Source organism: Hemibagrus wyckioides, linkage group LG20 (assembly GCF_019097595.1).
Source record: "Hemibagrus wyckioides isolate EC202008001 linkage group LG20, SWU_Hwy_1.0, whole genome shotgun sequence".
NCBI lineage: Eukaryota > Metazoa > Chordata > Actinopteri > Siluriformes > Bagridae > Hemibagrus > Hemibagrus wyckioides.
The window spans coordinates 1,887,998-1,960,086 of NC_080729.1; the positions used below are offsets into that span (position 1 = coordinate 1,887,998).

At 39.9% G+C, this 72,089-nt stretch overlaps 1 protein-coding gene across 2 annotated transcripts; it reads right to left on the reverse strand.

The window, feature by feature from the left end:
* Positions 1–1,251: 1,251 nt before the first annotated feature.
* cdh10a (cadherin 10, type 2a (T2-cadherin)) lies at positions 1,252–28,733 on the reverse strand. Of its 2 annotated transcripts, XM_058417918.1 has the most exons (12): positions 28,535–28,732; positions 22,977–23,325; positions 13,437–13,731; positions 9,424–9,543; positions 6,956–7,123; positions 6,538–6,725; positions 5,352–5,605; positions 4,548–4,684; positions 4,342–4,463; positions 2,945–3,053; positions 2,592–2,843; positions 1,253–2,117 (listed from the first exon to the last, which is right to left on the reverse strand). In XM_058417918.1, the coding sequence occupies exons 2-12, from the start codon at positions 23,172–23,174 to the stop codon at positions 1,624–1,626; spliced, it is 2,337 nt and encodes a 778-aa protein (XP_058273901.1). In that variant the 5' UTR covers positions 23,175–23,325; positions 28,535–28,732; the 3' UTR covers positions 1,253–1,623. The 2 variants fall into 2 exon arrangements, with proteins under 2 accessions (XP_058273900.1, XP_058273901.1); XM_058417917.1 differs by having other exon boundaries at positions 1,252–2,117; positions 4,342–4,684; positions 28,535–28,733.
* Positions 28,734–72,089: the final 43,356 nt, after the last annotated feature.

Consider the following 72,089-nt stretch of genomic DNA (forward strand, 5'->3'; position numbering starts at 1 on the left):
CATCACACACTCCATCACACACTCTAACACACACTCCATCACACACTCCATCACACACTCCATCACACACTCTAACACACTCCATCACACACTCTAACACACACTCTAAAGAGCTCTTGACCAGATCACCAACCTCTCTCTCTCTCTCTCTCTCTCTCTCTCTCTCTCTTGCTCTCTCACCCCCCAACACCCCACCCTCTGTGTTTTTGGAGAACCCTTCATTACCAACCTTCTGAAGAGCTTCATTAGTGCCTTGTATTTTCCACCAAATGATTTCTGCCCACGTTTTTAAAACATGAGTGGAACTTGACTCTCTTGAGTGGCGGTGAGGATGTCACGTGTCATGTCACGTGGTTCCACATCATTTTAATCAACATTCTCATTATCGCTTGTTACACTCACCTATTATGTCGTTCACAGACTCGCTTTTTATTATTATTTATTTTTTAACCCCGGTTTCATTAGAGGCTGTAAAATGACTCCCTCAGGACAGAACGAACGAGTGCTAATTTGGGCTTTTCATGTGTAATAGCTGTGAAGTGTGGAATTGTTAATGACTCTAAACTCCTAAACGTCATTTGTTAGCCGCGTGTGAAACACCATTCTGTATTCCACTGAATTCCTGAAATTCCTGTGCTTCGGTTCTGGTTTCACTGAGGAGCCAAATCACAAGGTTTGTGGATGTGTTGAAGACAGATGTGGGTGTGTTGTGGGGGATGTTTAAAAAAAAAAAACACAAAAACAAACAAAAAAAAAAAACCCTGAGAAGTAAGAACTGAGAGAAGCAGAAAGTTAATGAGGTCGGGATATTGATGTTCTGATGCTTTTTTTAAAGGGAATGATTTTATGCTAGCTGATCCAATTAATTTGTTTTTCAGATTCTTTTCTTTCCTTTTTTTAAACAACTTCTGTTTCCTTTTAATTGTTTTTTTTGTACAAATTTTTGAAATCAAAGCTACAAGCTTTAAGCTCCCGCCTCATCATCTGCACTCTTTCTGTCAGATTTCTCACCAATTCTTCATATCTGACTCAGATGATGGTTAAAGGTCCAATAGCGACAGCTCGGCCTTCCTGAGACTTGAACTCGTGACCTGCAGGATGAGACGAGTGTGTAGACGTCGTGGAGTCTGAAGACTGAGCGGTTAGAACCCTGGACGCAGGTGTTTGCAGATATTTACAGAATACATCAAGGACAAGGATGCATTCATTATTTTTTATTAAAATATATTCATAAAAAATATGGATATAAAACACAACAACATTTAGAAACAAGCCTGTGTGTGTTGCTGCAGCGCTTCTACGACACTGCTGGATTTCAGCTCAGTGATTATATCCACAGTTTGGCAAAATGACGACGTGAGTAAAACCTTTCGCACAAGCAAATGAAGTCGAGGTCAAATGTTCGTGTTTTTTTTCCCTTCTAATGAACAAACAGCATCGACAAAATCACTACACACTCATCTCATCAGCACAAAAACTGCCACGAGACCGTGAACGAGAAAAAAAAATCGGATTTTTTTTTTTTTTAAGCAAAAAAGTGAAAGTCCGTGTGAGTGTCAGTAGAAAATCCGACTGGAGCGAGAGTTAACTCGTAGTCCGACATACATGATGCAAATGAATCCTTTAGCTAGTCAACGTTGGCTCTTTGGGCATGTACATATCGGCTAACTTTTTAAACTCCGGCCCCCAGGTGCCCAGGAAGTCATACTCGTGATCTCCTTCGTTGACGGATGACTCCAGCGAACTCAGAGACTCCGCAATGGAGCCATTGCCCTCGTAAGCGTACGTGGCGAGGGAGTCATATGGCGGAGCGGCGGGGTCGGCGTCCGTCTCCTTCAGCCTGCTGATGAGGAAGTCTCTGAGGTCGCTGCACTCGTTGGCAGGTGAGCGCGTGCGGTATGGGAACAGGACGTCCGGGATGATGTCACGCCGCAGCTGGTTGCTATCCTCCATGACCTCCGGGTGGCGCAGAGCTCCAATGTCGAAGGCTTGCGTGTCTTCCTCGCCGCCACCCTCGTCGTTGTAGCTCACCACGTTGTCCCTGACGTCCTCTTTGGAGATGATCAGAGGTTCCTTGCGCCGCTGCTTCCTCAGAGCCGAGAACAAGACCACGATCACTGAGAGAAAAAAAACAAATAAGATGTACGAAAATCAATCCACTTTTCTAAATAAAGGTTCAACCTTGTAGGCTGACGGCTGTGTTGGAATCTTTATTTGTTAAGTTACGTATATCAACATCATGCTCTTAGAAGAAACTAATCAACAACTGTTTAGTGTGAGGAAGCAGAGTTACTTTCAGTGTCCTGTAATTAACTGAAAATCTAATTATATCTACATGGTTATTATAGAGCTGACTGCTGACACTGGAGACTCCTTCCATAAATGTAGCATAAACATCTCCTTACAACAAAACTTCAACGCTCACACCGTTTACTGCTAGTAGAACATCTACCTGTTGCCATAGAAACAAAAATTAGAATGAGCTACCATTGTACAAAGTCAGTAACTCCAGTAGCTCCTGACCAATCAGATTTGAGAATGGAACAGCAGGGAGTTACGAAGGGTTATTAATGTTAATGTTAACTGCGTACTGAGCAGGATGACCATGCAGAGCAGAATGGCCACCAGGGCGGTGGTGCTGAGGCGTGAGGAGAGGAGCAGAGCCTCCACGCTGCAGGAGCTCAGGTTCCCTGTGCTGTCGCAGCCGCACACGTGTACGGTCAGTGTGCTGGTGCTGCTCTGGATGGGATAGTCGCTGTCCGAGATGACGATGGGCAGGTAGTATGTGCTCATCTCCTGCCTGTTAAAGCCGCTCCGCCTGGTCAGGATCCTCGCCGTGTTATCTGGAACACCGAGCAATAAAGCTCCAGGGTTTCAATCAAGGACATGGCAAAATAGAGTAAAAAATATTACACTGCATGAATACTGAAGTCACCAGATTCACCTTCGTTGTCAAAGATGGTGAAGTTAGGATTGCTGGAGCTTAAACTGAAGACAAACTTGTGCCCGACGAGAGGCTCATCCGTGTCGATGGCACTGATGGTTTGGATTAGCTGGAAATAAACACACTTTTGCTCACAACTAGATATTGAATTATTTTTTCATTATAAATTGCAAATATATGTGCATATATGTCATTGTCACACAACAGTCTGGGCCAGAACACCAGAGGGAGCCCTCGCCCGAATATTAACTATCTCTGGCCACTTCCGGTACTGAGGCTTATTTAAGCAGCGCGCCACCTCAGCCTCATTGCGAAGCATTGTTTCCGTTTGTGTCACTTGCCAAGCCTTTATTCTGTTATTGTCTAGTTACCTCGTGTATGACCTTGCCAGTTTATCTCTTGACCTCGAGTTTCGGATTTGTGTTTTGGATTAGTTTTCTGAGTGACAGCTTTCTGGTATTTGACCCTTTGCTTTCGTTATCTTGACCACGATTTCTGCCCACCGTCCTTTACGAAATCTGTACATGGACTCTAACACTCCTCCGCCTGACGAGGCGTTACAGTCATTTTAAATCAATTAATCATTCTTATCAGTATTAGAATAAAGAGGCATGGCCTCTTTTCCTGTCTGTTCCAGTAGAGGAGGTGCGGCAATCATCTGTGTATAAAAGGAGGCCTGGCCTCTGTGTCTGCCGTTCATAAGGAAGGAGGTATGTTTTTCAGTTCCAGTGAAGGAGGTGTGGCCTATGTGTGTCTTAGTCATATTGAAAGAGGTGTGGCCTTATCACCTGAAAAAAGGCTATATAAAAAGTAGGTGTGACCTCTATGCTTGTCAATCATAGTGAAAGAGGTATGGCTATTGTACCTGGCAGTCTGTATAAAAAGTAGGTGTGGCCTCTGTGCTTGTCAATCATAGTGAAGGAGGCATGGCCATTGTACCTGGCAGTCTATATAAAAAGTAGGTGTGGCCTTTATGCTTGTCAATCATTGTGAAAGAGACATGGCCATTATACCTGGCAATCTATATAAAAAGTAGGTGTGGCCTCTATGCTTGTCAATCATAGTAAGGAGGCATGGCCATTGTACCTGGCAGTCTATATAAAAAGTAGGCATGGCCTCTATGCTTGTCAATCATAGTGAAGGAGGCCTGCTTGTATAAAAAGTAGGCGTGGCCATTCTATCTGACAGTCAGAGTAAAAACAAAGTGGGCGTGGCCTCTCTGCCTCACAGTCATAAATACAGTGTTTAATAAATCTTATTACTCTATAAGTACTGACTCGATATTCATTCACATCAAATATTTCAAAGCAAAATTAACTTTTTTCTATAATTATTATATAATAGTTGGTAACAAACACATATACACATTCAGAAAAAACAAAATGGTGGTCCATTACCTGCCCAGCTCTGACATTCTCACACACTAATGTCTCGTACAACATGGCAAACTCGGGCGCGTTATCGTTCACATCCAGCACCTTGATGAGGACGGGAACGCGGCTCCTCTGACGAGGATTATCTGAAACGATGCCGAAAGAAGCAGCGTTGTGAGAAAAAATATTCATGATGTAAACGTTGGCTCTATTCCCGAGAGTGAACTTACTTATTTCACTGGCGAGCACAGAGATGTTGTGCCACTTCGACACCTCTCTGTCGAGAGACGTCAGGGTCGTGATGGAGCCATTTCTGGGGTCGATGTGGAACAGTCTGTCGGGATCCGTGTGCTCGTCTATCTTGAACCTGTGAACAATTGTTAGGTTGAAATTACTCCGGTGTCTGCCGTGTGCTTTTAGATTTTATGTAGGAGTATTGATGTGATAATGGAAGCCTATTCAGCTCGCAGCCCGGTGCTGGAATCTGACTCATTTTACTTCTTTAAAAGGCATGTGTGAAGCCAAATCTATAAAACAGAGTACTCTTTTAATTTGAATGAACATTTAATACAAGAATGGAGCATGTGGAACTCGACTGTCAATCACTGTTAGCTTAAAGAATAGCTGTATTGTCTTTCCTTGTGTCCAGCTAATTTTAGCTGTTTAAATTGTAAAAGCACACGTTTTAAGAAAAGTCTTGCAAATCACAGCTTTACCTCTGAGACTGGAGACTCCTTTCCTATACAATAAAGAAAACTTCTTGTGTTATTTTGAATGTGTTTTTTTTTTATCAGTGAATCATCTGCTGTACAGGACACTGTGAATCTGCTGTTACTATAGCAACAACAACTAATTAATTAATTATAAACCTGTGAATTACAGAAAATTAAACTTATCAACACCTCCTGACCAATCAGAATCCAGAAGTCAGCAGCACAGTGGACGTATTGTAGTGTTCATTTGTCCTTTTAACAGCTTAAACCAATTCCAGTGTCTTTCATCAAAACTCTATAATTATTAACAAAATTCCTTACTCCACAGGGTAGTCGGTCGCATCAGGATCCCAGGCTGTAACCGTCCCGATGATGCTTCCCTTCGGCGTGTCCTCGTTGACCTCGATAATGAAATGCGGCCGGCTGAACACCGGTGGCTCGTCCACGTCCTTTGCCGTCACTTTAACGATGGCTGTGTCGGAGAACGGCCCCAGATGGAGGAATCCGGGGTCTGTGTGTGTGTTACTCACTTCAACTTTGATGGTGTAGACACGCCTGCTCTCATAATCCAGTTTCTTAAAAAAAAAAACAAAAAAAAAAAAAACAGAAAACAGTGTTAAGAAATTCAGTCAGTGCGTTAATTAATAAATATCTAGCTTTTACCTAAGATTAGGATGAGGCTCATTCTGATTGGTCAGAATGTGTCAATTATGTGTTTCCATAGTAACAGATCATCAGTAGCAGACACTAAAAGGAATATTCTCACTGCTCTTGTGAAGGAGTTTATTCATCATGGAAGGAGTCTCCAGTATCACCGCCTTGTCTTATAACAGTCAGTTTACAGGTAAAGCTATAACATTATTATTTTTATTTTTTGTCTGTTCATAGCTGCTATAATGGAAGTGAAACAGAAACGGCAACTTGTTTCACAGACAACACAACATTAACTGTAACCATCAATGGATAAAAATGGATAAAATTGTATAGTTTAATACTTAATTATTTAAAAAATGTTAATCATAGACTATTTGATGTTATATAAGAAGAAGAAGAAAACAGAGAATTTAGTCGAACTTTAGAATGTGTAATTATATGATTTTTTAAATGGTAAGTAGTCATGAAGATCTTGAGGCTGTTGTATTTAATAAACTTAAAAATATTATAAATATCAAATCAGAATTTCTCCATATGTTTTTTCTTCCTTATACCAAGTTAATGGTTTTGTATTTTTATTGTATATTTATCAGGAATATTACAGGGAATAGAGTAACAAGTCTACTGTAAAAAAAATCCTACATCTGGGACAATTAGCACAAAACCTACATAGCTTTACTGTATAAAAGCAGCAGCTGTTTCAGAGCAAATGAGATGTCAAACTCTGGAAAATGTTAGGGTTTTTTTTGTAAGCTGGTCATGGTTACAGAATAAATATTTCACAGCTTAATCAAGAACAACAGATTCCAGCAGAGAATGTGTACAGAAAGCCTCACACCTCTTACAGCTTTACCTTTTTGACTACGATTATTCCCTCTTGGGTTATCTCATCAGTAATGATGTCAAGCGAGTCTTTCCCGTCTCCTTCCAGGATCCTGTACCTCATCTCGGCGTTCTCCCCCTCGTCCCCGTCATTGGCTTTAATTCGACCCACCGTGGAGCCAATTTCCGCCGACTCGTAAGTGCTCAAATGATAGGAGCCTAAATTAGCATCAAAAGCGCAATTAGTTTCATGTGTAACAGTGAGCTTGACGACACCATAAAAATTAGGAGACAAAGTTATATGACCTGGATCTAATTTAGTAAGGACAAGCCAGTTATTCAAATCCGATGACGTTTTCATTGCCAATTAATTTGCGAGTGACTTAAGTGTGTGGTGCTGTTAAATAAATTCTTGCTCTTGAAATGTTAATAATATGCCAGTGTCTTACTGTAGGCAAAGCGCGGCGGGCTGTCGTTAACGTCCGTAAGGGTCACATTGACCACGGTGGTTCCAGACAGACCCCCCATCTGTCCTGCCATGTCTTTAGCCTGAATAACCACCTGGTAGTCCTTCCGAACCTCCCGGTCCATGTTGGACAGAGCTATTCTCACAATTCCTGCACAACAAAAGACACACACACTTTGATTTTTATTATGCAGTCATGTATTCGGATTGCTCTGAGAAACAGTATGTAGCATCAAGGACATCATTTGCAACCCTCAAACAATTGGAATAAAAGTCAAACAACAAACTTAGACACGACATCTGTTTCCACGTCTGGGGACTTCACTTTCTTATCAGACATCTGGGAGTTGGTCTTTTAAAGCTAACTCTATCAGTGTTGCCATTTCTGGATTCTGGAGCCACTTTTGTGGGTAAAGGCTCACATCCTGGAGTTCATCTCCACCACTGGAACATTATAGAATTTTGTATCATTTTTCTTACACCAATTGTGTTTCATTCTCCTTACCTATTAGCTCCACATCTGTTTACTTATCGCCAGATCTAGAAGTTCTCTCTGTGGTTCCCTTAAATATGGACTAGGAACCATCCTTGCTAATTGCTCATGTTTCTCAGGGAATCCATGATAAGTTTTGTCTCTTTCATCATGACGCTGAAGCCTTCCATTACTTATAAGGACTTCCTTGGTTTGTAGTCCTTTTGTACCTTCTACCTTCTTGTACCTTCTAGTTCCACTTCCAGTTGCTGGAATTGTAAATCTGTCCCCATAATCTACCTCAAAGAAACCTCAAATGTACCTTACGTTAAAGCCTTGTTTGATTGATCTATTGATCACAATGATCTGAACGTTCTGTCACGACTGGGACTACTTTGGTTTTAATCATCTGTGGTCTCTCTAGTACCCCAGTCACTCCTTCATTTTTCGAGATTCCTTCCTTTTTGTTGTGATCTGCTTGTGATCAAAGCTATTTCCTGCTCCTCACCTATCATCATAATACCCTGCCAAGTGTTTATGCTTCTCAGTGAATTCTCCTGGGTTTTGTCTGATATGGTCCCTGTTTGTTTGATCTAGTCACCACAGCTATAAATGCTCCTATAGGTATAAGGTTTACTTTGATTTATACTTTGAATCTTTTGCATTTATTCCAGTTCCTCTTTCACATCCTGGTATTTCATATATATCCAGATCTGGTGTGCAGGAAGAGACTCTTTGTTGTTTCTGGTATTAGGAATACATTTGCTTCCAAGGTTCCTGTATAGGTTCCCAGCCAAATTGATTCTGCCTCTACCTATACACTCTTCAAGTTTTTCCCCACTACTGGATTTGTTTGTTTTTTGTGTCTTTTTTCTACAAGTTAAAGTCTTGTTGGATTGATTTAAGCCTCACAACCCTGTGCTCCACCTCCTCTGGGACTTCCTTGGTTTTAACCAACTAGGCTTTCTCAAGATTCCTATTCAATCTGCTATTTTTGAGGTTCACTCCTAATGGTGTTACCATCAGTTGGGATAACTGCATCTATCAGCAAAGCTATTTGACTTTTCCACTGATGTGGTTTGGGCTACAGACTTTATTTAATCCCCTCCAGTTACAAACCTACTTTTCTGTATATGTAGTATTCTGGTTTTGTTTTGTCCCATTTCCAATGCATTTACTCTGCTTCCTCTGGTTCATTTCCTGGTACTGTGTATCTGTGCAGACCCAGTAGTCGAACAGTGTCTTCCACTAGTTGCTTTTATTTATATTTGGATTCAATGCAGAGGATGCTGTACCTACCTAACCTCATTACTGTTTTCTCCGAGTACTGCAGTATATCCGAGTTTTTTTTTCTCCATTTTAGTTTTTAAGCGCTTATATTTCCAACTGGTGTGCACTCACCCATGTAATTATTGCACTGTAGCACCAAGTACCTCCGTGAAGCCCTTATATTTAATAGGCAAGGTACACACCAGACATACAGAATTACTACCTACTTAAAATTAAATGCTAAGTTGTAAAAGCAGGAAAAATGTTCGAAGCAAAATTTGCTCTTCTATATAAAGCCGGTTGGTAAGCTGCAAAGTCTTTGGAAAATCACATCTTGTTTGGGGAAAATGGGGCAGCAGCAGGGAGGGGCACCATATTGCAGCACCCCCATGGGGTAAAATGTCTTCGTAATGGACATAACGGGAACACTCAGAGTGAGGGAAGGGTCCAGGGGAATTTTGTGCATTTATAGGAGTATAAATAAAAAATGACAAAAAATATACATAGCCTAGCAGGTCTGTGTTAATATTTAAATGTGGTCTGGTTTTAAACGATGCCTTTCAAATGCAATATGTTGTTTGGAGCACCATGCATACAAATTCGATCGCATGCTGTGATCCACAAGCCTCATTTAGTTTACATAGACATCAATCTTTTTTAAAACAACAACCTGGAAATGACACTTTTAACCATATGTTGAAAGGACACACCTGTCTCCGGTTCCACTGAGAAATACGGCTGCCCTTGTAGTATGCTGTAGACGAGCTTCGCACTGTTCCCGTATGAGGCGTCGTCTGCGTCCGTGGCGTTGACTTCTATCACGAAAGTACCTGAGATTAAAGGACATAGGGTCGGTCAAGTCACATGGTTAAGAACATATTTTGCCATTTTAGTCATCAGATAGAGAGAACGTGTAAAGAAAATAGACTAATCAAAGAAACCTGGGGTAATTACAAAGAAGGATCTCCTAAAGGATGCTGGGGTAGTTAATGGTTGTTAGTTTGTTTCTGTCAAGGGTTCCAATTCAGGAATTGAACCCTTAGAGTTCTCTTTTAGAAAGGGTTTATTAGATTGTTGGCTTGCTAAAGAAGTTCTCAAACCTTCTGTTGTTCATACATACATGCATAGTACTAGTTCCTCAAATCTAATAAACCTTAAGGGGAAAAGTGTCTAAATGGTTCTTGCTTGGAGTTGTTTTTGGAAATTTTGAATAATGGACCTCAAACCAAAGAAATCTTAAAAGTACACTCTTAGATAAGAGGTCTCTCAGCACCTTTGGGATCGTTAGGGGTCCTTCACTTTCTAATTCGGATTCTGCTAACAATCCTGCCTTCTTGTTTAGGGTTTAAGGGTTCCCTTAGACAAATAAATCTTAGACACTTGAAACACCAACTTATTAGCCAACTCCCTTTAGGTCTTTCTGTTACAAAACACCGACACTAGAGACTCCTTCCATAAACGTTAAAGAAAAACACAACAATTCACCATAGCAATGCTTACACACATTTTTTATCCATTTACGTTGCTATAGAGGCAACAGTGTGCTAGAAAGAGTACATTAATTTAAACCTGTGATTTGCAGCTGCTTTACAGTCAAACTCCAGAATCCCTGAATTCAGCACTGTGGTATAATAGCAGCGAAACAGAGCTGTTAGCATGTGCGATTTTTGTAATTGGACTTCCTGCCAGCCTCCGGTAATAAATGATGGATGGAGGAAATTAGTCTGTGACCTGCAGACCGAGCGAACAAGCGAATTTGTGCTAACATTATGTTCTTTAGGTAAGAGTCTTCTCTCTGAACACAAGCTCTTAGAGCAAAGTATCAGCTGATTAATCTCAGGATAAAGACGCCTCCTGTTCTTGAGGATTGGGACTGTCCCGGGTACAGGGGGCATCAGCAGCAGCAGCAGCAGAGCTCATGAATATGGATAATCTGCTGCATATCAGAGTCATTTTCCCTGAGTTCTGTGTCACCACAAAACCATCCTTCCTGATTGTGTGACAACTCGGTGATAAAGACAGAATTAAAATGAGATGTAAAGTGGGCCATGTGCAAATGGAAAATCATCTCAGATTCATATAGAACCTAGAAGGTCACATTTTCTATTACCCATACATACATTTGCATGAATTAGCACTATATAATGCATTTGTTATAGGCTATCTTGAATAGCAGAGCATTAACCCTTAACTATTTCTTTAATTGCGTCTAAAATGAAACTGGCAGATGTGCAGGTCATAGAAGACACGTTGTTGGAGAGATGATATGGTCCCACATGCCCCAAATCAGGTGCTAATATTAGCTCATAGAAGTTAGCAATTCTTTTTTTCTTTTCCTAAACTAGCCAGATTTTTTATAGCTTTTATTTTGTTAGCTAGCTAACTTAATCTGACATAATTTCTGTCAGGAATTTTAAATTATCTTTGTAAATGTTCAGAAATTTCTCATATTGCTAGCTAAGCTAACCTGACAGGATTTCTGTTGATGATTGGGGTTTTTATTTATTTTACCAAAACTACAAGGAAATGGAAGCTTTGGAATCGTTAGCATTGTGCAAAGAAGTCAGTATCCAGCTTTAAAGACACCCTAATAAAAGGACTGAAGTGAAAAATGTAGCTCCAGATCGACTTTCCTCCCTAAACTGTTCTAAGCATTGTGTAACGTAAGAAGTTTGGATTTAATTTAAAGATAATATTTGACATCTCACTCCCCTGCTATTTTCTTTTATGGAGACCGTAGGATACGCTTACATGTCATTGGCCACCCACGGCGCAGTTTAATGTTTCCGCGCACTATGACAACTTCGTTTTGGGTATCATCACACCCACCTACGGCTTCCAGGCCAGAAATAGAAACGCAATCCGCAGTACAGCAGTTATCAGTTTAGCATTAGTTTTGGTGCAGTGCGCCATGCTGTTAATGCGATATCTCATCTTTCAGGAAGTAAAAAATAACCACAGATGGTTCGGAAATTTAATGCAAAAGCAGTTCTCTTTCTCTCTTTTTTTAAAACAACTCAGTTGGAGTTTTTTTACTGAATCTCCAGTAGAATCCCAGTGAAGCTAGAGCACTTCTTCTTCTTCCTCCTTTTCATTCTGCCCAGTCAGTCCTTTCCACACTCTGATGACTGGAGGAGCTTCAGTTCTGCGCTGATGAACACAAGGTTGCAAGTTCAATTCCCTAAACTATCAGAAAGGCACTTTTGGGGCCTTGGACAAACTCTTTAACCTTTAATTTCTCAGCTCTGTGCTTACACTGGTTTCAGTCTCACGTGTGAGTAGCTTTGGATTAAAGAAGACTGAAAAGACGGAACTCTAAGAAGTTAAGTGTGTTACGTTATTTTTTCTTATAACAGAGAGTTTTATTCCTTTTACACCACATTGATGTGCCGTGGTTTATCATTTTTTATTACATTTTACGATATTTTTTTAATATCTAAAAGAATGTTATACTTTTTATCCATTTCTGTGAAAACAAATAAATAAATAAATAAAAATATTAAAACACAGCTTGTCATGTTACGTTTTATTACAAATTTTCAAAAATTAACATAAATAAATTATAAAGTACGTAAACATTTGAGAAATGTGATTTGTTGCATTTCAATTAGTTAGAAACCCCAGCACAACGATAACGTATTAGACACAAGCCTCACAACTTTCTGAGTCACCATTACAGAAAACTAATCAACACCTTCCTTCCTTCTGACCAGTCACAATCTAGAACTCAGCAGTGCTTAAGTAGAATGCAAAATCTTAAATGAAAATAATCACCGATTGCTAATGCGAGTTAACGTCAAACCAACAAATTCCTATTATGGCAAATTACTGCGTATCTGTTATATCCTGTAATTATCTAGAAATATATGAAATGTGTTTAATTGTAATATGATTGATGAAAGACTACAAGTAAGCTGGTGGGCATTAATGAAGTAGGAAATTTGAGTTAATAATATTGGAGGATTGCTCTAATGTTTAATTATGCTAGGTCTGATTAGACTTTAATTAGATGATTACATTAGTAGGCAAGCTAGCTAACTGGTTCATATGATTTTTTTCCGCAGGGCGGAGTGCTGGGTCCCCTGTCATTTGAACCTGTTAGCCTTTCAACCACTGGTTATAACGTTGTTTAGCAAAGTCAGGTTGATTAGTTATAGCACTGAAGTTTGAACTAATTATTTAAGGGCATGATGAAGTGTTCCCATTAATTATCCCACTAATTTCCATTCCGTTTTACTCCAGCAGTGCACAGTTGGAAATTTCGGAGGCATTGCATTAAGAAGAAATGCTTGTGGGCATGCTGTTATATATAAATATGACACAGCAGAGCTGTAACAGCCTTTCTATTTCGTGCCTTGGTTGCATCACCACTCAACTGTGGCTCAATTTCCAGAAACAAAATAGGTACATATATCCCTGTGCGCACAGGAGAAGTAAAACTGGTTACCAAGAGGGGAAAAAATAATAAAAAATTGCTCCCGCATCACACTTCACTCCCAATTCGACACTCGCTGACATTCTTCATGCTCCAGCGGCTTGTCGAAAAAAATAAAAGTCTGAAAAAAAACAAAAAAAACAAAGGCACCGAGCCATCCTTGACCTTAAAGGCTCTCGGACGACAGATTCACAGAAGCATCACGCCTGAGAGCAATCTCCCAGCGTGACATTAAATGCACCGCAGGAAAACAAGAAAACATGCAGAATTCGATATGAGCTCCCTCACCGACGTCAGACATCTCGGGGACGCTGGCAGTGTAGACGGCTTGCGTGAACTTGGGCTCGTTGTCGTTGATGTCGTGGATCTTGACGATAAACTCGGTGGCCGGTTCCAGAGGGAGGCCAGTGTGTTTGTTGAAGGCCTGTGCTTGGAGGGTGTAGGAGGCTTTTTCTTCTCTGTCCAGTCTCTGAGTAGCGTGGAGATCACCTGACTTTTCATCGATGCGGAAAATGGTCCCTGCTCCTTCTCCGGAGAGGACGTAGCGTGCTGTGCCATCCCCTCTGTCCTTATCTGAGCGAAGCTGGAAGGACACAAAGACAGACAGGTTATGCAGCAAACTGGACCATATTGATGCCCACAATGGATCATATTAATAACTACACTGGATCAAACTAATAACTACACTGGATCAAATTAATAACTACACTAGATCAAATTAATAACTACACTGGATCAAACTAATAACTACACTGGATCAAATTAATAACTACACTGGATCAAACTAATAACTACACTGGATCAAACTAATAACTACACTGGATCAAACTAATAACTACACGAGATCAAATTAATAACTACACTAGATCAAATTAATAACTACACTGGATCAAATTAATAACTACACTGGATCAAACTAATAACTACACTGGATCAAACTAATAACTACACTGGATCAAACTAATAACTACACGAGATCAAATTAATAACTACACTAGATCAAATTAATAACTACACTGGATCAAACTAATAACTACACGAGATCAAACTAATAACTACACGAGATCAAACTAATAACTACACTGGATCAAATTAATAACTACACTGGATCAAACTAATAACTACACTAGATCAAATTAATAACTACACTGGATCAAATTAATAACTACACTGGATCAAATTAATAACTACACTGGATCAAACTAATAACTACACTGGATCAAATTAATAACTACACTAGATCAAATTAATAACTACACTGGATCAAACTAATAACTACACTGGATCAAATTAATAACTACACTGGATCAAACTAATAACTACACGAGATCAAATTAATAACTACACTGGATCAAATTAATAACTACACTGGATCAAATTAATAACTACACTGGATCAAACTAATAACTACACTGGATCAAATTAATAACTACACTGGATCAAATTAATAACTACACTGGATCAAACTAATAACTACACTGGATCAAACTAATAACTACACTAGATCAAATTAATAACTACACTGGATCAAACTAATAACTACACGAGATCAAATTAATAACTACACTGGATCAAATTAATAACTACACTGGATCAAACTAATAACTACACTGGATCAAACTAATAACTACACTGGATCAAACTAATAACTACACTGGATCAAATTAATAACTACACTGGATCAAACTAATAACTACACTGGATCAAACTAATAACTACACTAGATCAAATTAATAACTACACTGGATCAAATTAATAACTACACTGGATCAAACTAATAACTACACTGGATCAAACTAATAACTACACTGGATCAAACTAATAACTACACTAGATCAAATTAATAACTACACTGGATCAAGTTAATAACTACACTGGATCAAATTAATAACTACACTAGATCAAATTAATAACTACACTGGATCAAATTAATAACTACACTGGATCAAACTAATAACTACACTGGATCAAACTAATAACTACACTGGATCAAACTAATAACTACACGAGATCAAATTAATAACTACACTGGATCAAATTAATAACTACACTGGATCAAACTAATAACTACACTGGATCAAACTAATAACTACACTAGATCAAATTAATAACTACACTGGATCAAATTAATAACTACACTGGATCAAATTAATAACTACACTAGATCAAATTAATAACTACACTGGATCAAATTAATAACTACACTGGATCAAACTAATAACTACACTGGATCAAACTAATAACTACACTGGATCAAACTAATAACTACACGAGATCAAATTAATAACTACACTGGATCAAATTAATAACTACACTGGATCAAACTAATAACTACACTAGATCAAATTAATAACTACACTGGATCAAATTAATAACTACACTGGATCAAATTAATAACTACACTGGATCAAACTAATAACTACACTGGATCAAATTAATAACTACACTAGATCAAATTAATAACTACACTGGATCAAACTAATAACTACACTGGATCAAATTAATAACTACACTGGATCAAACTAATAACTACACTGGATCAAATTAATAACTACACTGGATCAAATTAATAACTACACTGGATCAAATTAATAACTACACTAGATCAAATTAATAACTACACTAGATCAAATTAATAACTACACTGGATCAAATTAATAACTACACTAGATCAAACTAATAACTACACTGGATCAAACTAATAACTACACTAGATCAAATTAATAACTACACTGGATCAAATTAATAACTACACTGGATCAAATTAATAACTACACTGGATCAAACTAATAACTACACTGGATCAAACTAATAACTACACTGGATCAAACTAATAACTACACGAGATCAAATTAATAACTACACTGGATCAAATTAATAACTACACTAGATCAAATTAATAACTACACTGGATCAAATTAATAACTACACTAGATCAAATTAATAACTACACTGGATCAAATTAATAACTACACTAGATCAAATTAATAACTACACTAGATCAAATTAATAACTACACTGGATCAAACTAATAACTACACTAGATCAAATTAATAACTACACTGGATCAAACTAATAACTACACTAGATCAAACTAATAACTACACTGGATCAAACTAATAACTACACTGGATCAAATTAATAACTACACTGGATCAAACTAATAACTACACGAGATCAAATTAATAACTACACTGGATCAAACTAATAACTACACTGGATCAAATTAATAACTACACGAGATCAAATTAATAACTACACTGGATCAAACTAATAACTACATGAGATCAAATTAATAACTACACTAGATCAAATTAATAACTACACTGGATCAAATTAATAACTACACTGGATCAAATTAATAACTACACTGGATCAAACTAATAACTACACTGGATCAAATTAATAACTACACTGGATCAAATTAATAACTACACTGGATCAAACTAATAACTACACTGGATCAAACTAATAACTACACTGGATCAAATTAATAACTACACTGGATCAAATTAATAACTACACTGGATCAAATTAATAACTACACTAGATCAAATTAATAACTACACTAGATCAAATTAATAACTACACTGGATCAAATTAATAACTACACTAGATCAAATTAATAACTACACTGGATCAAACTAATAACTACACTAGATCAAATTAATAACTACACTGGATCAAATTAATAACTACACTGGATCATATGGATGCTTACACTGGATCATATTAATAACTACACTGGATCATATTGCTGCTCACACTAGATCACATTGATTCTCACACTCGATCACACTGACACCTACACTGGATCACACTGACTCCTGGACTACATTATATTGATGCCCACACTGGATCATATTAATGCCTACACTGGATCACACTGACACCTACACTGGATTATATATTAATAACTACACTGGATCACACTGGCACCCTCACAGGATCATATTGGTGCCCCTATTGCATCACACAGATGCCTAGACTGGATCACACTGATACACACACTGAATCACACTGACTCATGCACTAGATCATTTTGATGCCCACACTGGATCATATAAATGCCTACACTGGATCACACTGGCACCCACACAGAATCATATTGGTGCCCTCACTGGATCACACAGATGCCTACACTGGATCACACTGACTCCTGCACTACAGTAGATCATATTGATGCTCACACTGGATCACACTGACACCTACACTGGTTCACACGGATGCCTACACTGGATGTCATTGAAGCGCCCAGGATCTTATTGACACAGTAATGCCTGCCCTGAATCACATTGGCACCGACAGTGGATCACACTGATGCGCACCACGCTGGGACACGTTTCTTCTCACAATGTTTTGATCTTTGTACCATGAGTTACCATGTGTGTCGGTGTTGAAAACCTTAATTTTATGTTCTGCTAGTGTTTTTGTCCCACTGATGGACTCTCAGTCGCGAATTGCGGCTTATCAGCAAAAGCTTTCAGAGAGGAAGCTCTCCGGGGACAAAAGCAGCTAATAAGCACCACAGAGAGAGTTTTCAGAGCTCACGCCTTCGGGACTTATTCCATTAAACACTAATGAGGCTTTTAGTCCGTTTTGATTTAGAATTTTTTTCTCTTTCTCTCTCTCTCTATCCTTTAGCTGCATTACTATTTGTAATAGAACTGAATTCCTGCTTTCTGTCTCAGTACTAACTTTACTTGTCACAGGGGTTGAACTAGGGGGTTCTGCATCTCCACTTTTCTTTTTTCAGCATCTTGTCTTGATAATTAGAGATGAAACAGCTCATCAGATCCATGTTTTTAATGCATTATAAATAATGCTTCTGAATTTCACCCTAGAGGAACAGCTCAATATTTTCTTTTATAAGATGGTGGCTTGCTTAATGTATATATTAAATACGAAATTTTCAGTCTGGTCCTGATTCTCCATTCGAAGGACTTCATTCACCCTCCACAAATCACCACATTCTCTCCACTGATGCATGATAAAATTTTCACTCGTGGGTGTTGGACATGAATAGTTGCCAAGGTGCAATTGGTGCCAAAACCTCTGCTGTGCTACAGCAATGTTCCTCTTTATACACTGACAGATTTTTTGTGTGTGTGAAATATTTTTCAAAAATCAGCTCAACACATTCCTTTCATCCCATAAAAGCTGCAATGTTAAAAGGAAATCTGCAAAATTCCAGCACAGTCTCATTACTGGAAATTCAGATCATTTGACTTCTATATATAGTCGTGACCTGAGGGGGTGTAGCTAATTTGGAGATGATGCGTACGATGTGCTTCAGATGTCTGAAAGATACGTTTCAAAAAGCCAGTGATTCAGTAGCAAATCATTTAGAGCTTTGCCTCCAGCACAACATCATTTAGATTTTATTTACATCGTTTAGAGCTTATTTAAAGAAAGTGTTGCTCTCGAATAGTCAGAGGTTACGCCTCTCTTACTGGAACAGACAAACTCAAAGACCATGGCTTCTTTGATGAGAATAATAGACATAGGTGGCCACGCCTCCTTCACTGGGCTTAATAGACAAAGAGCCCACTGGGTCTGATGGATACATAGGCCACACCCTCCTTCACTGGCACTGAGAAAGACCATGCCTACTTCACTGGGACTAACAAAGAGGCCACACCTTCTTCACTGGGAGTAAAAAATAAGAACATGTCTTTTTCATTGCGTGTGACAGACACAAAGTCCAAGCCTCCTTCACTGGGAGTAAAAAAGAGGCCACACCTTCTTCACTGGGACTAACAAGGAGGCCACACCTTTTTCACTGGATGTGACAGACACAAAGGCCACACCCCCTTTACTGGGACTAACAAAGAGTCCACGCCTTCTTCACTGGGTGTGACAGACACAAAGTCCATGCCTTCTTTACTGGGAGTAAAAAAGAGGCCACACCTTCTTCACTGAGACTAACAAGGAGGCCACACCTTCTTCACTAGATGTGACAGACACAAAGGCCACAGCTCCTTCACTGGGACTAACAAAGAGGCCACACCTTCTTCAGTGGTTCTAACAAGGAGGCCACACCTTCTTCACTGGGTTTGACAGACACAAAGGCCATGCCTCCTTCACTAGAACTGAAAAAGAGGCCACGCCTTTTTCACTGGGTGTGACAGACACCATGCCTCCTTCACTGGGAGTTCAAAAGAGGCCACACCTTCTTCATTGGGACTAACAAGGAAGCCACACCTTCTTCACTGGGTGTGACAGACACAAATGCCATGCCTCCTTCACTAGAACTGAAAAAGAGGCTACGCCTTCTTCACTGGGTGTGACAGACACAAAGGCCATGCCCCCTTCACTAGGACTAATAAAGAGGCCACACCTTTTTCACTGGATGTGACAGTCACAAAGGCCATGCCTTCTTCAATAGAACTAAAAGAGAGGCCATGCCTTCTTCACTGGGTGTGACAGGCACAAAGGCCAAGCCTTCTTCACTGGGACTAACAAAGAGGCCACACCTTCTTCACTGGTTCTAACAAGGAAGCCACACCTTCTTCTCTGGGTGTGACAGACACAAAGGCCATACCTTCTTTACTGGAGCTAACAAAGATGCCACACTTTCTTCACTGGGACTAAGAAAGAGGCCACGCCTTCTCCACTGGGTGTGACAGACACAAAGACCACGCCTCCTTCACTGGGACTAACAAAGAGACCACACCTCTTTCTTCACTGGGTGTGACAGAAACAAGACTGCAGTTCATTTGGTTATTAAAATCAGAATGAAATATTTTTCCATTAAGAAAGCAATATGCTCCATCATTCATTTTAACACTGACCGCTAAAGTGTTTGACATGCAGTAATGCAGCATAAATCACCTGATGGATTGTGAAGAACATCACGTATCTGCCACCTAAATTGAAGGTGACCTCCAAAACAATTACGCCGGGATAAAAGTCGACCAAGTGAGGGGGTGTTTTAAGGTTGTAGCTTCCTGACAAATTAAAATGCAGAGCTAATCTGAAACAGATCAAAGAATAAGAACAACTCTGGCCCAGTTTTAAGAAAGTGCATGTCATGTCACGGTGTTGAGAAGGTGGGATGTGATTTATATAATCCTGCAGCTGTCAGTGCAAAGAAAACTTCCTGCTCGATTGTTTAAAGAAAAGTAACAGACAGGAAGACCAGACAGCTCTCTTTTCCTCCAGGGAGATCATGTTCTCGCTTTACACCTGGTCGTTTTATGGATTGTGTTTTCAGTGAACTGGATGAAATCTGTCCTGTAACACACACTTTCTCTGCTGTTCTTTTTTATTTCATCCTTTGCAGGAGATATCCATATAAAAAAAAACATTTTTTATTGACAACTTGGCATTTAAGTCCAGAATTTGCATCAATATAAATATCAGAAAGTTCTGTGTATTCAGAGTCGGGTTCCACACGTTTTAATGAATCTCTAGGCTCTCAATGCAGGCAATAACTTTTGCTAACACTAGTTAATGTGGCCCTGGAGTGCTAGCTTAAGATCAGGATGTAGGTTATTTGATCACACTTTTAATTCTTTACTGTTTTTTATAGTTACACCACAACCTTACAGCTACATCGCAGCATCTCCTTGTTGAACCAGCAGCCTCTTTAATTTGATCCAAACCAATTTGTTCGAGAGAAGAGATTTCCATTATCGATGACTGGGATATAATTTATTTGTAGGATTTTGCTTGTAAAATGAGGCGTGGGAATATCCATACTTTTATTTGTGCTTCTAACATCTGGCTAAAATACAGCTCTGACCCTGTCAGGTATCTTACCATCATGCATCATATTTATATTAATGCGCTTTTGCTAATACACTATTGTTTCTATAATAACAGAGGGTTCATTCAGAGAGATTTGTATAGCTTCTTGGAATGCACAACATATCAAAACCTTGAGGTGGATGAGATACAGCAGCAGAAGACCACATCTGGTTCCTCTCCTGTCAGACAAGAACAGGAATCTGATGATCACCAAACTGGATATAAAAAACTGGTGTTTTTCCAGTCTTTGGGTGTGCTGATGATGGTCTCACACTCCTGTTGCTGGCTGATAGGAGAGGAACGTGATGTTTTCTTCTGCTGTTGTTGCTCAACTTCCTCAAGGTTTTAATATGTGGTGTGTTCTAAGATGTTCTGAGACTTCCTGGTAGCTCTCATCTCTCTCATGAAGAAGGTGGTTCCGCCACAGAATTGTTGTTCCAGGAGATCTGCACTTTCTGAAATTCTCACACCAGCCCATCTGACACCAATATACACGATCAGACTTTTCCTCATGCTAATGTTTCGATGTAAACATTAACAGAAGGTCTTGACCTGCATGATTGTATGCATTGTGCTGCTGCCACGTGATTTGCTGATCAGATCACTCCAGCTGATGAGGAGTACAGGTGTTCCTATTAAAGTGGACAGCAAGTATGTAAGTTTTTCTTATAAAGAGATTTCTGTATGCAGCCCAGTCCTGTGTGCTCGCTTCATAACAGTCAGCAGTAAAGCTGTAACTTTCTGTAACTTTAAGCCTTCCATATCCTCAGGGCATAAATGGAATAAAATATGTATTAAAAAAAAGTCTTCAACTGAATAAAAATGTAAAACGCTATTGCAGTATGAAAATGTTTGATATCGCAGTGACCACTATTTTAGAACTGACACCAGAAAGCAGACTTGTTCTTGAAAAGAGCTGGCTAGTCACTTTTTTAAACGAGACTGAAATGCAATATGGCAACTTTGCTGACGCTAGCAAATACGGCTGACGCTAACTGACATTTAAAGCTAACCCTATTAGCCTTTTAATTAACTGAAAGTGGGATTTCAATCAAGCAAAAGCTGAGCGGGGGTTATATGCTAACATGACCGCTGCTGTTAGCGTTCATTCTTTGCTAACCAGATTAGTGTTTTTGATTGAGTTAGAGTATTTAATTAGCCTCAAACAGACAAAATGAGACCTTTTTCTTTTTTTTCCTTTCAAAAAGAGATGGAAGGCCAGGGATTGAAACTTAGCGTAGTAACAGTTCAGATTAGCCATTAGACCCTTTCCAGCATGGCGAAAGCCTTGAAGTGTTGACCTGAAATCCTCCTTGAACCCGGCTGAGTTCTCTCTTTTAACTGTTGCTTTTGGTGGCAGAAGGAAAACGTGCGTTATATTTTTAGTGTTGCAAATTATACATTGTGATCACGCCATGTCAGGAACAGAGAACGTGCTGATGAGAGCTGGTGTGGGCTCCTCTTTCATGGTTAATGTGGCATAAATTTGGCATCGCCTCTGAATTGTGGCTTGATGAATTGCAAATCCTCCTTTCACACGGGCGCTGCAGATGGGTAGGAAGTCAGAGGATGAAAAAAGGAAAGAGAGAGAGAGAGAGAGAGAGAGAGAGAGAGAGAGCGAGAGAATGAAATAGCCCGTAATTGTCGATTCCTGTCAGGTCCCTTGTGAGCCACTTTGTCCTAGAAATGAGAACAGTAAAACCAGCGCAACGCTCGGTACAAAATATTCTCCCCCTGTATCAGACGCCCACCCCTCGGCCCACGTCTTTTTTTCTCCTTCACCCCTTTTTCCCGCTCTCTTTTTAGCTCGTCTGTGAATATTCATGCCTCTGCGAGTGTGTAATTCACATTTCCGCAGCTTTATTTTTCCCTGCTTTGATAGAGGCCTTGCTACGCGCCCGTATTCAAACATCGGCGTGTCACGCCACATAAACCTCAAAGGAGATTTTTCATTCCTTCACAATTTCCCCCTCCAGGCCTTGTTTGGAAGTCGGTTCCAATTTGAGAAGATTGCTGGCGGTGATGGGGATGAAAATGGGGATGGAGGATGCAGCGACTCTGCGTGCCGTCTCTCACCTTGCCTACGTACTGATAGTTACTTCCTGTGTATTCCTCTGACAGGAAGAACTGTCTCCACATCCAGTCGCGCTTGGACCTGTGCAGCGCTCGTCCGTCCGGCTGCTGCACGCGGAGAACCATCCCCCGAATCCTCGCGGCTGAAACCACCAGGGGGAGGAGGGAGAGCAGTGTAAACAGCCAGAAGAAGGGATTCATCGCTCGGCTGTTTCCGATTGATCCTGGAGCTTGGGCTTGATCCCGGATGAATAATCTAATAAGGAAGGCGGCGCTGAATGGGGAACAATCTAAACGCTTGGATCAGCAACTCTGGCATGGTAGATGCTGGCTTTGATCTTCCTTTGAATCCCTGGAAAAATGAAAAAGCAGAAAAAAGTGAGTGCGTTTGCATGCCAACTTTCTGTCGAAGAAGAAAAATTCATTACATGCCATGCCAGGCTTTTGATATGAAATGAAAACTCAATATCTTTTCATCATGGGTTTCATCCATCATTCCAACAGGGATGGAACTCGGAATGAATTTAAAAAGCGTTACGATATTGTTATTATTATTATTCTATAATTCTGTCACAGTGGGGTTACTGTGATCCGCGCTGAAATAACAGCGATGTCCCGAGTTTGTGTTTTATTCCTATTTTACTACGGCAGTATGTTAAACAGCACGGAGACCAGTTCGTCCAGTTTGTTTTCTCCCTTGAAGGTTATGAGACAAAAGTCGGAAAAACAGAAGTCGGAAAACTCCTTAATTGTTAAATACAGAAAACGTCACCATAGCAACATCACGCAAATCCCTGTGAGCTACAACCTAGCTGTTATTATAGAAACCATAACGTCATTAATATAAACCCGTGATTTGTAGCTATGTTGCTGTTATAGAAAATCCACCAGCACCTTCAGACCAATCAGAATCCAGCAGGGAGATCATTAGCTAACATCAGGAAACTCAGGAGTCGTGATAATACAAGAAGAAGTCTGTTCACAATAAAAGGTTATCTGGCACGATCTCTCTGCTAACGTAATCCAGAACTTTCTCTAGATAATTAGTGCATCGGGTTCTCGGCATGTGGAGGCCTGCAGATGATCTCTGCCATACAGAATGACATCATTACAGACGCCTGATTGCACAAGTCACTTTTCTCATTGTTAAATCCATTTTTTTTAACTGGTCTCCTCCTCATTATGTGTCAGAGGTATCGATCGAGATGGAATCGTCTCCCTCGTGCCTGAGCCAGCGCTAACAATGAATAATCCGGGAAAACAAGGGCAGCAACTCAATAAAGCGGCGCAGCAAATCTTATTCACGGTGCGTCGGGCCGTCCTCCCTTTCACAATGTCAAATCTGTTTACGCTCACCAGTTTTTCATGCGCGGATTAAGCTGCTGAAAGTAAAGCGCAGGTGCATAAATGCACGAGGGTGCACCAAAGCCGCTCATATAAACCGAATCGATACGCTCGACTTTGATTAAGTGTAGCAGCGCGTCTGGGGTCGGATTCAAATCCCTCTCAGCTTGTTGCCTCGTGTAGTAATTGCCTTTAGCTGAAAGGCCTAAGTTTGTTTCTTCGGCTTGCAGACTGACAGGAAACTTTCACTCGACCTGGAGGAAACAGGAACTTACATCACCTCTAATGCTTCTTTTAAGTTCTTTCTCAAACAACGTCTTTCCCTGTTCGTCTGGAACAGAAAAAAATTTTCCACACGCAACTGTTCGAGTAAAATGTTATCACTGTGAATCCTGAAACATCTGCATGTTAGCAACATGTTCCTGTTCCTGTTAATAAACCACATGCTTTACACGTGAAAGTAAATAAACAGTACGTAAAATCATGCTAGGAATCACACATGTACACATACATGCTGCCAAATGAATCACACGTGAGCATAAATGAGTCATGGAGCCGAATATCACCTGGGAACTAAATGAATCGTGTCAAGATCACATGTAAACAGAAATGAATCGTGTGGCCAAACTGTGTGAAAATAACCGAGTGTTTTTAAAATAACTTACACATGAAACTAAATGAATCATGTAAACAAAAATCTTTAAATAGATGAATCATGTGTGTCACATATGGAAATAAATGAATAATCTGTAAAAGTCACATTATTATAGCACTGAATCAAGTGTTAAAAAAGTTACATGAACGGAGAATGAATCGTATGTAAAATGTAAAATCACATTTTAAAGCAAGTGAATTGTCTGAACATCACATGTGGAAATCACACGAAAATCATGTGAACAGAAATGAATCATCTGGAAAAACGACTTTTTAAAATTAGTGAATTATGGATAAAACAGAAACAAATCGTTTGCAAAAGTCATATTTTTAAAGAAGTGAATTGTGTGTGTAATGATGTGAACATGAATGAATCACGTAAAAAAGAATCAGATGTGAAATCAAGAATCACGGAAAAAATGAATAAAATCACAAACAATTAAATGAATCGTGTAAAAATCACACCCGAACATCAGCGTATGTGTGAAACAAAAACCCACAGCTCCTGTAAAAGCGTCTAATCTAACAGATTAAGAAGTCTTTAACGAGAGTAAATGTGTGTCTGTGTGTGTGTGTGTGTGTCAGAACAGCAGAGAACCGAGAGCAGGCCTGTGGAGAGACTCGGCTGTAGAGCTGGACGTGGATATTTAGCATCACGCTAAATCATAAAGCGTGTTTCCACCACCGGCTAAACTAAACCCCGGGGTTGTAAGACCAACAGGAGTGTACACTCTGGACTTTTTGGATGTGGCGTCTCGTAGCAACAGCTCCTCTCTAGTGAAAATAAAAACCTGCCGAAGCCTCGACACATTTGTCATAATCACATGCCGTGGCTTCCACCGTCTCCAAACACCGAGCACAAACAGACCTCCACCTCCATCCGAACACAGTGTATCTATCTGCAAAGATTTCCAATAACACCGCCTAACGTTTTGGAAGTAAGCGTTCTGCTAAAAATGAAGGATGGAGTAATAGAGGCCTTTCCGAAAATTAGTCCGAGATTGCTTTTGTAATTGAAAAACCGAGCAAGTCCGCTAATGGCTTTCTGTAGAGCGCAAACGCTTCTCGCACGTAATCCTGCCGCAGTTCTGATGTTAATCTCGTCCAGGCCCTCGGGCATCATGCGTGTGTGTGTGTGTGTGTGTGTGAGAGATAAATGGACTCCCTTTTGTAACAATTAAAACGTCTTGGATAATTATTCTTCTTATTATTATGATTGAGCGTTCTAATTAGAAATGTAATTTTAAAATGTCGGACGTGAGCGACCCTATGTCGCTATCCTGTGATGTGTTTCTGAAGAGAGAAAGAGATAGAGAGGAAAAACAAAAAGAGAAAGAGAGAGAGAGAGAGAGAGAGAGAGAGAGAGAGAGATGGATGCCGAACTTGAGAAGTTGAGAAGCTTCTGATCTTTGTGAGGATCCTGGGCTTGACTCTGAGGTCAGATTGAGGATGTTGAGTGGAATAAGTGTAAATAAATGGAGAGGAAAAAAGGAATAGAAATAAAAGGGGAACATTATGGAACAAACGCATGAATAAGACGACAAATTACTGTGGAAAAAAGGGGAAAAAAAGCAAAATCATGAAGGCAAGTCTGAAATGTTATTCCCACGTTCAGCCACATGGTGGAGCCCCAGAGCTTTTCTACACCTCCATATCTCTCTCTCTCTCTCTCTCTCTCTCTGAGTATGTGTGTGTGCCTCTCTCTTTATCTATCTCTCACTTTGGACAATTTTCACAGCTGCCGTCTCCTCTGTAATATTAATGCCCTGTCGTCTTTGTTTTGAAACTTTGATACAGATCAAATCTCTGGCTCGATGATTGGTTGCCCGGAGGATCAGGCTTTGATACGGCCAGGTTCACAGAATCAAGGCAATCGTGCGAGCTGCGCGTTATTACAGACGACACTTCCTGTGATTCCATTACGCCGCCGGGAATTAATGAACCGTTCAGAGTTTTTTTTTTTTTTTTGGAAGGCCGTCCTCTGCGGTGGTCTCGAGGAATGGCTAACGTAGCCTGGATCAGGACATTTAAGACAGAAATCTGAGTGTGATTAGTGTTGTGTTGTGGTGGTTTATGGAGGAATCTTTGCGTATGATGAATCAGTGCAGTCACTCAGGCTCCCTAGACGATTATTTTCCACGCACGTGTTTTTCTTTTCTTTTCCTAGCCGGATTAATTACCAGGCCGAGAGACGCAGGACGGAGGCACCCTAGGACGGAGGCATTCATATTATTACATCCTCTCCATGGAAATAAATTGATTGTCTCTGACTTTTATCTCATTATGAGGCAAATTGCATCCACTCTAATCCCCTCTTCATAAGAAATAGAAAGAGAGAGAGAAAGAGAGAGAGAGGGAGAAGGAGGGGAAAAATGAATCCGGAATCGAAGTGCAAAGCGCAAGTCTCATAATTCATGTCTGCGCTGAAAGGCAATTATACATGTGACACCGGCTCGGAGGAAATGCGCACTTTAATTTGCGCCAAACAGCCGTGCCATTATGCGTCCGGCTCAGATGTATAAATCACTCGCAGACTCGCACAGCGCATCCAAGAGCCGAATCAAAATGTCAAACTTGACCTAAACTAACCACAGGAGGTCGATATTATTGATAAAAAATGATATGGTTTTTTTTCCCTGACGTAGATTTCACGTAGAAGTCACGCAGCTTCCTGGGTTACAGCCATTGCAGAGCCTAAAATTCACATCTCACCTTGTACATTTCGGGATTATCTTTACTCTGAATAGCAAAACGTACGTCCAGTACTGTATATATGTATATATAAATATACAATACGTGAAATCAGGAACGACGGACAACGCTTGGCTTCATGTCCTGCCTTAACGTGCTTTTAAAAGTCAGGTTCGGAATATTTTACAGGACCCAAGATACAACCCTGAGGGACTCACTATAAGGCACAGACAAAGACAGACAGACACAGAGAGAGAGACAGAGAGTGTGTGTGTGTGTGTTTGCGTGTGTGTGTTTGACGCATGAAAGTAATATCAATGGCCATCAAACAGGTCCAACTGACACACACTTTCAGGAATGAGGAGCTAAAGCAACAGGAGCAGAAATAAGGACAAGCTTCAGAGCTAAAGGTTAATTACACACCTGCATCACGACAGAGATCAGATCCTTTGACTGCAGAGCCTTTTATCGCAAAACTATATATCTTTTAAAAATCGACTGGTCCGACCCCATCATCATCATCATCATCATCATCGTCAATCATCATCGTCAATCATCATCAGTCACAACACACCACCAGACTAGCTTCAGTGGAACTTGTAGAGAAGTCAAGATATGGATTCTATTGTGATATTTATGCTGATTTCGGGACTAGTTCCATCCTGAGGTCTGAATTCTTATGATGTGATATTATCAGGATATTATTCTGATAGAGGATATGATATTGATTTGCATGGCAAGGAAAGAAACACTCCTTCATGTGCATGCATCTTAACATAAAATCAGCTCCTTTTATATGCAGAAGCATGTTGCACAGCTGGGATGAAAAAAGCAAAAAGAAAGAAAGAAAGAAAGAAAACAGAGCTTCTTACCTCAATAGAAGGTTCCCTCGCTCTTTTGGGCGCGTGTCGTTCTCATTGAAGTGCGACACTGGCTCCTGTCTTCGCCTCTTGGCAGTGCTCAGGCTCCGAGACTGGCTACAGTTGTGCAGAAGACTCCAGCTGCCTACCCCTCTCTCTCTCCCTCTCTCTCTCTCTCTCTCTCTCTCCCTTTCCCTCTCTCTCTCTCTCTCTCTCTCTCTCTCTCGCTATCTCTCTCAGAGCTCTATCCTTTCTTCTCTCGCTCTGCTAGACAAGGATGCAGTTTGCAAAGGGGTGGGTGTAGGTGGTGGGAGGGGGGTGTGGGGGTGCTGCTGCTGATTGGCTGCCATTCATAAGGCTGTGGTAGGGAGGGGTGGGTTGGTGGGGGGTATGTTAGCGACGCTGGCAGCTGACTGAGGCACCGAAAAAGAGGACAGCAAGTTAGAAAGATATTAAAGTGAGGATAAATAAGACTCAGAAAAAAGAAAACGGACCGAAATGGTAGAAGGTATAAGACACAGTGCGTGGTTCTGTGATGGGAAAATAATCAGCGACGGTGTCGGTCATGTCATGATTTGCCGTTACAATCATCCCGTTTTTTGTTTATTAAGGAATGACACATCGTGGACTTTTATCTATTTCTAGTTACATTGAGGGATGTCCATTAAACGAGTTCTTGCTCACGTTCTAGCAGCTAAAACACTCGTTTTCCTGAACCACCCTCAATTATTTCTCTCTCTCAGTCTCCTGGCAGTGCAACAAAATGGTAAAGGACAGGTATAGAAGCCACACCTCCTTTACTTTGACTGACAGATACAGTAGCCACGTCCTCTTAACTTTGACAGATACAGTAGCCACGCCTCCTTCACTTTGACTGACAGGTACAGAAGCCACACCTTCTTTACTTTGAATGACAGATACAAAAGCCATGTCCTCTTTACTTTGACAGATACAGTAGGCACGCCTCCTTTACTTTGACTGACAGATACAAAAGCCATGCCTCCTTTACTTTGACTGACATGTATAGAAGCCACACCTCTTTACTTTGACTGACAAATACAGTAGCCACACCTTTACTTTGACTGACAGATACAAAAGCCATGCCTCCTTTACTTTGACTGACAGGTACAGAAGCCACACCTCCTTTACTTTGACTGACAGATACAGTAGCAACGTCCTCTTTACATTGACAGATACAGTAGCCACGCCTCCTTTACTTTGACTGACAGATACAGAACCTGCAACTCCTTTACTTTGACTGACAGATATAAAAGCCATGCCTCCTTTACTTTGACTGACAGGTACAGAAGCCACACCTTCTTTACTTTGAATGACAGATACAAAAGCCATGCCTCCTCTACTTTGACTGACACATACAGTAGCCACCCCCCTTTATTTTGACTGATAAATACAGTAGCCATGCCTCCTTTATTTTCAATGACAGATACAGTAGCCACATCCCCTTTAGTTTGACTGACAGATACAGTAGCCACGCCCCTTTAACTGACAGATACAGTAGCCACGCCCCCTTTTACTCTGACAAACAGATATAGTAGCCACACCACTTTATGTGTGTGTGTGTGTGTGTGTGGTGTAGATAATTTCCCATTCACTTCCTATACAGTTCAACATGCAGCAGGAAAAATCCCAGTTGGACAATCCTGCATTTGAACGAGAACACTCTGATGTTTTTGTTTTTTTTACAGTCAGGTCTTTTAACTTTCCTGCCGCGTGTGTCGTCGTACGGAAAACGGCGTGGAGCGTCGGCGGCAGGTGAAGTGAAGTGAAGTGAAGGCTGCATGAAATGTTAATGGATTCAAATTGCCGCCGTCCTGGCTGGATGCCACTCAATAGCGATTAGAGTGCAAACGTCAGCTATAATCACAGCCATGGAACATGGGCGTCGATGGAGGTCGGAACACCAAGACACACGAGAACCGATGGAGAACGTTCTCAAGGTGACGTGAGGAAAATAAATAAATAACACGCAGCTGACAGGATCTCAGGAAAGTTCAGCTTGTGCGTTTCGTAGTGGATGAACTTTGTCCAGAGGAACACGCTCACGTGACAACTTTTCTTTCAACCGAGTGTGATGTCATCAGTGGCTGTCTCTTAACTCATCCCACTCTGGAGCTAACTGAAGTGTAGCTGTATTTAAACTTTTATTAGGAGACTGCTTTTGGCTTGTTAGCTAGCTAACGTTTCACCAAACGTCTGTCTTTATGTCAGTTAGAATAAATTATCATCATGCTAGCTCTTTTATTATTTTAAAGATTACATTTGCTCTGTTCATGACAACAGTAATGAAATTCACCTGAGATTCATGTCTGTGTTTGTGATTATTCCATTCAAGCACTTTTATTGCTAAGTAAAAAAAAAAAAAAGCTGTTTTTTGGAATAAAATTTTTTAACTTCCCCTTTTTAAAAATAAATAAATAAAAATCCCTTCCGTATTAGATATTTCTATCAGCAGGGTAAAGCATTATTTTGCTTCAAATTTAAATTAATAAAAAAAATAAAGAAACCAATTGATTCTTTACAATATTAAAAATGACAGATCTTTCTATTATTTTTTTAAAAAGGAATAATTTCATGCTAGCATTGCTAACGTTCAGTGGGATTCATCTTGTGTAAAAAAAAAAGTGAGTAGTTCCTCAGTATTTTTTTAGCTTTTGCAGTTCTTTTTGATGAAAAAATTGAAATGATGTTCACTTTTCTGGTCAGTTTTCAGGATATGAAAATCATCATGCTTCACCGTTTCATTACAAACATTTTCAAACATCAGTTTTTCTCTTCCTGCTCAGACTCCTTCACATTTCCTTCTGCGATTTTCCGGACATCTTCTCCCTAATACGCAAAACGAGTCACCAGTCACCAAAAGGACACGAGTCCACGACCCGGTCATGTGACCACGCAGCCATCCTCCAGCCCATGAGGTGGTGTTACTCAGTATCTGGGGAGATGGGAGATGGAACATGGCCAGCTTTGTCCTTGGGGATTCCTCTGGCCTACTGTTGCATCTGGCTGAAACTGTCACAGCTGGAGGACAAAACATATGTGCAGAATTCCTGAAGTCGTTTTGTTTCATTTCGCTGTGCTGATTTATCCCAGACATCTCTGACTGAACCTGACGGAACGCAGCAAATTGTTCTACCAGAGAGAACCATAAACAAAATGTACTGTGTGTGAAGCACTAAACGCTTAAAGAACCACCGAGGAACCATATCATCTATGCCTGTAGATCTACAGAGAACCTTCATCAGGAAAGAACCATTGTATAAATTAAGAACGTTTGAAGAACCTTGTTTAAAGATGCTAATAAATACTGATTAGTGATTATTTCTGGTGAACCAGACTGCAAGAAGATGTTCTGCAGTTAAGAGTTCTAAATAAACAGTCTTGGATTTGTTCAGGCTTCTTGACTAAACTACCTGATGAAGGTTCCATCTATCACTATAACACATCCTTCAGTGTGTCGCTCTGGACAGAACCTTACCCCAGAGGGATTCCTGAAGATGGATGAGTAAATCTAGCACCCTTCAGGCAAACTCTTAAAGATTCTACGCAGACCTCTTCACAACAGAAGAATCTTTAACCAGCCAAAGAACCTCTGAACTCTTTTACCCGGAGTGTACAAACTAAGAAACTTTACATTGTGTGCTTCCACGTCTGCATTGTAACATCACCCAGCATTACAAATGTCCAGTTCTCCAGGGACTAAGGTTGGATTTCATTCCTGAATGACACAACAGAACTCTTGAAGAACCAGATGAAAATGCCTGCAGAGAAATGTTGGGGAATTTAGATGTTAAACTTTGTGAAGATTTTATCTAGCACCCTAATATCTTGTTATTTTGTCCATCTTTTAAAGATTCTGTGTAGAATCCCAATCCAGAAGGCTTCCCTTTCGAAATATATTTGGCTTCACAGAATCCACAAGAACTTTCCAGGAACTTGATCTAAAAGTGAATCCTAATGTAAATTCCCACATCAGCCTCATTGCTTCATCCACATATAAAGTTGTAAAGTTCTACAGGTGCTAAGGTTGGATTTCATCCCTGAATGATGCAATGGAACTCGGGAAGAATCAAATGAGCAAAACCACAAAGAAATGTTGAGAAGTTCTGCAGTTGAGTGTTCAGACTAGTTCTGGGTTCTTGACTAAATTATTTGAAAATTTCTTCTAGCATTCTAAAACATTCTTCAGTTTGTACACCTTTTAGATTCTATGTAGAACCCTAATCCAGAGAGCTTTCCATTCAAAGACCCCAAAAGAACCTTTGAGGAACTTCTTCTAAAAGTGCATCCTCATGTACATTACCACGTCTGCCTTGTCATTCCTCCCAGATGAAAGATGTCCGGTTCTACAGGTGCTAGAGGTTGGTTTCTATCCAGCTATCCAAACAGTGTGATTCAGGTTCTAGCTAAATGGCCTGCCGCTGACATATTGATATTCACAAAGTCATTTCCGAAGCAAAGAAGATTACGCGCCGATCAATCGTTAAGCATGACATCTCAAACGGAACTTCAATCATAACGTCTGAAATCCTGAGACAAAACCTCTCCCCACAATGGATCCCCCGCCAGGTTCTCATCTTCCCGCTGATTGGAAGTATAATTGTGTGTTTGCAGAACGAGCCCAGGTGCAGAGGCGTCCTGCTGCTTCGCTGCGAGATTGAGAATTGCCCAATCAAGCCTGCGCTGCAGCTGACGGGCCTGCTGGGGAAATTATCAATACTCCAGCAACAGATGGCTTTGGCCTCCGTACAGACCGAGCGGCCAACACTGAGATGCTCCACCACCGAGCTTCTGGACACCATCCCGAGATCTTTAGCTCCAGGATTTGTAATAAAAACTTTTTTTTTCTCCTCAGCATTTAACTGGCCATTTGAGGAAAAAACATTGAGTGTACACTCGTGGGAAATGTAGAACTATTAAGACTTCTTCTGTTCACCTAAACCTCTGAGGAACAAATGGAGAGGCACAAAAGGTTCAATCAAGAACCTGAAAAAGAATCTGGCTTGTCATTGTTCCTTGAGAATGTAAACTTTCAAGGATCTATGAATAACTGGACAACAATCATGAACAGCTAAGAAGGCAAAAACTAAAAACCCTTAAACTTCCAATGGAACCTTAAAAAAACAACAATTTTCAGTGTTTCTGGAAGGAATCCGGCTATGAGGGAACCGCATAAAGGTTCTATGTTGTAGCTGAAACACTACACCAGAGTGGTTCTGTATCAAAAAGAAATAAAAGAACCCTTCATTATCCAATGAAACCTTTTTTCTAAAGAGATAGATCCAGAGATTGTAATATTCAGTGATGTGAATGTTTCTGAGACAGAAATACTGTTGCAGAACCTTTCAAGGGATCCCTACCAGATAGTATGTGAGGGAGCCGTAATTATGGAATGATCCGTTAAAGAACTTTAAGTGCATAGAGTTTTCTAAGTGAATAGATGCTGAGATGCTAATAATCAGAGATTAGCCTCCTTTCTGAAAGAAATCTGGCTGTGTCAGAAGCTTTAAAGGTTCTATGTACTAGCTAGAACACCACAGGAGATTGGATCACTGACAGAACAGATGGCTAAGAACATGTAATTTTTTTTTTTAACAGAACTTTTTCCTCTGGTGCGTAGTGATTAGCCTTCTTGTGATAGGTAAAACATTTCTTGTAGAACTCTACACAGGGCCTTTTAAGGGTTCCCTGTTAGAAAGAAGCTGTAACTAATCAATAAACCCTTAAAGAACACTTTAAAAAAAAAAAGATTATAGATGGTCATAAGCTAATAACAGTGATTCCTTTATGGCAAGGAAGCAGTCTGTTATAGTGTTTTACGTACCATCCTCTTGTGGATGCTGAGATGCTAATAAATGTTGATTAGTATTATTTCTGATGAAGAAGCCCACATGGAATATGGTCTGAGATTGTAATGAGCGGTTCTAGATTCAGCTGGGATTCTCAAATAAATCACTTTAAAAGAATTTGACTATTTTTATTACTTCGATCAACTCTCAGTCTTGAGCTGCTTGCTTTGATGGATTCCTGCCAGAACCAATGGTACTTCACGTGGTTTATGACTTATGGCTGCTGCATTATTGATTAGAGCGTGTTCTAGTGAGATGACCTTCACTCAGGTCGTGGACTGTTTATGCGAGCAAGCACACGAGGGTTCTGTCGTTTTTAGCCGCCCGAGGTGTCAGTGCTTGATGGGAACACTTTGACAAAACAACGGCTGTCGATTAGAGATTTAAAGTGAGCCATGGAGGGGGTTTAAATGAGCACAGAGACTTGTGTGCCATGCGATTCGGTCAGTGGTGGAACCGACTGCTGCGTCACTCTGCAGATGGTTCGAAAGGGAAAACGAGAGCCAGAGCAGGCTAAAGAACAGGCAGAACCGTGAAACCCATGCTGTCTGCACAAAGGCCTCCCAGGAAAAAGGGATCTGTGCGAGCGACTTGCCAGGAGCGTTTCACGCCTGCAACCATTTTCCACAAATGTGATTTTTTTCCTCCCTCCTCCCATGCTTTTTTTTTGCTTCAAAGAGGATCTACTAGAGTGTTCCTAACGTGTGATAGGAAATGTTGTGTAACAGGGCAAAGCCGGGACTGGGGGTTCTGCAGGAGAACATCGAGTCCTGGTGGTGAGAACATTACTACTGTCTTCCCCAGGGCCTGTACCATCTTTAATCCCTGGGGTCTGTACCACTTCACCAGTCTGCCACCTTTAGGTCACTAGCAAGAGCAATTTGTTCCGATGTCATGCCCAGCTCCGGGCCTGCTCCAGGAGAACTCCGCAATTTAATTGGGTTACTATATAGTGGAGGTTCCACTAGTCTGAACTGACCACAGAGAAACAAAACTAAAACAGTTTCATCTTTTTCATTTAGTAGATATTATTGACAAGGCTAGAAAATAACTCTAGAACACTTATGGGTTCTCCTCTTGTCTCTGTTGCCTCTTTTGGGGAAACAACAGCATTTATCTCTCAGACATAAAACCTTTGACAGATTCTAGACAGTAAGAAGATATCAATACATACATGGTTTGAGCCAAAGGACAGAAAATGACTAGAACCCATAACAATCCCCTCCTGAGGAACATGTAAAGGTTCTCTGTCAGAGTGTATTCATTTTAGAAGATTACAAACCCCAAAACACTTACTTATTCAGTGTACCATTAAAGAACCTCAAGAAAAAAAAAAGAAAACATACAATTTTTAAAAGAACTCCAGATGGTCAACCAGAGAACTCTTAAAGGTTCTACATTTCTTAAGGGTGTAAGATCTTTAAAATGTTAATGCAGGTAGATTTCGGTAAGGGTTTCTCTAACAAACTGTTCTGAGAGGGAACTTTAAATACGAAGGACAATTCATGTTATTGTAAAGGAGACTTTTATCTCTGTCTCTCTGTCTCTCTCTCTTAGGCTTTCTCTCTCAGTCTCTCTCTCTTAGTCTCTTTCAGTCTCCATCTCTCTCTCTCTCTCTCTCTCTCTCTCTATCTATCTATCTATCTATCTATCTATCTATCTATCTATCTAACTATCTATCTCTTAGTCTCTTTCTGTCTCTCTCTCTCTGTCTCTCTCTTAGTCTCTGTCTGTCTCTCTCTCTCTATCAGTCTCCATCTGTCTCTCTCTCTCTCTCTCTCTTTCAGTCTCTCTCTCTCTGATGCTCCTGGTGATGAGGTCAGGTCTGGACTGGCATGTGACAGGCTTGTCAAAGCCGTCCATGTTTCTAATCACTCGATCACGCTTGGTCGAGTGTGTCAGGTGAGATCCGCCAGCCTCAATCGTTACATGGAGATGAGAAGCAGTCCACCAGCTGTGGCCACCAGTTCCACCTTCATTGAGATTGACAGCTCTTACACCAGTTTTCAGGTTGGAGGAGCCAAAGGCAACCCATCTGGACCCATCTGACCAGCAGAGCAGGAGATTGTAGAGGATGAGGGGACACCATTTGTGTTTGAGGTTAGGTATGATCTACTGAATGAGACATCGTAGGGCTGGAACTCAGCCAGAGTGACATGAAGACACAAGGGTTAAAAAGTTCACACAGCAAATTGTGTTGAAAAATTCTGACAACTGGTGTACAAATAAAATCAGACTGATCAGCGGACGGAGGTGAAGGTGTGTGTTGTGCTGTTACAGGGAAATAATCAGTGATGTGGTGCTAGTTTTTTATCCATTTATAGTTACAGTTGATGTGTAGAACCTTCATGAAGCAGCTATAAATATTTACACACTTTAACACACATACACTGTTACATACATACACTCTGATGTATGTCACACTCGCGTCTAAACACCTGTCAGAAATGTGGTGTGTGCTGTGTTTTGTGGTGTGTATGTTTGTGTGTGTGTGTGTGTGTAGTGTGTTTTGTGGTGTGTTTGCTGTGTGTTGTGTGTTTTGTGGTATGTGTCATGTGGTATCTGTTGTGTGTTTTGTGGTGTCTGTTGTGTGTTTTGTGGTATTTGTTGTGTGGTGTGTGTTTTGTGGTATTTGTTGTGTGGTGTGTGTTTTGTGGTATTTGCTGTGTGTTCTGTGGCATTTGCTGTGTGGTGTGTGTTTTGTGGTATTTGTTGTGTGGTGTGTGTTTTGTGGTATTTGCTGTGTGTTCTGTGGTATTTGCTGTGTGGTGTGTGTTTTGTGGTATTTGTTGTGTGGTGTGTGTTTTGTGGTATTTGCTGTGTGTTCTGTGGTATTTGCTGTGTGGTGTGTGTTTTGTGGTATTTGTTGTGTGTTCTGTGGCATTTGCTGTGTGGTGTGTGTTTTGTGGTATTTGCTGTGTGGTGTGTGTTTTGTGGTATTTGTTGTGTGTTTTGTGGTATTTGTTGTGTGTTGTGTTTTGTGGTATTTGTTGTGTGTTGTGTTTTGTGGTATTTGTTGTGTGTTGTGTTTTGTGGTATTTGTTGTGTGTTTTGTGGTATTTCTTGTGTGTTGTGTTTTGTGGTATGTGTTGTGTGTTGTGTTTTGTGGTATTTGTTGTGTGTTGTGTTTTGTGGTATGTGTTGTGTGTTGTGTTTTGTGGTATTTGTTGTGTGGTGTGTGGTATTTGTTGTGTGGTGTGTGTTTTGTGGTATTTGTTGTGTGTTCTGTGGTATTTGCTGTGTGGTGTGTGTTTTGTGGTATTTGTTGTGTGGTGTGTGTTTTGTGGTATTTGCTGTGTGTTCTGTGGCATTTGCTGTGTGGTGTGTGTTTTGTGGTATTTGCTGTGTGGTGTGTGTTTTGTGGTATTTGTTGTGTGTTCTGTGGCATTTGCTGTGTGGTGTGTGTTTTGTGGTATTTGCTGTGTGGTGTGTGTTTTGTGGTATTTGTTGTGTGTTTTGTGGTATTTGTTGTGTGTTGTGTTTTGTGGTATTTGTTGTGTGTTGTGTTTTGTGGTATTTGTTGTGTGTTGTGTTTTGTGGTATTTGTTGTGTGTTTTGTGGTATTTCTTGTGTGTTGTGGTATGTGTTGTGTGTTGTGTTTTGTGGTATTTGTTGTGTGTTGTGTTTTGTGGTATTTGTTGTGTGTTGTGTTTTGTGGTATTTGCTGTGTGGTGTGTGGTATTTGCTGTGTGGTGTGTGTTCTGTGGTATTTGTTGTGTGTTCTGTGGTATTTGTTGTGTGTTGTGTTTTGTGGTATTTGTTGTGTGGTGTGTGGTATGTGTTGTGTGTTTTGTGATATGTGTTGTGTGTTTTGTGGTATTTGTTGTGTGGTGTGTGTTTTGTGGTATTTGTTGTGTGTTCTGTGGTATTTGTTGTGTGGTGTGTGTTTTGTGGTATTTGTTGTGTGTTCTGTGGTATTTGCTGTGTGGTGTGTGTTTTGTGGTATTTGTTGTGTGTTGTGTGTTTTGTGGTATTTGTTGTGTGGTGTGTGTTTTGTGGTATTTGTTGTGTGGTGTGTGTTTGTGGTATTTGCTGTGTGTTCTGTGGCATTTGCTGTGTGGTGTGTGTTTTGTGGTATTTGCTGTGTGGTGTGTGGTATGTGTTGTGTGTTTTGTGATATGTGGTGTGTGTTTTGTGGTATTTGCTGTGTGGTGTGTGTTTTGTGGTATTTGTTGTGTGTTCTGTGGTATTTGTTGTGTGGTGTGTGTTTTGTGGTATTTGTTGTGTGTTCTGTGGTATTTGCTGTGTGGTGTGTGTTTTGTGGTATTTGTTGTGTGGTGTGTGTTTTGTGGTATTTGTTGTGTGGTGTGTGTTTTGTGGTATTTGTTGTGTGGTGTGTGTTTTGTGGTATTTGCTGTGTGTTCTGTGGCATTTGCTGTGTGGTGTGTGTTTTGTGGTATTTGTTGTGTGTTGTGTGTTTTGTGGTATTTGTTGTGTGGTGTGTGTTTTGTGGTATTTGTTGTGTGGTGTGTGTTTGTGGTATTTGTTGTGTGGTGTGTGTTTTGTGGTATTTGTAGTGGGGTGTGTGTTTTGTGGTATTTGTTGTGTGGTGTGTGTTCTGTGGCATTTGCTGTGTGGTGTGTGTTTTGTGGTATTTGTTGTGTGGTGTGTGTTCTGTGGCATTTGCTGTGTGGTGTGTGTTTTGTGGTATTTGTTGTGTGTTGTGTGTTTTGTGGTATTTGTTCTGTGGTGTGTGTTTTGTGGTATTTGTTGTGTGGTGTGTGGTATTTGCTGTGTGGTGTGTGTTTTGTGGTATTTGTTGTGTGGTGTGTGGTATGTGTTGTGTGTTTTGTGATATGTGTTGTGTGTTTTGTGGTATTTGTTGTGTGGTGTGTGTTTTGTGGTATTTGCTGTGTGGTGTGTGTTTTGTGGTATTTGTTGTGTGTTCTGTGGTATTTGCTGTGTGGTGTGTGTTTTGTGGTATTTGTTGTGTGGTGTGTGTTTTGTGGTATTTGTAGTGGGGTGTGTGTTTTGTGGTATTTGTTGTGTGGTGTGTGTTTTGTGGTATTTGTTGTGTGGTGTGTGTTTTGTGGTATTTGTTGTGTGGTGTGTGGTATGTGTTGTGTGGTGTGTGTTTTGTGATATGTGTTGTGTGTTTTGTGGTATTTGTTGCGTGGTGTGTGTTTTGTGGTATTTGCTGTGTGGTGTGTGTTTTGTGGTATTTGTTGTGTGTTCTGTGGTATTTGCTGTGTGGTGTGTGTTTTGTGGTATTTGTTGTGTGGTGTGTGTTTTGTGGTATTTGTAGTGGGGTGTGTGTTTTGTGGTATTTGTTGTGTGTTTTGTGGTATTTGTTGTGTGTTGTGATTTGTGGTATTTGTTGTGTGTTGTGTTTTGTGGTATTTGTTGTGTGTTTTGTGGTATTTCTTGTGTGTTGTGTTTTGTGGTATGTGTTGTGTTTTGTGGTATTTGTTGTGTGTTGTGTTTTGTGGTATTTGTTGTGTGTTTTGTGGTATTTGTTGTGTGTTGTGTTTTGTGGTATGTGTTGTGTGTTGTGTTTTGTGGTATTTGTTGTGTGTTTTGTGGTATTTGTTGTGTGTTGTGTTTTGTGGTATTTGTTGTGTGTTGTGTTTTGTGGTATTTGTTGTGTGTTTTGTGGTATTTGTTGTGTGTTGTGTTTTGTGGTATGTGTTGTGTGTTGTGTTTTGTGGTATTTGTTGTGTGTTTTGTGGTATTTGTTGTGTGTTGTGTTTTGTGGTATGTGTTGTGTGTTGTGTTTTGTGGTATTTGTTGTGTGTTGTGTTTTGTGGTATGTGTTGTGTATTTTGTGGTATTTGTTGTGTGTTGTGTTTTGTGGTATGTGTTGTGTGTTGTGTTTTGTGGTATTTGTTGTGTATTTTGTGGTATTTGTTGTGTGTTGTGTTTTGTGGTATTTGTTGTGTGTTGTGTTTTGTGGTATTTGTTGTGTGTTGTGTTTTGTGGTATTTGTTGTGTGTTTTGTGGTATTTGTTGTGTGTTGTGTTTTGTGGTATGTGTTGTGTGTTGTGTTTTGTGGTATTTGTTGTGTGTTGTGTTTTGTGGTATTTGTTGTGTGTTTTGTGGTATTTGTTGTGTGTTGTGTTTTGTGGTATGTGTTGTGTGTTGTGTTTTGTGGTATTTGTTGTGTGTTGTGTTTTGTGGTATGTGTTGTGTATTTTGTGGTATTTGTTGTGTGTTGTGTTTTGTGGTATGTGTTGTGTGTTGTGTTTTGTGGTATTTGTTGTGTATTTTGTGGTATTTGTTGTGTGTTGTGTTTTGTGGTATTTGTTGTGTGTTGTGTTTTGTGGTATTTGTTGTGTGTTGTGTTTTGTGGTATTTGTTGTGTGTTGTGTTTTGTGGTATTTGTTGTGTGTTGTGTTTTGTGGTATTTGTTGTGTGTTGTGTTTTGTGGTATTTGTTGTGTGTTGTGTTTTGTGGTATCTGTTGTTTGTTTTGTGTTTTGGTAGAATTTATGAAATGCTTCATCAGAACCTTGGAGGTTTTTGGATTAATGTCTGATAAAGAGATAGTGGGGTTCTTGTGCACTTCTATCTATCTATCTATCTATCTATCTATCTATCTATCTATCTATCTATCTATCTATCTATGTACTTTTGCATCAATTTCTTTCTTTCTTTCTTTCTTTCTTTCTTTATTTCTTTCTTTCTTTCTTTCTTTCTTCTATTTATTTATGTATTTATTTATAGGTTTGTTTATCGGATTGATTATGCAATTGTGCATGCAGTCATCTATCTATCTATCTATCTATCTATCTATCTATCTATCTATCTATCTATCTATCTATCTATCTATCTATCTATCTATCTATCTATCTATCTATCTATCCATCCATCTATGGATCTGTATTCATTATTCTCTGCAGCTGTAGTGTATGCTGTAGGAGATTTATGGAGCCCAGTCTACATAAAGTCGTACGCCTTGTTTATCACAGACTGCGTTACAACAAGGCGGAATCCGATCCCAGAATCTTTTCCCCGGAGTTGCTCTCGAGCCTGCCGTGGCTTTCCTGACTTCCGAACTCACAACCTCATGGTCTTTTATCCTGTAATCCGGGCGTGTAATCGCAGCTATAATCATCTGCCTCTGAACCCGTCTCACAGATACCCCACAGCAAGCAATCACACGCAGAAATACACACATTCCACTCGTTTCCATTTGTTCCTAATGAATTCCTAATTTGCTTAAAATATGAGCTGCAGCTCACAATGAATTTCAAGTAAAGAGAGAGAGCAGAAGAAAAAAAAAACACCTCAACCTCTGTAGCTGGCTGTCGACTTCACATTCAAAACACGTTTAAGTCCGAGCCAACATTAATGCCATGTAGAAATGCCATGGGCGGCGAATTGTTTTCTTCCATTGGTTGCTTAGTAACCTCGGCACTGTAAGTGTGTGATTAGGTCCTCCTGAGCATCGAGCGAGAGCTTTCCGGATACTTAATGCATTCAAATACCAATGCAGACGCCTCTGTTTATTTTCTCGTTAGATTTAATTGGGGCTGAGGTTTGCACCGGGACGACTCTTTGCACGAAACCTTGCACGGAGGAAATTGTTTGTTTTCAGTTGTGTAGAGCCATAAAAGCAGATCAGTTCTTTAAGATACAGAGCTGTGCATAAGCATTCACTCCCTTTCCCACATATTTCCTAGTCTAAAAACCTGAACCTGAAGTGGATTTTATTAACAGGGGCTGAAAATACTCCTGAGCATCAAACAACTGCTTTTTTAAAAACTTTTAAAACATAAAAAAGAGCCACAATTATTCGGCAGTGAGAGTGTGTATTATGACATGCGCTCACTATCTGCTGTCGATTTATTGCTGCTGCGATAAAAGATGGCCGGCGACAAAAACATGATGGTGTAATAAACTTCCACCAATAGGCACATAGCTACAGTACACGTGTAGTAGCGTTGAAGGAGAAACGGCAAGAGGCGAGTCACATGTATCTCTTGTAGGTTATGTCTTGTGGGCGTGGCCTGTTCATTGATCCAATGAAAAGCATTAGTAGCAGCTACACATAGCTAGCAAAGCTAATTACGCAAATTAAATAACACACTAAGCAACGTTGTTTGGCTTCGTACTAGCTTTGTGTTCTGGTACGTTGTAATATTAGCAGTATTAGCTATAACAATCTCTTTAATAACTCTTTAAAACAAGTGTGTGTTTTAGTCGTGTGTTTTTCCCTCTGCTGGATAAACTTACACAGAATTTTACTGGTTGAGGATGAAATCTGAGCTGCTTTTTAGATGAACAAGCACTTGGAGAACATCTCAGAGAGCAGAGATGGGTTTGATATAAACATTTACTTCGAAGATACAAACATTTTTGTATTTAGAAAAATACCGTTTTTTGTATTTTTGGAGCTTTTCTATGAATACATCACTCATAGTAGGCTAAAAAAAACACCAAAAATCCTTCTGAAACACTACAAATTCTTACAATGTCCTGAGTGTCTACTTTCATATGAGCCTCATATTAACCTCCACTGTTGAGTGGAACATGACAAAGACACTCAATCATCAACATGGACACAACAGAAAGCAGAACAAAAACTCCATGTTTTAGCCTGAGGGGAAAAGAGTTAATCAGGCCAGATGATCTGGATGATCACGCTATCGTATTAGGACATAAGCAAAACATTCATTGTTCTAAAATCACAGGTCTGTCGTAGGTTCCCCGTATAATCTGATATAAAGAACAGTGAGGATTTTATCAGGATCTTGTAGTGTGATGAGTAAGAAGTTTGAAAGATCATGCTCACTCTGTAAGTGGTGGAAAATCGATTAACAATAACAATAATAATAATAATAATAATAATAATAATAATAATAATAATAATAATAATAATAATGATGATAATAATAATAATGATAATACTAATAATGATAATAATAATTACTGTCGTTTAGAGGCCCGGAGACAAGTCGTAGCTGATCGACATCCAACAAGATGCGGCAGTCGTAAACTCTGTGAATGTAAAATAGATGTTTTTTTCTTTATGTGTTGCCAAAACAGGATTCTCCGAGGAGTCTCAGTGGGGGAAACTGTAACAGCTTGAAAATATTACAAGCGGATGAAAGGACGGAGGATTGAGAACAGCTTGGCCCTCGAACTATTTGTTAAGAAAAGTTTGTTTTTCGTGGCCTTATCTGCATTTCAGATATTGCACATGGAAATCCCACCAGCTGCGTCCCACGCTGCGACTTTCCCCTCAGGAGATGTGCGTGGAGTGAAAAAGCCCAGAGCTGAACACAGCTTTATCCTCGACACGCTCGGGATCCCGGGGAGCGCTCGCTAGCACGCCGCCGCCGCGCTCGCGCCACATCCCGAGCTTTCTTTTGCCTTTTTGTTTTTTTTCTTCGCAACGAAAGGAATCATTTTGACAAAACGTGCCCCGTGGACAGGACAGGTCTAACATCTTTTCATATTATTATTCATTTATTCCTCTTATACCACAGTTTCATCAGTTTTTTTAATGACATCTTTGCTAATACTTTCTCCAAAACGCCAATCATATAACCATCTATGAAAACATTTATAACCTGCCATAACTTTCACTTCACTCATCATCTCTTCCACCAAAGCTCAGGAAGTCAGGTGACCCCTTCTGTCCATAAATCGGATGAGTTTTCAATCCATTTCCACTCAGTGTCCCGGGCACAAGCCAGCTGTTGCTATAGAAACGATAACGGACCAGAAGGAGCGCATTAATATAAACCCACATAATAAAAGATTGAAATAAAACATCTGCTGTTTGCTAATGAAGGCGTCTCAATGGCGAGATTAGGGAAATAAAACGGATGTATGTTTCAAAAGATTCATCAGGAAATAAAATCAAAAGCAGAGAGCAGTTTTATCTCCACACCGTCCACAGTTGTCTTTTAACTGTTGTTTTTTTTCTCCTTTTTTGCTGCAAGGTTTTTTGTCATTTCGACAAAAAGCGCCCGAAGGACAGGTCTGGTGTGTAGAGACGCTTCAGGTTCATTTCCTGGAGGTCGGTTTATTATTTTTCTGACTTTACGGAGCAGAGTACAGTCAGAGTACGACCGTCCTAGCACTCGTGTTGTTTATTCTTTGTAGCAGAACGACTCTTTATTTACACTCGTCTGTTTCTTTTGTCTCCTCGATGTGACCCGTCATTGCTTCCGAGCTATGTGTGTGTGTGTGTGACTTCAGGCAATAAAGCACTTCCTGTTTGAATAAATAAAGCATCTGACAGATGGAAATCATTCAGCGAGATCTGGATGGAGTAGTATTTTTTTAAGCGATTCAAGGCTAAGCGATGTCTTGATCAGACCTTTTGACCGACGTTTGAAGGACACAAATATTAGCCACAGGGGAGAATTGAAAGCGATGCTGCTGTAATTGCATTTTAGAGCGCAAAGAAATGGGATTTGAGGCTAAACACGAAACAGGAAAGCTCAGAGAAAAGTTTCCACGCTCACCTTTACCTGACATTCACCTCGTGTTAGATGTACAGATGCACCACGAGTCCTAAATGCGATATAGAGCATTATGTATATGTAACGACGATCAGCTAGCATCTGGAGTCGAGTTCACTCCACTTTATTTACACGATTATCTGAGATTGTAATATCTGCAATACAAACAAATCTAAAAAACGCTTAGCATGTGCTGGAGGAGGAATAACAGCGCTAGCACACGTGAGGGCGTAGTGTGTGCGTGTGCACACGTCGGGCATCGACGCTCTCTCGGGATCGGATTAGCATAGAAATCGAGTAAGAGTAATTTCACTCCTGCTCAAATTAGCGTGGAACATCGCGGTCTGGATGGCGTTCTGCTGGGATTAACGTACAGATGGTCAAAGGTGATTACATACCTTCATAAAGCTCACACACACAAAGACACACACACACACACACATGCTGAGAGATTCATAAGAAACAGAATCATAATCAACCGAAGAGAGAATCTTTACAGATGAGCCACTGGAGGAACAAACAGACACACAAACAGATTCCACATCAGAAAGAAATCTAAATCACAGAATGCTAACAGCACTAATGCTAATCATGAAAAATAATCCAATAATATTCATCATCTGACTCGTGCAGCCTTTCAAGCAGGACAACAGATGCGTCTCTGCTGATCATGGACGTATTTCCTGGTTCACGATTAAAGCCACGCAGACGACAGAACACCGCGAGCTGGAACTCGAGCGACGAGACGTTCCTCAGTTCAGGATAAATAAAAAGAGCGAATTGCTGCAAAAATTAAGGAATCCATCTCAGGAGGGTAACAGCAGCTCTGGCGTTTTTCCTCCAGCAGCACATCATGATTTTGTCACGTTTCATAATGTAACCAATAAGAACGTCAGCATGATTGGTGTGAAGATAGTGAAGCGTTAGCTATTAGTAATCTTAGCGTAGCTTACTGCCCTTACAGAAGTCAAAGACTGCATGGACTAGAACCATCCTCATGACTCATGACTGTATGTGTGTGTGTGTGTATTTCTTTTACTGTGTCCTTTGTGTTTAGAAAAATATACAAAGGACGCAAATACTAGCTAGCAAGTCGAAAGCTACGTTTTTAAAAATAGTAAAACGTTCCACGTATGTGGAAACATGACTCTGTAGCTGAATCATGAACTGGTTTAAATATTTCATGTTTTTTTATTCGAAGGAAATGTTAATGAAGTCGTAGAGTCGAAGTTTCTCTGAAACTGTGTACAAATTTCATGGATTTGTGAGGAAAGTTTCAAATAGATTTCTGTTATATTCAGATTCTCAAAAAAGAAAAATGATCCGTTGAGCCACCGATTCTGTGGCTGAAGATTCAAGATTTTTTCGCTTGTAGCGAAAGTGAGAGTCGACCTGCTCCAGCTTAGTCTGTGTGAATAAATAAATAATAAATAAAATGAAATCTAAAAATAAATAAGAAATAAAAAGCTGAAGAATCTGTACCAGAATCTGTGCTTGCTTGCTTTTGCTTAATCTCTGCATCTAGCTGAAGCTCAGAACTGGAATTTGATTTGAAGTCAAATTTTTCTTAAACCTGTTTATTTATAAATAAAGAAATTTAGGTTTAAAGTTTAAAAGATTTCATGTGAAGTTCAGACTAAATTTCTAATTTCTGGTCGCTCGACCTCTCGGATCGTCTACCAGTCCTGTCCGGAGTAGGAACCACGGTTATGGTGACATCTGGGATTCCGTCAGTAAGCGTCTCATGTCAGAAATTTTACTAGCTAGCAAATGGAAAGTTATTCAAAATATTAGTCACTCTAATATTAGCCGTGGCTCTGCAGCTGAATCATGAACAGATTTAAATATTTCATGTTTTTATTTGAATAAAATCTGCATCCGTGTGCCCTGTCGCTGGACCTCTCAGAATCCTGTCCGGAGTGGGAACTGTGGTTACGGTGATGTCTGAGATTTACCGAGGAATTAAACACTGATTCTCTGTAACATCATGCTAGTCTCCAGTCTTCAGAAAAAAGTGTGTGTTCTACATCTTTCCCTTATTTAAGGCTGTAGTTAATCAGATTTCCCGAGCAGCTGTGACTGGATATTATCTCGATCCTGAACGTCTTCTCTTTCTTCAGAGTGATGAACGTGTCGTTCAAACCCACAGCGACAGACGAGTTCTATTTAAACGCTCTGCTAATATAGCTGACGCACTCTTCCCTGTCTCTTCCCACCTGGAGAATCGTGGTGTAAACTGGTACAGAGATGCTGATTCCACTTCGCTATCAGAAGCCATGAGGTAATTGGTGGAGAGAGAGAATTCCAGCGGAGAGAGAGAGAGTGAAGTGAGCGAGGTGAGTTCGGCTTCGCTCTTCATTTTGTTTCCTCACCAGCTTTAATTTCCTCAACGACAACAAAAAATAAATAAATAAATAAAAAAGAGTAGTTCTTATTCCAGGAAAATAAGAAAGTGTGACTAAGTGCCAAGTGTCTGGGACAAGAAGAGTCTGGGTTATTAGGTATTTTTTCTTTCGTATATTTACCTTCGCTCGACAACATCACTGAGGTTTTTGTGTCTGTTTTCATTAAACAGAAAGAAATAAAATTCCTAAGGAACTTTTACAAATCAAGCTTTTAATGCTACTCTTTATAAATTCCACTTCCTGTTAGCATAAATGCAGGTGATCTTTCAGAATCTCCAGGTTTTAAACTCAAGCTTGTGTTAAACCTCAAAAAATAAAAAATAAAATAAAAATCTGGGATAGAAAATAAGAGCAGAAGAAGGAATTAGCATTTCTGTTTCAGCCAAACTCCACCTGATTGGATTATTATTATTATTGTTTTAGTATTATTTAATTTTATTTATTTATTTGTTCATTTGTATATTTATCTTCAGACAAACAGAAACGAAATCGAAACCTTTTTGGCTTTTTTCAAAAAGCCATTTTAACGCTCCTCATTATAAATCTCACTCCCTCCTTCAACTGATTAATACACCGAACTAGCTAACATTTTCTTAGCTACTATTTTTCCTGAACATGATGCTGGTCTGTCTTCAGGTGGACGTCTAGCGTCTGTTTCTTCTCTTCTAAGCATGCTCTTTAGGCCATAGAGAAACATCAGAAACACTAGAAAAATAACATCAGTATCAGTAACACATGGGGAAGGTTTAACGTGTTTAGAATCGAGTTCCGCAGCTGATTAAGTTGACTTGAGTATTTTTAATCGTGTTAATTCCACTGAGATTTATACACATGTACTTGCTAAACCTGAAAAAATCCGGGGATAGAAGATAAGGAGTGAAGAAGGACTTTGTGTGTAACTGAGACTCCCTGCATGTGTAACTGCATGTGTAGCTGTCAAGTCTATAATTTGTGTCCGATATCTGAATACCGACGTGTGGAAATTCAGGATTTAATTCATGCTACGTTAGTTGTGAAGGTCATATGGTCAAATCCCAGGACCACAAAATCCACAGGTCCGCTCATCGAGTAGAACCGACGATCCATCAAAAAATAAATCTCACTGCAGGACACAAACAAACGGCGAGTTTCTTCTTCTCGGAATCTCAGAGCTGAATTTCTTTTATCGTTCAGGTTGCAGGTGAGAGATGATAACATGTCAGCATCGCTGCTCCGAGAACGCTTTGTTCTGGATATTGACAAACATTCTGGGATCGAAGTCAATTATACCTTGTGCATTAACCATATACAGACACACACACACACAGCATCTCTGACACCACATTGACTTGAGCCAGTTGCTTCTTTTTCCCTTCTTATTGTGCTTCACAAATTGCTTGGAGACAGAGAGCCAGTCAATTAGCTACATCACACACACACACACACACACAGCGACGATGAGGATATTTCACATGTAATGAGATGTGTTCCCTCACACACCTGCAGTCACACAGCCGCTGTGTAAACCCCTGCGAGAGTAAAACATGGCTCCTGAGGCATCAAGCTAAAAATACACACGTCTGTCACAGAGACAGCGAATCGGATGACATGGAGGAAAAGTGCACTGGTTAAAGGATGTGAGGAAGAGGAAGTGCGGAATGTAGTACTTCATCCAGCCTTAAAGCATCACAGTGGTATTTAGCAAAGCTTTAAACCTTCAAATGAGGTAGCAGGGATCACAAAGCAGCCACACGGCCTCCAAAACGTGTCAAAAGCCCGAGGAGCCATGAAGGAATGAAAGGTAACAGAAAACGGATAAAAAATTAAAAGCAAAAAGCTCCTCTGTTTTGAAGTTACAGCTTCACTTCTGATACTGAGACTGGAGACTCCTTCCATAAATGTTAGAAAAAACAACAAGAAAAAAACAGAAAGCTTCAACATCATCCGAACGAGCTGTTGCTATGGAAACGATATCGTATGACAGCGAGAGCATTAATGATGACCATCAGAGCAACACTTATTGAATTCGCTACAGTTTATCATTTAAAAAAAAGAAAAAGCATTTTCATCCTTTTTGTCTTGACCACATTTTTTAAATTTTAATCCCAGACCGAGTCGAGACGAAACGGATCCGAGATCGCGAGCAGGCGAGGGAGACGACAGCGGAGTCTGATTTATTTCGAGAAAATCAACCACATTAACCAAAATCTCTGAGTGCGCAATCAATAATTTAGATCTCATCAATTATGAAAAACTCATATCATTTCACTGGATGATTTTTTTCCCCTCAAACAAAATTACACACTCAGGACACACACTGGAGTGTGAAGCGGAAAAGACGATGCAGATCCGACTCCGGGAATCCGATGCCGCTCGGTTCTGTGCGTTAAAACCTCGAGGCCAGAGAACTTGATGTACTTTTCTTTCTTTAAACTCTGAGGAATTAACAAACTTTGTACAAAAGTTAAACTCAGAACAGAGCTTGGACTCGGTTCCTGATTTGTCCCTTTAATCTGGATAATCAATAACTATTGGTAGAACCTTACAACTGAATGTGTTTGTGCATCAGTTCTGAGTAGAACCCTTAAAGAACCCTTAAAGATCAGTATAGTGACAGGTTCAAGCTATTAAGAAGAACATAAAGAGTCTGAACCAAACACTTCCCTTAACACACACTCTGAAAGAAAGGGTTCTTTTGGGGACCTGTGGATAATTAATGGTTCTCAGATTCAACTAAAGGGCTTTTTTATGTTGATAAACGTAACTAAAAACGGATAAAAATCATTATATATTTGTTTATCACTGATTATTTTCCTGTAACAGCACAACACTGAGAGATTTACTTCTTTAGACACAGACTCTTTTATTTATTTATTTTTTGGTGCATTCTTGAAGAACACAACGTGTCTTTGTGAAACTTTGATGGTTTCAGAGTTTTGGACTTAAAAAGCATCATCTCAGCCTTTAAATGCACAGTAAAAATTTCTGTCATCTTTTGAAATAAATTCCAATATCTAAAGCTTTTTTTTTTTCTCTCTAAGCAAAAAATCATGCGTTCAGGCTTTAACATAAACAAACATCGTAAACACATGAAATTCCGCTGCACCTGCTGTTTAAACCTTGTGCTAATCCCAGAGCGGCGGACTGCCTGAGTTATTTAAAGTCGCATTGACTCAAAAAAAAAAAACCCAATAATAAAACACATAGCAAGAATAGTTTTTAAGATCTGGAACATTTCAAGAATGAAGAATGAATTTGTAGCGATTATATCCTTCAGCGCCGGCGGACATCGTCTCGCTCACACTTTCACACAAGTGACTGCGGAGCCAATTAGCAGGAACTCATGTAGGCGTCGCGCGGTATACACTCAGCCATTTCCTGTGCAGCTCCTCTACACGGCGGGAGGCTTCTAAACGAGGAGGCAGCTCTGACCTTTTTTTCTCTCCTGTCGAGGAGTTTTCTTTCTGGAGCCCTCAGGGTCTCGGGCGGCTAATCAAACGTCTGCGGTGAAAGAGAAAAAAAAGCATGTGTGTCTTTCTGCAGCCGTCATCTTCCAGTCTACTACGCTAATAATCTCGCCCCGGCGGCGACGCCCGCACCAAATTCATTACGCCGTCTTTTTTTTTTTCATATGGTGCTGTACTTTTTTTTAGACCACACACACACACACACACACACAGACACACACACACATTAACGCTCTCACACTTCTGTTAACTGCAATCGTTCTTCATATCTCCAACTACATCTCCATCTCTGGCTGAATTATGCATGCTGCTTCCATCACTCACACTCTTCTAAAGCCGTCTTCTACTGGCAATTAGCGTTCCTGAGAAGCAGCAGCAGCACAGAAGCTTCTGGGAAAATAAAAGGAGTTTCAAATAAAAAGACAGAAAAAAAGAAAATGATGCTCTTATGGCAACTTTTTACGCTTCTGTTGCTTATCATGAGAACACGCTGGTCCCTGAGACAGAACACGCTTCAGAACCGGCGACGGCTTGTACGGTACATCGGAAACAATGCTGTGGACTGTGGACTATGAATTCTTATAGAAATCTGTGATGTGATTAGCTTGATGCGTTATTGTCGCGTAAATGACCATATAATTTACCAAATACGTCATGTTTCTAAAAATGGGACAAAGAAAAGAAAGCTCTGTTATTACATCACAATATATAAGAGCCAATGAGGATCCAGTATGCAAATACAAGTCATTAGTTATGTATGTATTCGTGTATATATTACATATATATTACAGAGTTCCCTAAACTGTCTTTTTCCTTCACCAGTCTTTTTTTTAAAAATAAAACAAAATTGCTGCTTGTCATGTTACTGAGGAACTGAAAACATGACCGTTAACACCGGAGAACTTGCTGTTACTATAGAAACGGTGACGTGTTAGAACAGACACGTGATGTGACTCCTGTTAGATACTGTATAGAAAACAAATCAAAGACTTTCCATCTGACCAATCAGAGTCCAGCGCTGTGGGATAATTATCTTAATGAGCTTTGCTAGCGACTACATCACTTTGAGTGTTATTCTGATCAACAGGGAAAAAGGAATGCCTTCCCACACACACACACACACACACAGCAGGATTATGATACATTCTTGGCCTCCTTCCCACAGACTGCTATGGAACTGTCAAGATTCCAGCTCTCGCTCTCGCAGCCGACGATCACAGCTCCAACACTGGTGTAAATGGTGGTGAAATCTCGTCTGTTATCAGAAGTGGGTCATGGTGCCTCTGGTTCAGGTGTCTCTACCACCAGCTTGGTGTTGTACATCCTCAGCAGGTGAGCATCATTGCCTCGGGTGCTTTTGGACGCTCTTGATTCCGCTCATCAGGTTGCTCCTAGTGAAAAAACTCTGCCAGTTGGATGGAAGAAAACAGATTCTGGCAACGGCAATGACGCGTGTAAAAGACCTTCATCAAAAACTGCAGAGGTGAACCAACGTATTTAGCCCTCCTGTTGTTGTTTGTGTGTTTTTCGGTTGTGAGTGCAGATTATACACTCAGGCGTGCAGGTCGTAAAACCTCAAAAAAAATCGATATTCAGGGTGAACGGCATGGTTTAATGGTGTGCTGTAAGTGGAAAAAAAACACAACAAAACTCAAACATTCAGAAACCCCCATAGTAAACACGTCAACCAATCAGAAAACGCAACATCAAGGACCGCCCCTTTCTGTACTAGCCTAATACTTATGACTTTATTTTTTTTTAACTTTTTGTGGTTTTTTTCTACTTTTCAGAATTTTAAAGAAATAAGCGTCTCTTCACATTTTCATTTGTTGACCTAAGAGGCCACGCCTACTTGTTTTTACTATTGGCTGAAGTCAAAGCTCACCTAGACAAAGAAAACATCTCACATCATTTCCACTTCAGTAAACTGGCTTTTCGTCAGAGAGAAAATGATTCACCTTTGATCTGACTGATGCAATATCTGAAAAATCTGAAAAGCTTCATGTTCATGTGTATCGCCATAGCAACTAGGGAAATTCTTCAACTGTAAATGGGTTTAATGTACTGTACGGTATCTGAGGCATGTGACGGCATCAGACTAATTCACTGCAGGATTTTTCGGTATGGAGACAAGCCAGGATCGGGATTTTCTTTTTTTATTAAAGCATGCAATCATTACAAAAATGTAAGATTATTTCACAAATTAAAAAATATTTAAATATACACATACCTGATCTTCCAATTTAATGCACAGATGTTGAAAAACTCCCTGTATAATATTATATAGATTAATATTTTATTTTCCTCACCTTGAATTTTAAAAGCCATCAAAATTTAGCCATATGGGATTGGACATCCGCTGGGGAGGCAGCATCTGGTGGGAGTCTCTGAAGTTTCAAGAGGATTTTATTTATTTATTAATTTTTAATGCCTGAGGGAAATTTGGAGACTTCCACTAACTACAGAACAGTGGCTTCGCTTGTCAGGTTACTTTCTCAATTATTTTTAATGAAGGTTTTTTTTTCCAGAATGTTTTACAAAATACTGCTGTTGGTGCAGCTTCCATAACTCAACAAACGCCACCGCTAGCCGGTGATCCATGAAGGAAAACGCAGCCAAGGACAGTCGATTACTTTTTATTTAACTATAATTAAATGGTAAAATTTAGTTTTACAAATTTGGTCAAAATTGCACATAATATGTTAAATGCCACTCTATAAGATGACGAACCAAATCATGACTGGAAACATTTTCATGATGTGAAAGAAAAAAAAAAAAAGATGTAGCAGTTCATTGGAGAATGTTTGTGCTAGCCTCAGGAATGATTTTAATACATTAAACATTCCAAAGTGTTAATCAAATGTACATTTATTCCACTCTTATGAGCACAGAGTACTGTCTATACCTCAGTCTCAAGCTAAGAGCATCTGATGGTTGTCGTTTCTCGCTTCTATGTAAAGATATCGCATAAAACCTCTGAAATCATCTGACATGTCATAAAAAATTGATGAAACGCTCGTATTTACAGCAATACATGCTATCTCCATCACATTCTGAAAGGGCGTGGTCTGAAGGGGATACAAATTTTTGCACTCCACTTAAACCAAGTGATATCATGGTTCATTGGTGTATCCAGTGTAATATCAGGGATTTCCTTTCATCTAGTGGATTTGTTTTATTATTATTATTTTACTACACTCATGTTACAGCAGTTGGTGGCAGGTAATGTTCCAATTAGTGAGTTTTAGTGGCGGCTGAATCCACCGTCCGTCTTTTAATCTCCAGATGCCTTCAAAATACTCCACGTCCTTCAACCTGGGAGGAGAAAAAAACCCCAAAACATTCAGTGTTTGTCACGCTAATTTGTCAGATGAGAGAGATGTGAAGACGATGTTATGATGGCTTAATGGCCTGTTACATCATCTTTACTTTGACTGGAAAGTGCAGAGATGAGAGGAATTCTGGATTCTGATTGGTCAGGAGGTGATGATAGGGGAGGGGGGGGTGTTTATAGCTGCTATCATAGAAGTGAGAACAGGAATAAGTTTGCATCTCAGATGTTCCACCACCCATATGAGTGTTTTACATTCATACGTGTTGCAGTCATTTTTTTACTATAATATTCTGGAGGATTCATGTAACACTTTAACTTTTGAGATTGAAAAATCAATTAAATATGATTTATTTAATTCATAATTTAGCAATTTAATAATATTTATTTGTTGATTGATTGATTGATTTTATTTTTTTTTTCAATTATTATTATGATTTTTTTTGGTATTCTGTACAAAAGCCTTGGAGGTGTGCACATTATTTCATCATTTTATTTTATACAATATTTTGACTTATTACCTCATTTTATATAACTTAGTATTCTCATTATTCTTTTCTAAGTATCTCATTAGTTTGACGTAGTATTATTATTTTGACTTAGTATCTCATTATTTTTTTTATTGTTTTTAGATAATACTTTGATTTACAAAGTTGTTTTGATTTAGTACGTCATGTTCCTCATTTTTTAACTTAGTATCTCGTTTATAATTTAGAATCTCATTACTTCGTCTAAGTATCACATAGTTCTGATTCATCATCACATTTTAATTTAGTATCTCAGTATTTCAACTTAATGCCTCATGGATCTGTGCTATTATCTCATTTTTAATTTAGTATCTTATTATTTCGACTTGGTATTTCATGGTTCAGATTTATTATCTAATTTTTTCATTTGGTATCTCGACATATCTCAGAATTCTGTGCTACTATCTCATATTTAAGTGAGTATCTCATTATTTTGACTTAGTAACTTATAGTTCTGGTTTATCATCTCATTTATAAGTTAGTGTCTCATTTTGAATTTAGCATCTTATTATTTTGAGTTTCTATTGGTTCTGATTTATTATCTCAGTTTTTAAGTTAGATATCACATGGTTGTAAGTATCTCATTTTTTGTTATAGGACCTATTGTTTAGACTTAATAACTGGTTGGTTTGAATATCTTGTTATTCTTTAGTTAGTATCTCATTGTTCTGACAGACTTTTGTCTGGATATCTCATTATTTCATGTAACTATTGCATTGTGTCAGTTTTTGTTTCAATGACTAAGACCTTAGGCATTATTTCAAATGACTAGGTCAGTTGTTCTACTTAAATGTGTACAAAAATGCAAATAAAAAAATTAAAAAGCTGCCATTTTTTAAATAACACGCTAAGGAATTTGCTGACTTTGCTCCAGCGGTTTGTGCTTAGCAATGAAGCTAGTGAAGGAGAAAGTATCTAGACTTCTCTGTGTGAACAGATCCACACGGCCTGCCAAGGTCAACATCAAACAATGCTTCAGTGCAAAAGAATGCATAATCCTGTGCTATGTATATTTATCTCCACACTGCCATGATGCTTCTTTAACTTTAAAAAAAAAAAACACACCACTGACCCCCTGTGATCCCACTCAAAGACTCACACACTCTCCAGATGCAGAAACACACGGGATACTGAAAACCCTCCCAGGCGATGATGTGTGCTATAAAAGCGTCAGGCTGAATGAGAGTTTTTCTGACAAGCTACGCTAGCGTAACACACTTACTGTCACAGATGACATATTAAATGAGGCGTCAGCATCTGGTTCCTCGCTTTTGATCGTCTGTTGTAAAGTACGGGCTCGATGATGAGCCGGGAATGTGCTGATTCTACACCTGACACTCCTGCAACTCTGACATTTTATAAAGATTCATTTAAAACTCTCAGGTAACGCTAAGCTAAAGTGCATACGTGCTAAAGCCGTGTTCCGGTGATCTGAGGGGATCGGCGCTTTAATCTCCGACAACATTTCTAAAAAAGTTCCGCTTTCAGCAGGTGCAGCATGGTTTCATGTCGGTTTGATGCTCTGGGGAGAAAGTTTTCTCAGATTTTTGACACCTGATACAAACCTGAAGTCACTGAATAAGCTCTAAGAACGTTGCCATGGAAAGGGGTTTTATGCTACGTTAGCAAACCAGCTAGGCTTCTTTACAATAAACCGAATGCTTCATATAAAGAGAGTGAAGTGATGAGTTTAATCATGGTGGGATGGTGAATTTTTTTGTAACGTTTAGGGAAGGAGTCTCCAGTGTTAGTGCTTTGGAACAGAGAGAGAGAGAGAGAGAGAGAGAGAGAGAGAGAGACAGACAGACAGACAGAGAGAGACAGAAAGAGAGAGAAAGAAAGAGAGGAAGAAAGAGCGAGAGAGTGAAAGAGGCAGAAAGAGAGAGAGGGGAAAGAGAGAGAGAGAGAGAGAGCAAAAGAGAGAGGGAAAGAGAGAGAGACAGAGCGAAAGAGAGAGACACAGAGCGAAAGAGAGAGAGAGCATTTCCAGCATCTTCAGGACAGAGGAATTTAGCGTGATGTTTCAGGAACGTTCCAGAACAGTGTTTGTAAATTTAACTATAAATGGATAAAAGTACAATAACAAAATAAACAGAATGTTTTGTGAATTTTTGCAGTCGTCTTTATATCCAGCTTCAAGTGTAAATTTTTTTTTTTAAAGTCTAAATCTAAATTCAGGTGGAGTCCAGCATCTCAGAGTCTGACTGCAGAAACTTGGTGTCTGCTCCCTCATCCCTCCACCCCTCATCCCTCCATCCTTCCCTCAGCTCCAAACACACACTTTGGCTTCCTCATCATGTGTCAGACTCTAAACTAAATTTGTAGTAATTGATTCTTCCACCTGAGGGCAGTACTTAATAATAAGAGAATGCTAAATGACTCATCAATTAGTAAAATTAATTATCTTTTCACTTACCTAATTCCACCCGAGCATTTTTCACTCGCGACACTTTCGCCGTTCATGAGTGCTGTGAGATTTCTGAATCTGAACAACTACACACACACACACACACACACTTTTATCCTACCACAGAGGGAGTGTTTTAAAAACTAGAACTGTTAACCCGTTAGGAACGCACTAATTCTCCCCAGCTAACAGACTAGCCGTAGCTAGCTAACATCAGTTGGACTTCAGTAATACAGTTAAACCTTCAGGTTCTCACACTGGAGAACCTTTTTTTTTTAGAGAGGGAAACGTTTTGTTGTTGGGTTTAACACAAAACCATTAAGGGTCTATGTAGAACTCTAGGTATGTGTGGGTTTCCAGAACAAGATAAAATCTGAACTATTTTATTAAAACCTTAAGGATCTTTATTTTTCTGAGCCTCTGAATGTGGGTTCCAGATTGAAACACTTCATATGAAGACCTATTATTGTGTGGTTCTCCATAAAAGCCTTAAACACTTTTTTAGAGAGAGTAGAGAGGAATGTTCTACCTAGACTCCTAATGTTTCTTTGTAAGAGTTTAGGGAAACCCCTTGATGTTGGGATTATCATAGAACCCTAAAGAGTCCCACAGAAGAACACCACAGAGAACCTCTTCAGAGATTATAAATGACCTGCTTTTTTTTTATAGCACTCTGTCATAGGATTCTACACAAAACCCATAAGGTTCTCACCACAGCTTGAAAATAAATTCCCTATAGAATGTATTTCATTTCTAACTTTTATTAGAATGTAGAGAAACTCTTTATTGTTGAATCCAACATAGAACTCTGTAGCAGGGTTCTACATAGAACATTTAACCGTCCTTTAAGAAGAGGCTCACTGCAGAACAAGTTGGAATGAATTCTTTTCGCCTAATGCCGAGTGCACACTGCATGATTTCAGCCCTGATAACAAATGCCAGAAATTGGAGGCAAATCGGAGCTCGTTCACACTAGTGACAATCACACAGTGTGAATTACCAAAGACGCGATCTGAGAGAATCGACTCAAAATCCTGCAGTGTGAAAGGAGTTCTGACTGAAAAATACCTGCAGCCAATGAGAGAGCAAGATACAGGGCAGCGGGCAGTTCAGGGAGGAGTTTGTTTGTGAAACACAGTTTGCGGACCAGACAGAGTTGTTGGCGATTTTTCCTATTGTGAAGTCATGCAGTGTGGAACCTCCTGTCACCGATCATGCAATGTGAACACAGCAGAGACTGAATGCTCCACCAGATAGTCATGCAGTATGATCCAACCACTTTGAAAATCGTGCAGGGTGAACTCGGCATAACGGTGTAGAGAATCTCTTGTCATCGGATTTGATGTAGAACCTTTAAAGGTCCAGCTACAGGGAAACACCTGAGAACCCTTCAGGGCTTTAGAATGCCACAGGAGTTAAGATTTCTTGGTTTTGGTCAAAAGGTTGTGAGTTTGGAGCCCTATCAGACAGGCACTCGGTCTTCTAACTGAGCACAGGAAATGACAAAATATAAAAAATTCAATCAAAACAGTAATTTTAATTATCAGAAAATCAACTCCAGCATGTGCTCAACCTGAGTCTGAATACGCAGAACTTTCCAGAACGTAGCTCTAAACCCAACCTAAAGGCACGTAGTCTGGGTTTAAACACGATTCCGATATCTCGAAGGGTGGCTCTGCGTATTCTGAAGCTTTTAATAAAAATCGTGATAAACGCTCCAATATTTATTTACTCGCAGATGTTTGTAATAAACGCCGGCAGACCTGTCGTATATTCATGAGGTTCTACCGGCCTGTCGAGCTGGAATTTTGATTTGAGAACTCACTTTCCAAAAGTAGCACTTAGTATTTCTCAGGGCTCTCCAGAGGCAAAATACATAAAACAGTAAGTATTAAAAATAATCAGTTTATAGTAAGGTGTAAAGCGTGTTTTGCTCAAGGCACGCTAATTTATTATTTAGCATCGCTGGCGTGTACAGACGACTAGACACATTTTAGCGGGGAGAAATGATGGAAATTGATCCACAGAAACAAGGAAAATAAATAAATAAATAAATAAATAAATAAATAAATAAATCTCAAAGCAAACAAAGGCTGAGTTTAAAGTGCGGGTAAATATGCACACACCTCGGTGTGGAGCGTGGCTTCTCTCGCATAATCCACCTGCGAGTGCCACTTATCTGCATGCAGATCGCAGTAATTTCCAGGCAGCTGTACAGGTATTTTCACTGCAGTTTACAGAAAAACAGCCCGGGCTGCAGATTATTGTCATTTTCTAGACACACATACACACAAAGTCATGTTTAATTTGCATTGTAATCTTATCTCATGCTTATACAACAGCTATTTTCATTCCCCTACACACACACACACACACACAAACACACACACAAACACACACACGCCGGCAGGCTTCGGCTGTGATTCAGCTTGATGACCTGATCTTCTCTCAAAAGCTTGAATGAAGCACAAACCATTCTCAAGCACAAACGAATCAGCTTTCATCCAGTTCTCGTTTGCACTTTGGTGTCGAGTTGCACTTCACAGGATTTCCCTCCTTTTTTTTCTTTCTTCCCTCGTTTTGATTGCAGGTTTGTTACAAAATTCACTCAAATGTGTTTGTTGTTTTGGGACGATTTTAAAAAACGATCGTTCCGCATATCCTCCAGCTCTGGTTTCTATTGAAATGAGAGCAGAGCGAATCATCAGAGTGAATCATCAGAGCGAATCCCGGTTCTGACCCAAACGATTCAGGGTGTCAAGGATCAGGGTGAGCAAGCGGCTTGTTGACGAACGTTTTAAAAAACTCGAAAGCTCTTTAAAATATCAGGTTTTGATCATCCTGAAGTGTTGCACTTTGTATTTTCCCATCAGCAGCTCACTCGACAAAAGAAGTGAGTCAGTGAGCCATTTTGATTCACTGGATTGGAAATGAGTGACTCATCAAAGAAGACCGAATCGCTAGCAAACGAAACAAAGCCGTAGCATTAGCCATAGCACTTTGTTTTCTCACTGCATGCTAGCGATGTTAGCACAGCTGTTGATGTATTACACGTGTCCTACATTAGGGTGCTATTACGTCTGTTATACGGCACACCGGGGAGTCGTTGACCAAACACACGAGTCTCAGAAATGATTGATGTCCGTTTGCGTAGCATTTTCGATGTTTTCTGCTGATACTGGATTGTTATAATGTATATGTTGTAATAGAGAATGTAAACCTCGCACGCTGCTGAGCATCAACATGCAAAAATAAACAATAAACAAAGATCTGAAGCTATCAGAGTTTCCTCAGAGGATCTCGGAGCTTCTGGGGGACGCGTCCAGATTTCTGAGCAGTGCTTAGTGTGTGGAAACCAGTCAGATTCATTACACCAGTGTGGAGAAAATCACTTCTTTTTCCTCCTCTCTCTTTTTCCTTTTTGTCTCTTTCTCTCTCTCTCTCTCTCTCTCTCACTATCTTGCTCTCTCTCTGTCCTTTTTCCTTTTACCTCTCTCTCTCTTTCCTCTCTCTCTTTTTCCTCCCTTTTCCCCCTTTCCTCCTCATCTCTGTCCTTTTCCCCTCTCTCTTTCTCTCACTCTTTTTTCCTCTGCTGTTCTTTCTCTCCCTCTTTCTCTATCTCCCACTTTATCTCTCTTTTTACCCCCCTCTCTATTTCCTCTCTCTCTCTCTCTCTCTCCCCCCCTTACTCTCTCTCTGTTTTTCCTCTCTCTGTACTCAGTGGGTGAAAATGTTTGCTATGATGATGGCAGAAGCTGCACTTATTTACCGCACAATCCCTCGACTAACGATTCCCCATCTGTCAGCCTCTTTTACTCGCTCATTTAAATGACGTTTCCATGCGCTTTCATAACCTGATAACCAGCTCCAAGCTTCTCATTTTGTACTGATGTGCTTTAATAATGGCCCCCCTGCTGGCAAACAGTATCATGATTTGATCTTTTGCTTTAAAGGCATCTATCAGTCGCCTTATAGTGGCTTACGTACGCTGCTCTCTCCCTGAGGAACTCGCGCGTTATTACTGTTGACTTTAATTCCTGCACCTCGGGTGCTTTTGTTCGCTAAGCCGACGTTAGACAAGGTCTGGAATTATGTTGTGTTTACTGTTTTAAAAAGGAGAAAAAAACCTCCATTGATGTTGATCCCTTTTAAGAATGACTGACTCATTTACACATAAGTGGAAACTCGTATTCTGTTCATTATAGTAATGTAGAAGTGTTTACAGGAAAACTCAGTTTAATACATTTGGACTGAATTGTATTTTATTCAGAGATTCTGACACTAATTCAATCAAATCGAAGTTGTTTTCCATATTTAGCGTAGAAATCTGTGGGTCGTGTGTCATTCTGATGTCACAGAGGGAACGGTGTTATTGCTAGCACAGAGATATGATGAAGGTTTACAGGAGAAAAAACAACAAAAGTAAGGGATCAAGGTCTGATTCAGGTCTTTGGGTTTTCTTTTCTCGCTGACATTTAGCAAGAAATCCATCGGAACGGAGTAGAGGATATATTGCTCCAAAAAAGTTCCAGAATGTAATGCGGCGACACGTAGTGCAGCTAGTTAGCGAAGTAACAAACATGTTAGAAACAGTAAACAATATCACAGACATGAACGTGAACCTGAACCTGAAGCTGATCTGTACGTGAGGTTCGTGTTCCGGTTCTCTGTCTCTCTGAGTGTGATGTCATTAAGACACACCTTCTGTATGAACTGTACATAAAACATTGACATAGAGGTGATAATATTTATGGTTTAACTGTGTTTAACCCCCTGCTATGACGATATTAGAGACACTTGAATAAACTCCAGGCTTCTGCTTCAGGTATCAAACTGAAAATCGTTCGGATTCAGATTGGATTTCTGTCCGAGTTTCTACGGATCAAACTCTGGACCTCATGTGGATCTTGTGAGCCAGTGTTGACTTTGGTATTAGCATGAAAGCTGCTGAGTCTGAGCAGGAAGTCCTCTCACAATCAGGTGTCTGAGGTGTAACTGTAACACTTCTTTAAACATGGAAACCATCAGGCGTTCAGAGAGAGAAAAAGAAGCTGACGCTTGATTTACATGTTTCAGTTAAGAATTTGGCTACTAAAGCAGCTCACAGGGAGCTGGAGAACCTGCAGGAAGCCCACATACACATGAGGAGAACATGTGAAGACCAACCAAAAACCAAAATCAACCAAAAATAAACCATTATAAATGGTACCACAACCATTTTTTTTCTGTGAAACGATGGAGAGATCCCTACTGGTAGCTCCACCCCTTTCGTGCTACACTATATTGCCAAAAGTTTTGGGACACCCCTCCAAATCATTGAGTTCAGGTGTTGTTTTTCAGGGGTTGGGCTCGGCCCCTTAGCTCCAGTGAAAGGAACTCTTAATGCTTCAGCTTCATACCAAGACATTTTGGACAATTTCATGCTCTTTGTGGGAACAGTTTGGGGATGACCCCTTCCTGTTCCAACATGACTGCACACCAGTGACCAAAGCAAGGTCCATAAAGACATGGATGAGTGAGTTTGGTGTGGAGGAACTTGACTGGCCTGAACAGAGTCCTGACCTCAACCCCATAGAACACCTTTGGGATGAATTAGAGTGGAGACTGTGAGACAGACCTTCTCGTCCAACATCAGTGCCTGACCTCACAAATGCGCTTCTAGAGGAATGGTCAAAAATTCCAATAAACCTTGTGGAAAGCCTTCCCAGAAGAGTTGAAGCTGTTATAGCTGCAAAGGGGCGGGGTCAACTCCATATTATATTCATGTGCATGTAAAGGCAGACATCCCAATACTTTTGGCACTATATTTGGAAACCGTGACTGCAGAAAAAAGAGAAAAAATATGAATCAAAACATTTACAAAACTGGAAGGATAATTATTCTTAAAAAAAAGGAGAATGCCTCAAACATCTGCTTAGCAAGGTCAGGCTTGTCACACTAGCGTCTGCTAGCAGAGGAGATGGACACCAGCTCAGGATTTTTATTATAAACAAAACACAGGGAAGTCAAAGCAAGAGGCGAGACGAGAGTTAGCATCACACGTGTGACAAGTTACAGACAAGACCAGCTTAGCATCTCCACAGAGGAACCCATGAAAGGGAGGTCATATGATCTGTCATGTGATTAGTAGAACCTGGAGTACTCTAGAATGATAAAAAGAAATTAAAATGCAGACGTTGGAATGTTGGGAAAGATTTCTACAGTAAACGTTACAGACGAGAGGTCAGAAATGACACGAGATGCAAGTCTGATCACACGTCTGTTAGATTAACCCACATCATCAACTGCTCCCATCAACACACAAACCCATGATTTTATTCCGAGTCTGAACCCGATGCCATGTGGTAATTAGACGTGAATAAAAACGTGCTTGTCTTTTCACTTCCTCCGTTTTCCCCGCCGCGACTCTGACAGTAATTCTTCCGTGAGCGGCCGTGAGATGTACTGCGTGTCTCATAAATTCCAAGGTATTTCTCAAGCTTTAAAAAAAAAATAAAAAAACATCAGGCAGCCCCACAGCATTACAGCGCGCCTCGTCGGCCAGAAATAAGACGGACTGCGGGACGGGTTCATAAATCCTACCAGGAGATGTGAAGAAGAACTGGGTGTAAAAACGGTAATTAATCCGGAGTAAAAGGAGTAAGAGAGCGGATCTCATCTCGGGATACGGTCCATCTCCCTCCGAACGGAGCGTCTCGGTGTTGGCCGCTCGGTCTGAGCGAAGGCCAAAGCCATCTGTTGCTGGAGTGTTGATAGTTTTCTCAGCAGACACGTCAGCTGGAGCTCGGGCTTGATTGGGTGATTCTCGAGCTCGCCTGGATGCAGCAGGTTACGGTCGCACCTGGGCTCTCACATCAAATACACAATTATGGTCCAATTCTCTTTCTATTGTGTCAAGGTGATTTCTTCATATCCACAGGGTTTACTGTTCACACTGGCTCGAGAGCAGGACCCCTGCTGAAGCCTGATTCATTCATTCATTCATTTATTTATTTATTTAATAACATTACAGAATGCTTAAGAAATGACAGTGTGGATTTACAGACCTGCTTTTTCTCACAGTACAGTGACTTCAGTACGAAACTGTAGGATAAATTCACTGTATGGTTTTTTTTTTTTGCTGTGGTATCTGCTTAAAGCTCACTGCTGTGTTTTGAAGGATTGATTAATTGATGGATGTGTGTACTCTCTCTCTCTCTCTCTCTCTCTCTCTCTCTCTCGCTCTCCCAAAAAAAACCCAAAAAACACATTCTATCTACTCAGGTCTTCTGTCTAAAAGGCCTTGTGTTTAAAAATGATAAAAAAGAAAAGAAATAAAAAGTACATGCCATGATGCAAGGTTTGTAATAATTTATAATCCATTGTTTTTCTTTTTCTTTCTTTCTTTCTTTCTTTCTTTCTTTCTTTCTTTCTTTCTTTCTTTCTTTCTTTCTTTCTGTTGGTCACACCACACTTTCTTGATCTTTCCATAAGCAAAGGGAAAATATAAAGAGAAGTAAATAAATCAATCAACAACTTCATTCTTCAACATGAGAAAGAAAGAAAGTTAGAATAAAAATAATAATCTCACTGAAGACTCTCAGACCGGATGTTTGCTGGTTCATTCATTCATTCATTGTTTTTTTTTCTTTTCTTATTTTTTGTCGGTTTTTTTAAAAAAAATTATTATCATTTATTTCTGTAATAAACGGTTCTTTGGTTTTTGAGAAATTGCAAAAGAATAAAGTATGGGAAAAACGAGGAAGCACAAACACACAGATTAGAGTAATAAAGAAGAGCATATCCTACACAGATATCTAATTCATTTTAGCGGGTTTCCTTTATTTCCTCATGACATTTCCTCCAAACCCACTGAAGCAGTGGAGTGAATCACACGGAAACTTCTCCTCGGATCACAGACTGCAGCCGGAGCCGGAATCATCAGCCTTCATCCTTGGAATCTGTTAATTTATTCATTTTTTTGTAATATTGACCCAAATAAGCAGCAGAACTCCTCCCAGCATCTGTGCCATAGGACTCTCTCTCTCTTTCTCCCTCCACCCCCCAGCTCTCTCTACCTGTCTCCCTCTCCCTTTCTCTTTCTCTTTCTCTCTCTCTCTCTCTCTCTCTGGCCGGAGCTTTGATCCACCTCATATAGCACTTCAAAGTGGAGCTGAAATGAAAAGCAGTATATTGCCATTTCCACCTTGGCCTGTTTCTGTGCACAAAGAGAGATGAATAATATTCCGATCTCTCTCTTATCTCTGCCCAGAGCTCAGAAATGCAGAGGCTAAGACAATATATACAGTAGAATATTAACACTGTGTGAATTTATTATTGGGAATGAACAGATGACATGTTCTGAACTAATACAAACACAGATATGAAAAGGAAGGTGTGCAGAAAAACAGAGAGGTCAGAGGTGTGCAGCGGAACCGGGATCCTTCAGGACACCAAACAAGTAGCCTGAACAGGACATTTTACCTCTGAAGGGTTCCACCAAACGGACCATCTGAAGAACACTTTGGACTTTTTTCTTTTGCTAGAGTGTTTTATCTTTGTAAAGGATTTTTACCTTAAGGCTTCCACTGAACAGACTCCACCATCGCATGGTTCTCTAGAGAACCCTTAATGCTGTCCACAGATGGACAAGCTGGGAAAAGTCTCTCTCATGGGTTCTATGAACTGTGACTTTCTGAATTCTTTCCACTTTTTTTGAAAATAAAATCTGCTTAAACGTTGTTAATAGAACCCTTAAGGTTTTCAAGCCCAAGATCCATCTGTCTCTCTCTCTCTCTCTCTCTCAGAGCTGCACTATTAGCTGAGCTCTCTAGGTGGGAGGGGCTTATTCTGCATCTCCTGTCAATCACAGCCAATCTTTGAGCTCATGTATGTGGAAGAGGGCAGAGTGCAGTGGCTTGTGAAGATGCAGTTGTATGATGTCACGTGTCTCGTCTCAGACTGGGGAGAAACTAGGGAGAAAGGTTGAAAAAAAAGATGATGATGATGATGTTGATGCTGATATCACTACTGCATGCAGGTGCAAACAAAACGAATAAGTGCATGAGCGGGATTTAAAATAAACATTTCATTTCTACTCAAACTCAATTATGTACTTGACAAAAATATGTGTGTGTGTGTGTGTGTGTGTTCAGATACAGATATTTGAAGCATTAAAGAGATACTGAGACTAGCAATATGTTAGACTAAGCTAAGTGTGTGTGTGTGTGTGTGTGATATTGCTGACTCAGATCAATCAAAAGATCAAAAGGAAGGTTCCGTACCAACGAGTCTGTAACTTAATTGTTTCTTAATCTTCCATTAATCAGCGATGACTTCATCGTACAGTAATGCGATAAGAGCAAAGAGAACATTTCTCTCTGCGTTGGTACAAAACTGCAGAATAAGCAGGCGACAGCGATCCTCGCCTCCTTCAGATCTGCGCATCAAACTGGATCATTTCGCCTGCTTTGATAAAGCTGTTCAAAGAGTTCATTCCTCCACGAGTCAGCGCTGACACTCCTCCACTTCCCAACATACAGCTCTTTCTAATAAAGTCTGCTTGAAGTCACAGCTTAAAAGAAAATCTGGTGGATTTCCAAATTCGCAGCTCTGTTTGCTTTCAGCAGGACATCAGGACAAGCCTCTTTATTTGGATACGCTCTTACAATAAAAAGGTTTTTGTCCACGTGCCAGGGATTTATAGATCTCTTCGGTTCTCCGCTTCTCGCTTTCCAGTAAGCGTGGTTTTTCCTACTTAATGCACTCTAAATAATCCCTGGCTTTAGGAGTCGTACAGTGTGTTAGACAGAAATATATATATATATATATGTATATAATTACACCACAGTGCTGTGGAATTCTGGCTTCTGATTGGTCAGAAGGTGTTGATTAGGTTTTAAATGCAGATTGTTGCCAACAACTCGTTCCAGTTGATTTCACATCTATGGAAGGAGTCTCCAGTGTCACTTTTAAGCTGGACGTTTTCCGAAACCTTTAGGACAGAGGAGTTTGCCGCATTACTGTGCGTTTATAGCTGCTATAACTTCTCAGGTGTTTAACGTAACTAAAAATGGACAAAAAGTTTGATAGAAATTTTAAAAAATGACAACGACGTCCAATAGGAGAGGAGAAATTCTGGAAAAGATATGACATGACACAAGGAGAGAGTAGCTAGGAGGAAAGGAAGGATCATATCCTGTCACATGTGTGTGTGTGTGTGAGAGAGAGAGACAGATGTACTGTCAAGCAGCTCGAGTGTTCTGTCAGAGCTCACGCCTCACATCAGGACAGCGAGAGTTGCTCAGCTCTGCGTGAAACTATCAGCAGGAAGAACAAAACTTTGGAATTATTCGGGTTCTACGCTCGGCTGGAGTTCACTGATCTCGTATAATGTGATGCTAATTAGCATAACAAGAGAGAGCGGATTAGTTCTCGGAGAACCCGCGTGGTGCGTTCTTGCAGTTAAAGCCTTCATTTAATCCAATAATATTTCCTTTTTTATATCCCACACTGGTGAAGAACCGATCGAGCGTGAAACCGATATCACTGAGCGTATCACAGAGTTCTGGAAGGTTCTTCTACACGGTTCTAGCTTTCCCCTGTTCTGAAAGAGAGGGCTAGACCTCTCCATTAGCTTTCTAAGCATTATTCTTGTTTTCGTGGAATGCTTTCTGAAAGGGATGTATTTAGCTTGCATTTAGCTAACTATTGATGTTAGCAAAATAACACTAATCAGTGTTTGTGAGAACCTTGACGCCAAACAAGCTAGCAGTTTAACAGCACATCAATCTGTCTAGTAAACAGAAATAACTTTTTCTTAGCCTGCAACTGTTAACTAGCTAGCTAAAATCCCAACAAGAAGAAGTACAACTGGAAAAAAAACAAGTATGAAATGTTGGACAACTCTCGCAGCTTTTGCTTAGCTAGCAGAAGAGGGGCGGGGCTATCAGGTGCTGACGCTGGATTAGAAAATGTTTTTAAGATGGCCAACAACACTCCGGTGGACGAGATGTCTTTTCAATCAGCTCACATTGTGAGACTTTTTGTTCACTCTTTCAAAACCTCACCATATTCGTATGCTAAAGCTAACAGCACCACGTTACATGTGTTTTTCATCATCGACTGTGAAGTGGACTGTACTTCCTGTTTGAAAGGATGCAACCCTTCTAACATTCATATACTGGACTCTAGAGTGCATAGTGTGTAGTGGAAGTGCCTAGTGTACACTGTAGGAGGTCATTTGGTACACAGCTTGAGCTTTAATTCTATAAACTAGCTAACAAGCTGCACATTTTCTATCTAGCTAACGTTACAGCTTTCTGTAACACCTATTAGTTTATGATTTGATTCTATTTTATTCACTAATCATGCTTATCATTTGGGAGACTCCTCCATGTTGAGGGAATTTGAACTCCACAGGAAGAGTGAAACAGCGAGATATTTCTGGTTTTTTGTTCGCTCCAGTGCTCCGTACACAGAGAGCAACTTTTTATGTTATTTATTCTCTTTTGGCTTTAGGAATGAGAGGAAGATCAAAGCCGATTCAGATCCTGCCAGAGTTGCTGACCCTGCTGTCTATATCACTTGGCATTCAGCGCTGCCCTCTTTATTAGATTATTCATCAGGAAGCGAGCCTCGCCATCTCCCCGATCGATAGCGTGATGATGAATGGCTTCCTCTGGCTGTTCCTCGCGCTCATCTTCTCTCACCTGAGTCCCCACAGTAATGCTCCCCTGAACGCTAATCACAAATTGGGCCCAATGATCAAGGGAACGGGAATAAGCGTGGCGCGGCATGGAGGAATCTCTTCTCCCGGCTCGGGAACTTGACAGAAAATAAGGATGAGTTTGTCGGTAAGACAAGGATGAGGAGAAAGGATGAGATGAGGGTGACAGGTTCTGAGGAAACTCGTGAGATTCGCTGGTTAAAGAGAGAGCTGTCAGAGACCTCGCAGTGACGGCAGGATATTGGAGTTTTAGAGCAGAGGAGGTTGCTGGAAGTTCAGCTACGTGAAGATTTCTCACCGTGAATATCAAAACAAATTTGAGATGTCTGAGATTTTTTTTTTTTTTTTTCACTTCCACCAGCTTGAGTCGTGATCACAAACTCTGCTGCTGCTGCAGATCTGCTTCCTTACACAATCCAGGAAGAATAATTTAATATCATCACATTGCTCATTTCCAGGAGAGCAGATATTAGACCAGAACATCTATTTTAAACACCCGGGTTCAGATAGAGTAAAAATGTTATTGTACTTTACATCTACGCCGCTCAAGCTTTAATAATCGTTTAGATCTGAATAATTTGAATGAGCACTAATTAAAGGAAACATGAACTTAATTATGTAAATAAGCAGCATATTTATTAGGTTTATAAACATTTACAACGTTTATTCTATCCCACAAACATTGCATTTTCTTTACCAGCAGCTCAGATGGCGGTACAGATGCAAATCACGGTTCTAATATACAATCATCTCAATGGTAACGGCTAAGGAGGGTCTACATTTGTACATTATATTATTATATATTATACGTAAACGATAATTAGATCCAACTTGTTTCCATGAAGTTAAATGTAAATAGAAACTGATAAAAAACATGATGTTAGTAAACAAGGCAAAAATTGTGTAGCATTTATGGAAGGAGTCTCCATTGTCAACACTTCATAACAGCTTTCATTTTAATTTTTTCAATATCTTGAGGATGTTTTTTTATGCTTTTTTTGTCTCTTTAACTTAAAGACAACGTTAAAGAATGAAAAATGTAGTTTTACTCAGAGTTCAGGGGTCATCTTCCATCAGGTGAATTTGTACTTGTTTTTCTGTGTGCAGGGTTGCCAGATTGCGCATATATCCTCAGTGATTTGCAGATAAACTTCGACTGAGAAACACACACCCACCATTAGCTTGATAAGGTTCTTGTGTTGTGAGATTTGTGCTGAAACAAGCTGTTCTTTAAAGGTCAGCGTTACATTAAAACCTCTGTGCTAACTTTTTTCCATTCAGCTGACTAGCTTTCTTAAATCGATATAAATCAAATCAAATACTCTGGCTATGTCTGCGTTAAATACATTTTTCTCTACGTTTTTCACACTGAGGTGGTGTTTATGTCCAGCGAAAACTAAGCTTTTCTAACAACAAAAAAACCCTGAGGAAACAGTGGTAGTCACATGATGCAGTCATGTGACCCATTTGACTAGCAACCCAGAGGATGGTGGAGGATGCTGTAGCGCTATAGTTATACCTCATATCCATTTGATAGTGATAATGTCCCGGAATGTCAGGAAGTAAAAAGCTTATATCTATATATAATTAATTTATCAAAAGCAGCTGCTCTTAATTTACTTAAAGCATCTGGATGCATTTGAACAGCTGCTGCATTGTTTTTTTTTCTATTCAGATCGACGTCTTCCCATTGGTTTCTGACTTTTCAGACTCTCTGTAGAAAACTATTCAAATGTCCATACATTTGTATTGCTGTTCATTTTGCCGAATGTACAGCTGTGTGTGTGTGTTTGTGTGTGTTACTGCATCATTAACTCATAGACAAACAAAGTCAACCCAAGCTCAGGAGCTGATTCTAGATGTGAAGTGTTTTCCTGTTGTTTTTCACTACACGGCCCAAGGAATTGTCAGAGACTGAAATAAGAATAAATCTGTGAGAGGATCGAAACTAAGATGTTGAAAATGTCAGGTTTTATTTATAATTTACATCTACACGAGGTGAAACACTGGAACCATGCCACGCTTTATACCTCAGCTTCCTATTTCAGTCGATTTCTGAAGTGTGTGACCAGTAGACATCACCAGACACTGAGAATATTCCCTGGTGATGCTGTCAGCATGTATGTGTGTGTGTGTGTGTGTGTGTGTGTGTGTGCGCGTGTTGCTGACTGACTCTGTGCCAGTCCTGTAATGCAGTCATCTTCAGTTCCTTCACTACCTGCTTGCACATAGGTATATGTGTGTGTGTGTGTGTGTGTGAGAGAATTCTCTTACCATCAAGTGGAAAAAAAAACATAATAAAAATCCAAGAAAGTAAAAACATAATGCAATAAGTATATTTCTCACTTTACTTTGACCGTTAGGAGTAATTGGTGTGTGTGTGTGTGTGTGTGTGAGGGTGAGAGAGAGAGAGAGAGTTCTCATAAAATACAGGTATTTTTTTTAGATACTGTAATAATAAATATAAAAAAGAGCAGAAACACCTTGTCCTGTTCGGGTGTTTATGAGGACAACAAGACACAGTGCTGCTTAATTGGGACCTTATCTGGAATATCTGACATTATTGACCTTGTATAGCTATTTGGCAGGAACAACTGCTGATTTAAACTGCAGCCTTTACTGAAACATGTAGTAAGATTATTTGTGTGTGTGAGTGAGAGAGAGAGAGAGAGAGAGAGAGAGAGAGAATTATATTACAGTACAACATACAAAATGACCTTACAAAGCATTACGTTACAATTTGTTGTGTCCCCAAAAAATTGGACAAAAAAGTGTGTGTGTGTGTGTAAGGGGGTGGGGGGGGAATGATATTACATTAAAAGCATGTTCCCAACGTACAGTGTATGTGTGTGTGTGTGAGTGAATTTTGAGGTTTTTCTCATTTACAGTATTAAATTCATGTGAAAATCAAGATAAGCATAAACACCTTGTCATTTTACTGTTTATGAGGACACAAGTACCATAATATATGTTGTGTGTGTGTGTGTGTGTGTGTGACATTTGGGGTGTTTCTCATTTGCAGTAGTAAATATGTGTGATTATAAACATGAACATAAACACCTTGTCATTTTATGGTTTATGAGGACACAAATACAGTAATATACGAGTGTGTGTGTGTGTGTGTGTGAGAGAGAGAGAGAGAGAGAGAGAGAGAGAGGGAGAGAGAGAGAGAACATGATATTAAATTAAAAGCATATAAACTGACTTTACAAAGCATTATGTTACAATTTGTTGTGTCCCCAAAATACTGTGTGTGTGTGTGTGTGTGTGTGTCTGTGACTTGTGAGGCCTTTTTTCATTTACAGTAACGTCTTGTTATTTCATGGTTTATTTATAGGACGCAAGTACAGTAATATATGTTGTGTGTGTGTGTGTGTCTTAGAGAAAGAGAGAAAGAAAGAGAGAGAGAAAGAGAACACATTATATTTAAAAGCATATAAATGGACCTTACAAGGCATTGTGT

What these genes read in the sequence shown, in the direction of transcription:
- cdh10a (XM_058417917.1), bottom strand. Translation starts at nt 23,174, where the DNA reads ATGAATCCCTTCTTCTGGCTGTTTACACTGCTCTCCCTCCTCCCCCTG. An exon ending in GCGACCGACTACCCTGTGGA is followed by an intron (nt 4,685 to 5,351) that starts GTAAGGAATTTT and finishes AATTGTTCACAG; the next exon opens with GTTCAAGATAGACGAGCACA. An exon ending in CACCATCTTTGACAACGAAG is followed by an intron (nt 2,844 to 2,944) that starts GTGAATCTGGTG and finishes TCGGTGTTCCAG; the next exon opens with ATAACACGGCGAGGATCCTG.